Here is a 61,460-nt window from a genome sequence, read left to right as displayed (position 1 = left end):
AATCAAATTATTTACGCACACGCTAAAAAATGAATGGAATTCATTTTTTACCTTCCTTTTTTTTTAATAATTTTTTTATATATTATATGAAATAAAATTATTATATTTAATATAAGAAAAACAAATTTCGGCTTTTAACACTTATGCCCCTTAATTAATAATTAATTACCAAATTGCCCCTCATTCAAAACTATTTCGAAAATTTACCCTCCCCAACAAACATAACACCAAACTGCCCCTGTTTGACCGTTGACACCAATACACCATTACCTACCCGGGTAAATTTTGAAACTTTTTATCTACCCGAGTATGTAGGGGTGTACCCGGGTAGAGTTCTTGAATCTGGGAAAATGTTTGAATTATTTACCCGGGTAAGGAGCAGTGTACCCGGGTAAATCGCGTCCAGAAACCCCAATATGTATGGGTTTCGGCCATTGTTGCGAGGTATAGGGTTTTTGAAACCCCAAATCTTTCTCTCTTACCCTCTCTAATCCGAAACATCACACATATTTCATCTCATCATTTCAGAAAGCTGAATCTTGGTGGGACATTGAGATTACATCTCCACACTCCCATTTGTGCTAAAAAATCTGAACCAACCTCCAAACCCAAAACCTAGATCTAATTTTTGTGTGAAAGATGAGTTCAAGTCCAAACATGGTTCCTATAGTTATTTACTACAATGGGAGGCATTTTGAAGGTCCGAACGGTGTCCGATTTGAAGGAAAAACAAAAACGATGAAAATCAAAGTGGGCACTGCATGCAATGAACTGAAGGAGAGAATTCTTCAAAAAATGGGGTCACATACATTCCATCCACCGCATGATAGCCAGGTTAGAGACTGTAGTGGATATGGATACAATATACTACATTGGAAACGATATAAATGATGATGAAGATGTGGTATTAAAATATATTGAGATATATGTTGAAGTTGATGTTGGACAATCTTCATCTTTACCGGTGCATACAACCACTACTGCACACTGTACCGGTCAAGAAGATACAGTTGTACGATCTTCTGCACCTCCTCAGGTAGCATTGGATGAGGATGAAGAGGATGAAGACGAGGACTATGTGGACAGCGAAGATGAGGGAGAACCTGAAAGTGCTATTCCAGAAGGTGATTCGTCAGACACTGACGTGGACGGTAATTTTGAGGCTGACATGAGCGCCGTAAGTCTCGGTACCCCAGCCTTGTCACCACTTCATGTCGACCCAGTCAGTAGTGGTAAGTTATTAAATTTGAACATTTGCTTTAGACAATTTATTATTTGTGGTGGTATTCATTCAGACAAATGAGAGTTGATCTTTAGATGCAGGGTCTGAGGAGCCATTCTGGAATGAAAGCCAACATTATTCATTCATTAACTGGGCGCACCCTAATGACGAGTTGGAGATCCTATGTGGCGATGATGACTTGCACGGAGGTTGGAAGTTAGGAGATCCGTTATTTGTGCAACAAGAATTTGGGTCCAAACCAGAATTGCAACATGCTGTGAAGATACATTGTATGAAGGGGCGCAGGACAGCCATAGTTGAAAAAAGTGACGAGTCAAGATTTGTTATGAAGTGTAAAAACCATGCTGACGGTTGTCCCTGGTATATGAGGGCAATTAAGCCGAAGAAGGGAGCTAATTGGGTGGTCCGTAAATGGGGTCAAGGTCACACATGCCTAAATCAAGGCCTAGCACAGGATCATAGACAGTTGGATTCAAATGTCATTTGTGCGGCTATAATGAGTATGTATTCTACTGTGTATTTAATGATTCAGATTAATTGAGAATATGGTAAAGTTATTTTTTTTTTCCAGATATGTTAAAGGAAGATCCATCCACAAGACCAGCTCTGATACAGGAGAGGATACAGGGAACATATGGATACAACATAACGTACAGGAAGGCCTGGAAGGCAAAAATGAAGGCCATCGTTAAGTTGTTTGGTGACTGGGAGAAATCGTACGCATTCTTGCCAAATTGGCTGAAGTTTATGACGGAGGTGAATGTGGGTTATGTGTTCAAACTTGATACAAATCAATGTTTTGATGAACGTCGGGTTTATACAGACAGGGCCGTATTTCAAAGGGTTTTTTGGACATTTCACCAATGCATTCAAGCATTCAAACACTGCTTATCATGTATTTTGTCTACGTCACATCGGAAGCAACTTCAATACCCGTTTTAGGAATGTGGAATTGAAGAAAACGTTGATGAAATTAGGTAATGTACGGTATAATTACTCACATTTTCAACCATTTGAAGAAAACGTTGATGAAATTCACTAACCAATGCATATGTCATGGTTTTTTGCAGGGTACACATGTTCAAAGATAAATTTCGACATTAGGTACAAGGAATTTATCGAGAACAATCCTGAAGTTGCTTCATGGTTGGATGCGATTCCGAAAGAGCAATGCTGTTGCAGAAGCTGTTTTGGCAATTTTTGTTGCATTTTGGTAATTGTTGTGCAATACCTACATACGGTATGACTTGGGGGTGGATTGATTTCGTAGAAATAGGATGCAGTAATCAAGATGTGCGCCAATGAAAGTTGAACATGAATATTAAAGTACTTTGGGTTGAATTGATTTCCAAATTAATTATGACAATATTAATGCAAGGTCCCATACTAATGCATAGAACCAACAAGTCTGAACGTGCGCAAAACGAAAATTTCATTCATTCAAATTTTGAACATCCAGTACAAAAACATCAATGCAATGTAGGTAAAGTTCCTAAATGTACCAAAATGACTACATTACATCAAACTAAATCAATGATATGAAACCCTATGGACACACTAATCCGATGGCGTGTCCTCCCCATTCTCTTCATCCGATTGTGTGTCATCCCCATTGTCATCATCCTCCTCCTCCTCCTGAGTATGGGCACCCTCGCCAATTAAACCTTCCAAGCGTGAAACCCTTGTGTCCAACCGTGCAACCCTTGTGTCCATCTGGTTTCGCCACTTGCTCGTGCTCTGTCTATATCCTCTAAAGTCAGTAGTCAGATCATATAAGGATGCCATGACATGATCAAGTGTCCATCCACCCTCAGGAGGAGCTGGTGGTCGCCGACTGCGGGTGGGACGTGTCGGTCTGACATCAACCTCAGCAACGCCATCATCATCGTCATCATCATCAAGGCCTACATCATAAACCATGAAAAACAAACTTCAATACCACATTAAAAATTAAACAACACAAAATTGCATAAACTCATAAAGACCAACATATCACCTGCAGGTGCATCCTCAATCTCAGCATCGTGGTGGAATGGGATCTCAGGTGGTTCTGGTGCCTTCTTCCACGTCCAGATACCCGCTCTGTTCGGTAGGATCCCACACTGCTTCAGGAGCCTCTCACCAAATATAGCATTCCAGCCTCTGGCGGTCTTCAAGGTCTCTGTTGCCGTAGGCACTCCAAATCTATGCAGAATCTTCTGCACCAGAAATGCAAAAGACAATTCAGCCTTCTTTGACTTGGCTGCCTTCCACATCAGTATGCATATGTAATGCCTCCAGTTCACCTGCTGACTGTGAAGGAGGGCCCACAGGATGACAAAGTCCCCTTCCAGCACCTTTGAGTGATTATGCGGGCGCTGGAAAATAATATGTGTCACCACATAATGAAGAATGCGAGCAGAAACTGACAAGTTGCTAACAGGATAATGAGCAAAATGACCGGGCTCAGCGTCTGCCCTCCTAGTCTCTGTAACAATGGTCTCCCGGTTATAATCACCAAATATATGATGGCTGTCTCCATCATATAGTGCTGCTCCTGTGACACCATCAAAATCGAACCCCAGTAGCTCCGTCCAGATAGGAGCAGTCATGATGATATCAATCCCGCAGACACGGGAAGTCAGCTCGCCTTGCGAGTAGCCAAGGTTCTGGTAGAAGGCTCTTACCATAACCTCCGAGTATGGGCACCGCATCTCCGCCAGGTGAAGTAAATGTGTCTGCTCAAGAAGCGGCACAATGTCAAAACGCTCTAGGTTGAAGAATGCCGAATCCAGTGATTTCGGTTCGCAGATCTTCCGGGTCATGAAAAACTTCACGAACTTCTCGTGTGAAGGAATGTCATCCTCAAACAAATATCCGAACGTCAAGTCTGGAGCCTGACTCGAAGCAGCCTGGGGCTGAGAGGATGACGACCCATCGTGACGACTCTTGGTTCTTCTCTCGGAATGGGTCACTTGCAGCTTTGAAACGCGTCGAGAGGTCATTGTGTCACACTATTAAACTGAAAAAATAACCAAAATCAGAAATTAGATACATGTTAGGGTTAGGGTTAGGGTTAGATTCAGGGTTAGGGTTAGGGTTAGGGTAAGCGTATGACATACAAATTGATAAAATAATTCGGACAGAATCAAATGATATAAACGAAAATACAATGAATCAGAACAGAAATCATAACATAATTGAAAAAACTGAAAAAAAAATGCACCTTTGATCGATTTCAATCGGTAGAAGGCAGAGAGGTTGCAAGGTCCGCGAATGATGATCACAAACAAGACGAATTAGTGCAAGATTATGTCTGAAATCGCTCAAGATGACATTCCTCCAGCAGCTCTACTCGGGTACCCCTTTTGTGGGTTTTCGAAATGGGGCTGCTGGGGTATTTTAAAACCCTACCGTCGATGTTTACCCGGGTACACTGCTCCTTACCCGGGTAAATAATTCAAACATTTTCCCAGATTCAAGAACTCTACCCGGGTACACCCCTACATACTCGGGTAGATAAAAAGTTTCAAAATTTACCCGGGTAGGTAATGGTGTACCCGGGTAGGCTTCGTGGTCAACGGTCAAACAGGGGCAGATTGGTGTTATGTTTGTTGGGGAGGGTAAATTTTCGAAATAGTTTTGAATGAAGAGCAATTTGGTAATTAATTATTAATTAAGGGGCATAAGGGTCAAAAAGCCAACAAATTTCCCTTCATAAATATATACCAATATATGCGTTCCGTTGCCAAGCATAGCTAATGATCACGATATTTTGAAAATAAAATAAATTTAATATTTTAAAAGTGTACAAAATATTTAATACCTTCTTTATTTAATAATTAAAATGATTATTAACATCATTTCATAAAGAATACATGGGAATGGGAATAAATAGAATTTATCTAATAATGTTTATTTCTGCATCAATGTGCAGCTGGAGCCTGGAAGATTAGATGTATAATGATTGAATGATTGGAGACATTTGTCTTTTTACTTCTTCATTTTCTTGTTTGCAACGAGAGTATGTCCCTCGTATTTGTAATATGAAAAATATTTTTAGTATTAAGGATGAATATATCTTTTACTAAATATGAAAAAAAAAAATTACTATACTTATTTTTATGATTATTTTTTTCTATATATATATATTTTTAATAAGTGAGTACCTTTTCATGTTGCACGCAAAATCTACTCTTATAATATGATAGCTTAACTCTCTTGCCAACCATATTAAGTCTTGAATCTCCTGATATTTAAACATAGGAGTGTATAAGGTGGAACCAAAAATTTCATGTTCTAGCAAATTTTATTTATTTGAAGAAAATTATGAATGGGTTTAACTTTTAATAGTTGAGCACCGGATCAAGCACCGATTTGTGGTTTTGAAACATTGGTATTAAGGTTTTAAAATTGCTAGACAGTAATGAGCAATGAAGATTCATTAGCTTTTTCCCGGTCTGTATCTTTGCTACCAATACCATAGTTAAAATGGAACACACCTCGCTTCTTGTTACTTTGTTAGTACACATATTTGTCCAACAAATGCAAAATAACAAGTTATCATGCTCAACTATTCGATTAAAATTTCCCTACCTACATATTTTTTTATTATAGAAGAAAATAAAAAAATTTATTGGCTCCGTCATTTGGAATGGAAGATTCTCTAGAATTTCTTTTTCTTCTTTATTTGTGTTTCGAGATGGAGGGATTGAGTAGTTGCGTTGAATTTGGGATCGGAGGGGTGGTGTTTCACTTGGAAAAATTATAACGCTCTGTTAAGTATAATTAGTGGCAAATTCTGAGTTTTTTTTTAATGATAGAGGGTGAAAAATAATATCAAAATAATTATTATTATTAAAATTAATAGAAGAAGCTATCACTACAAGTGATTTTAAAAAAGTTTAACTATTAAGACTTATAATCTATTATTATAATAAAAATATTATCTTATATCTATAACAATAAAAAAAATTAAAATTTAGGGAAGAATAAACACCAACCTTCGCCCTCTCTTAAATTTGTCCACGTACACAAGGTAAAATAGTACAAAATGAAAATGATCATATATGAGGGCATGATCCCTTTATAGAGCGTGCAGGATATTTCACAATGCACGTATGAAACGAATGACTATTGCAACTGAAAATTATGTAGACAAGCATGATATAAGATTCGTTCATTCATTGCACATCAGGGTGTTTGCGGTCTGGATTAGATCGATTTTAAAAAGAAAAATTATCGATTCAATCCTTTCGATTTAATTATGTAATCATCCATTCATTTGGATTTTTTTTCAAATCCGATCCGATCTAATCCAATTTTTTTCGGTTTGGATTTGATCGGTTTTCAATTTTTTAAAAATCCAAAAATTTGTTTCATGGTTATTGTGCAAATAACATCTTTTATATATATTGGCTTTGTAATTTATTTTTAAAATACAAAAGTATCAGTAAACGATAATATAATTTATTTTTTTGGGCAATAAAATATGAAGCTCTACCCAGATAAAATTTTGTTAATGAGATGTTGGGTTTAGATTATGGATTAATGGATCTTGGGTTTAGAAATTTTTGAGCTATGATTGGGAAAAGACCCAAGTAGGTAGAGGAAAATTAATATATTGGATCGGTTTGGATTCGATCGGTTTTCATCAACCAATCCGAAAACCGATTCAATCCAAATAAAATTTGCGATTTTTTTTTTTGTTTTCGGTTATCGATTTTTCAGTTTGGTCACCGTGGTTTGAATCGGTTGATGAACATTCCTAATTACACATACAAGGGTTTCGTTTGATTTTTTTTTAATTAATTAAAAAATATTTTAAAAAACTATGGTAAATAGATAAGTTTTTTTAAATGAAAAAAACCATAAAATAAAGTTATTTTAGTGTTTTTTTTATTTTTTTGCTTGTGAAGTAAAAGTAGTCATTTCTGAAAAATTAAAATATAAAAAATAGAGGAAGGTTATACTTACAATCTATTTTTATTTACAATCTTTTACAATCATAATCTTAACTGTTGATTTTCGTCAATCAACGATTATCATTTATTGTGAATTAATAATTAATTAATAAATTTAATTTACGAAAATAATAACCATTGACTTGCGAAAATCAGTGGTTAAAATTATGATTGTAAACAAAAATAAGTTGTAAGTATAACCTTTCTCTAAAAAATATACCATAATTTTTAAAAAAAAAATCCAAACGTTGGTAAAAATTTCAGTCTGCTAATGGATGGAAATTAGTGGTTTAGTACAATCATGAATCATGGTACTTCTTGTGTATTGGTCCAATGCAGGTAGGAGACAAAGTCGCCTTGAAAAATAGTTGAATTGTTCTAACTACTGCACGCCAAGCTAACTACTTGGATCTTTTAATAAAATACACGATGTTATTTGATTACTTCTAACTCGTCATCATTAATATTTTTACGTATATGATACATCAACGTTCGGTTCCAAATGTTACTTTTTCAAATGTTAATTTTTATACGTTTATTGTTTGTTTTGTAATAAATAAATTTATTTTCTATACATGCATAAAAATATTTGGGACACATGTTTGTTTGTTTTTTTTTTTTCTCCTCATATGACCATACATACTTTTATGTTTGTTTAGGATATATAATTTGAGAAAAAAGTTTCTGATGTTATTGTAGATAACTTTATCTAATGTTCATCGAAACGACGTCGTTTTGGGTTGAAAAATTAAAAAATTATAGTGATAAAGACTATTATAACTCTGAAATAAATTAAAATTACAAAAATTCCATGATTTCCGTCCCAAAATGACATCGTTTTGATAAACATTAGATAAAGGTATCTAAAGTAACATCAGAAAAAACAAATCCATATAATTTATGGGGAAACATTTTCTCCTCTTAAAAGAGAAAACAAGCCATTCTTATAAATCCAATATTTAATGGGTCCACATTAATTTTTTTTTATAATAAAAACTATTTTGTGAGCTCCACTCTTGATATAAAGGAGAAAAATTATTTTCTCCTATGAAAGAAGAAAACAATTCTTCATAATTTATCTTCTATAATATAAAAATATTAGTCTCATTATTTGTTGGGAAATTCGTTCCCTCAAACTCCAATATCAAGCGGGTCCAGGGGAAGCCCGTGACGGGGGCCACCACCAATGAGCTAAGGCTACACCAACCATAGCAAGTGGATCCGACACCATGTCTCAACCCAAAACCTTAAGGCATTGGGTTCATAGGTCCTTTCACTTATATACTTTTCACTTAGCTCATTACCAACCAATGTGGGACTCATCACACTTGAATATCTCAACATTATTTACCTAAAATGAACTAAAATATTTCAATAACATTTTTTTTTTCGGTAAACATTTCAATAACATTATAACAAGCATACTTCGTACTGTTATTAGATTTGTGTTCGAGATAGTTCGATATCTTTTCAAGGAATAGAACTTTAATATTACCGTCGCACTTAGTGCTCAATGTAACAAGGATATTATAATTATATATTCTGAAGAAATATATTATTATAATATTAAAAAAATTTCCCTCTTTATGTTAGTCGATATATATATTCTTCAAAATATATAATTATAATATTATTGTTGCAAATTACTACTATAGTACCAAAGTTTTATCAAGTCTTTAGTCAACTCTAAATTCGATAAATATAAAGAATTAAAAAAAGCAACTAATGTTATTTTAATTTTTATTATTTTTCAGTTGAGAGGGTCAAAAGCCGCGGAAGATGCCCATGACCAATTCCTTATATATTGAAAAAACAAACAGTTCTGGAGACTTGCCAAATGTTTAAGGTTAAGAGAAGAATTTCGGTTGTCCCAAATCATTATTTATTCAATAATTTGAATCAGTCAAAATCATACAAATAATTAAAAGAAATTAAAGAAAAAATAAAAAATAACTTTTTATTTGAGTGTCACTTCAAGGAGTATATAAGACCTAGAGCACCAAATTTTTTCCCTAAGATTAGAAGGAAAGAAAGGAAAAATATTTCAAAATTATGAGATCAGAATGTGATATTAGTGGGCATTTTGAGCAAGATGTCAGGCATAAAAGATAATGTCATATCACATGGCATTTTTCATATATGAAACAATTTATCTTTTACAATATTATAAAAATATTCCCCGTAAAATTAAGGATTCATTTTTTTTGCAGTTACTTCAGATAAGTTACTTCAGATAAGTTCAATACAACGTCGTTTTGAGACGAAAATTATGATATTTTTATAATTTTAATTTATTTTAGAGTTATAATAATCTTTATATTTATAATTTTTTAAGATTTCAATACCAAAACGACGTCGTTTTGAGAATAAATACAGATAACTTATTCACAGTAACTCAAGAAAATATTTTTCCCTAAAATTAATCCTCTATAAGACAAATAACTCAAATATTTTCAATGACAACGATGCATCATATGTTAATTTGTGGCTGCAAAAACTTCGGCACCCCAATTTACAAAACTATTTTTTAAATGAAATATTGTGAACAAGTATGGTCATGATTATATATAAAGAATAATGGAAAATTTATTTCACTACATTTGATATATTTATATAATTTATTTTCTTAAAATTGATTATGTAAATTATTTATAAATAAAAAAAAATTTAATTCCCGAAAAAAAAACGAATTAAATAAACCTAAATTATGAATTGTAAAATTTTGGCTTGACTCCGACATCTATGGTATTATGGTTATTTAAAAAATATTTGTGGATTGCCTAATTCTAATTTGAAAAGCTTATAAAAAAATCCACTAATGCATAGAGCCTAAGACAATATAATTGTAGCTTATACATGAACTTTAAGGTAAGTATAATACTTGAGAATGACAAATTATATAATCAATATTGTAGATTATTTCATGGATTAAATTTTGAAGAAATTTGTTGGACAATTAAGACAATATTTTTAAGAGGAAGGTTATACTTAACTTTTTTTTTTCTTACAACCATATCTTAACACGGTTAATTTTTGCCAATCAACGGTTATCATTTATTGTGAATTAATAATTAATTAATAAGTTTAATTTGCGAAAATCATAACCGTTGATTGGCGAAAATCAACAGTGTTAAGATGTGGTTGTAAGAGATTGTAAAAAAAAATGTTGTAAGTATAACCTACCTCCACTTCTAATTATGAAAAATTATATAAATATAATTTTATTTCAAGAGGAAAGTTACACTTGCAACTTTTTTTTTTACAACCTCTTACAATCATATCTTAACACCGTTGATTTCCGCCAATCAATGGTTATCATTTATTATGAATTAATAATTAATTAATAAATTTAATTTACGAAAATCATAACCATTGATTGGCGGAAAGCAACGGTGTTAAGATATGGTTGTAAGAGGTTGTAAAAAAAAAAGATTGTAAGTATAACCTTTCTCTTGTTTCAAAAATAAATTCATATTAGAATATGTTTAAGATAACATAACTATATGTAAAATATTATGAAATAAAAAATGATTGATGATAGCTAACCATACAATCAATATTATAGATAGAAATTTTTCTTACCAAGATTAATTGAACAAATAAAATAGAATTTTATATCTCTCTTAATAAAGAAAACATTAATCACGAAAATACGAAGAAACCACAATTCTAGGATTCTTTCAAAATTAAAAGAACAAATTTCAAAATAATCACAACTTCCCATTGCTTGTAGTTAAACATATAGCAAGCTAAGTCAAACTACCCCCTTTTCTTTAAAATTTTTTATTACTTTTTATTTTTCACAATCCTATTTGATTTTTATTTTCTCATCATTATTATTATTTTGATTTTTTCCGAAACAGATTTAGCCATAAAAAAGACAAATTCGTATTTCCTTAACATATTTGACGCATTATATTGTAGCTTTGCTAAGCCCAATAACAGTCATAAACACACGGCCCAGACCACAAGTAAATATTCACCAGCCCACTGGATCAGTATGGCAAAGAAATCTAATCCACTGACAAAACATTAATTTAATGTTTAATCTCTTTAAGAGAGTCCTGCTTATCCTTGTTTATCATTTTCATCTCTTTTATTTTATTATTTCCACCATTGAGAAACAGACCTAATAAGTAATTAGTAAACAGACAATTTGAAGTGGAAACGTGAGCTACGCGAGAAAAGTTTTGGTGGATGCGAAAACCAAAATTTAGTGGTTTTCTTTTGAAAAATGTGGGACGTAAATAAAAATATAAAATGAAAGAAATACAAAGAGGAACAGCTGAATTTTGGTGATTTTGATCAACTAAAACTTTTCCCGAGTTACAGGTAGTGGGTCTTCAAGCGTTCAACAGAAACAAATTTTTTATTTGATTCAATAAAAAAAAATCGTGAATATTATTTATATTGTTACGTAATTTTTATTTTCGGGAAAAAAATCCAACTTAACTTTTAATTAGGAGCTAGTGATTTTGAGGGGATGAATTGGAAGAGACAAATGGTAGGCTAATTTCTTTTGATATTTTTAAAACTTTTGAGGATAACTTTTATTCTTTAACGAAGTCCTTTTAAATAATTTATAAATTTTATAATTTATTGATTTTCACCAATTGTGATTTTATCATTTATTATTTGATCTTGTATGGTTTTAAACTTATTATGTAAGCACATTGTGCTTAAATAATTAATCATTTATTCCTGAGTGATTTCAAATTTTCACTTACATTTATTATGGTTATAAAAATATATCACTTAGACTTCTAGTGATTTTTTAGATAATTTTATCTATTATTCACCAAAATACACACAAAAAAAATGTGAGGTTCATGTGGACCCATATGAAGAGAAGAGAGAAAAAAAAAAGACATGAGTCACACACATTTTGGTGTGTGTTTATTTTGGTGAACATTAGATCAAATTATCCAAGGTAATTTTAGAAACTTTAAACCCATACATAATTTTTTTTATTTTTCTCAACTTTTATCTTATATTATTCTCATATTATAAATTAAAATTGTGTATAAAAAAATATAAACTATTTATTCAAATTTAAATTAATAATAATATCAATTATATCCTTCTAATTTTATACATATAATTTTTTTTATTTTATATCCTCATCTAATGCATCAGGGAAAATAAATAAAAATAAAAATAAAAATTGAAAAAATCACTTATTTTTATCATGAAAGTAAATTCAAGTCAAATATTTTTATTTTTATTTTTTACCCGATATCGTTATAAAATTATCTAAAGAAAGTAAATATCTAATTTTGATAATACATATATATTTATCTTAAATAATATTTTTTATTTTAATATATATATTTTTAAAATAAAAATTAAGATAATTTATAAATTAATTTTACAATAACTTGAAATATTTTTAATGTAATTATCAAATAAAATTTTTAAAATAACTTGAAATATTTTTAATGTAATTATTAATTTTATTTGATAATATAATAAATATATAAAATAAAATTTTAAAAAAATAATATTTATAAGACCACAAAAGATATAAATGATATACTTTTGTAACTACAATGAGTGTAAATGAAAATTTAAAAATCACATAGGGTAAAATGATAAATTATTTAAGTATAATGAATTTAAGTCATAAATTTAAAATCACAGTAGGTAAAAATGAAATTATTTCAAATTTTTAATATTTTTTAGTAGATAATAAATTATGTCATATTAAAAATAATATATTAATATTCATCTGGCCCTGACAAATATTTCTCTCAAATGTCATTAACGGTAAAAGTGAAATGAAAATAGATACAAAGATATTAAAAAAAAAAAAAAAAAAAAAGTTAAAGAGGACTAAGGAGTGAAAACAGGGCACGATGTTGCCCCCTGTTTAGATGGTGGTTTCCACGTGGGAATTTCACTAAAGTAGGAGACAGACAATTTGGCCCAATTCCATATCATTGCCAAAAACAATTAACGAAGTGAGCAATGACAATGACAAATACAAAGTGAACCCTAGGAAATAAATGGAACATGATAAGATTCAATGATTTATCAATGACTTTCATTACCACTGATAGTACCTTTTCAAGGAAAAAATCTAATATATTACCGTCGTATGCATATTCTATCAAAATGAATATAACACATAGTTAACATATTTTTTGACCAGAGAAAAAAATTGATAATTTTAATATTATAATTATGTATCTTCAGAAGGCTTTTTCACCTTTTTACCCCTTATTAATTAATTAATAACCATTTTGCCCCTGATTCGAAACTATTTATCAATCTGCCCCTCTTTAGTCGACTACCTTGCATTTTTAATCGACTAAATGACCAAAACAGACAAAAAATGACTGCTGGGAGATTTAGTCGACTAAATCTCCCTATTTAGTCGACTAAATCTTCATATTTTACAAAAAAAAAAAATAAGTCAGTATGATTTTAATCGATTAAGTAGAGAGATTTAGTCGATTAAATCTCCCAACAACCGTTTAATCGATTAAAAATGCAAGGTAGTCGATTAAAGAGGGGCAGATTGGTAGATAGTTTCGAATCAGGGGCAAAATGGTTATTAATTAATTAATAAGGAGCAAAAGGGTGAAAAAGCCATCTTCAGAATACATAATTTGTTATTTCATTTTAAACTACCGTCGTATCTACTGCTTAATACGATGATAATACTAAAGATGTTCTCGCTTTCGAGCATATAAACTCGATATATATATGTGTGTTGGGGGAGAAGATATTCTGTGGGTCTGGATTATGGTGATCCTTTCCCAAAATAGAAAAAAAGGGATGGAGGAAAATAAAATAAAAAAGAGGGGTAGAAATGGAAGAAAATTTTCTATTTATGGAAAAAGGACCACTGAATAAATGATGAGTCTGGAGCATATTAAATTTTTTCATGTCAGGGGTATTCAGATTTTATGTTTCCAAATCTACTATCAATGTGAATACTCCCAACACACACACATATATATATGTATGTGTGTACGTATGTGTGTGTTGGAGATATTCACATTGATAATAGATTCAGAAACATAAAATTTGAATATTTCAAGCCTTTGGGAGAGGTTTAAAGTCTTAATCCTGGACCCGTTCCGAATCGGATTAGTTGCGAAGCAATGAACCGATTGGAATATCTTAAAAAAAAAAAAACATAAAATTTGAATATCTATAAATATATCTCAGAATTATGAGAGAAAGAGTGCAAAACATAAAAAATTAGGGTAAAGGAAATCCTGTCTCTCAATTATAGTATAGAGTATGTTATCATATTATTGAATAATTTCAAAGACAGGATCAAAGTCACATGATGATACGCATAGCTTTTAAGCAATACATTAAGAATGAAGGTTAACCAACACACATTTCTCATGAGCTTGTTTATTCATTGTTGACTGGATAATTTATTTCCTCCACAAACCAATCCATTATAAAACCTAGAAAACCGACCTTTTTTTCCCTTGTTCTTCTTTTTCATCCTCTGTCGGGTCAACTTCATGTTCCCCGTGCTCTGGAACAAAAATTCAACAAAGCTGGTTACCATGGAAGAACCTTTGATAGCACTTTCGAGTGAACATAGTTCCTCTGGATCATGGAATTGGGTGATGATAGGCTTTGGTCCACCAAGATATGGCCATTCCATCATATGTCTCTCAATTGTGTAAGCAAGTGAGACCAATTCATGGGAATCATATAACGGGCTTCCACAATCCCATGTGAGAAAAGCTGATCCTGCTTCTTTCCCACTCCCAAATTCCATAGAAGATGTTCCCATCAGTGCTTGATTTTCAGTTGGTGTCAAACACTGGTCTGAGGAGGCTTTGCCTCACAGATTAACCTCCATGCCCTCAAAGTCTTCCACTTTTATATTATGGTATCAAAGCTCCTCTTGGCAACAAATTAAAATGCCATGCATATTTTGGAAATTCAAATATATGAAATTCCCATCATAGTATGTGTATGATGAGGAGGTTAGAATTAATTGTGAATTAGTTATGATTATCTTTTTTGGTGTCAGAAATATGTATGTTTTTTTTTTTTTTTGAATAAAGAAATATGTATCTTTTCAGCAGAGAGAAAGTGTGTCTTTTTACTCTGAATATGCTTATATTTTATTATAAAATAGTATATTATGATTATTATTTTTCTCTATTCTATTTAATTCTATCCACACCTATTACCAGAAAGAAAAAGAAAAAGAAAGTTAAAAATTATAAACTAACTGTATGTATATAAATAAATAAAATAATTATAAAAAAATGTAAGCACAATATTTTATTTTGAGTAAACACCCTTTTTGGTCCCTGACAATATCTACGAAATTTTTTTTAATCCCTGACAATAAAAAAAGACCAAATTGGTCCCTAACAGTATGTAAAAAAGGTCACGTTAGTGACGGAAGAGTTGACTTAAGGACTGACGTGGCCCTTTTTTTATAATTTTAGGGACTAATTTGGTCTTTTTTTATTGTCAGAAACTAAAAATGATTTCGTAGATATTGTCAGGACCAAAAAGAATGTTTACCCTTTTTATTTTTCATATTTTTTAGCGAAGAGGTGTGTCCTTTGAAATCTCATTAATACTCTATGAATGAAGATGTCCAAAAAATTATCTTCTCTCCTCTCTTTTGTTTGGCATTTAAGTTTGATATATTTTACAACGCGGTTATTTCCTTACATGTAAACTTAGACATCTGTACATGCATTCATTGAATTTAATTGTGCACTTTTTGTTGAGATAAACTTATAAACACGTGTTTATTCCATCATTATTCTGCTATCATTTTTCCAATTGATGATCCTTAGACATCATCTGACAGGATTTCTGTACAAAGAATCGGGTCAGGTTTAGTCCAATAAAATGAAAAATTCACTGATTTAAAATTTGGATACAATAAGCAAAATAATCTCAAATTTGGATATTTTTTCAACCCAAAATGCAGTTAGCACTAGTTTAAGAAGGATTCTTGATTAGTAATCTCAAATTTCATTTTATTTGAGAAAAGCATCTGCATATTAAATAGATATTTTTTCATTATTATTATTGATTTTTATTTTTTTGTGTATGAAAAAATCCTCGTAATTTTTTTGGGAAAGGATATATTTATCATCAAAACAATTTACCACTCTTACAATCAATTTAACTACTGTTGATTTCTGTCAATCTAACGGTTATAATTTATTGAGAATTATTGAGTCGCACTTATTAATTAATTATTAATTTTCAATAAATCCAAGAAATTATAATTATTAGATTGATGAAAATCAACAGTAATTAAATTAATTTAAAGGTGATAAATATATTTAGTGATAAGTATATCTGACTCAATTACTTTTACCTAAATTCTCTCAAACATATTCAGGTTTTTTATTGGGCTTTTTTTATTTATTTCCCAACCACAAATCTTAGGCCATCGGATTAATTATTAGAAAAAAGGCAAATAAAACAAATATATCGTGCTTTAATAACAGGAAAAGGTGAAATAAAACAAATAAGCTATGTACGATGGCATGATGTGAATATCCAATGATGTGTGATTATAATATTATTAGTACAATAGAAGTTCAAGGAATATCAGGATTCAGGAGAACACTAACGAGATTATTAGTAATGTTTATGAGGTAACATTTCCGTATCCTATATGATACTTTTAGGTGATGTGACCTAAAATATGATTAACTTAGTTACATAATAGTTACAAAATCAAATTATTACGTACAATAATACTTCCCCAATATTCATTAATTTCATTATAGGATTATAAAGAAGTTGCTTTTGTTGATAATGACTCCACCATTTGAGTTGACTGACAGAGAAACAATGATTAAATTGTTTTACCTAAAATATTATCAAAATGTCACGCTCCACATTTTTTTTACCAAAGTGCCACGTCATTAATATTGTTACACCACGTGGTGAGTTAGGATTTGGTTGGCCATGTAATTAGCTGCGCAGCGCAGCTAGATTACGTGGCAAACATTCCCTGCCACCGTCTGCCATGTGGCATAAAGACGTCTTATGTAGCCAAAATTGCTAGACTGCGTAGCTGTTAGGGGTGTCAATATGGGTTGACATGACACGAATTCGACACGACACGAATACATCAACACGAACACGACACGAATTTTCATTCGTGTCAAAATCTTCAACACTGACACGACACGAATTTTTCCGGGTTGACACGACACGAATAACACGCAAAATAGGGGACAAAACGGTAATTGACAAAAAAAATTAAAAAAATAGATCGAAAATAAATAAAAAATAAAAAAATAAAAAAAAATAAAAAAATAAAAAATAAAAATAATACGGGTCGACACGAACACGAATTCATAAACACGAACACGACACTAATTTTTTGCGTGTCATTTTTTCCAACACGAACACGACACGAATTTTTTTACGGATCAACCCGAACACGAATTTTCGTGTCGTGTCGCGGGTCGACCTGCGTGTCAAAACCCATATTGACACCCCTAGTAGCTGTTAACGTGGCGGTTGTTAAAACACTCAACGCATGTCTGACATGTGTTACATTGTGATAAACCCGCTGGGCTGAACAGCTGGTTACGTGCATGTGTGATACGTGTCATTTAATTGAAATTAAATAACATTAATTTAACACTCCTAAATTTAATTACTTAACATTTACAAATAATTTAACTTAACATATTGCTAATTAAAATAAAATAATTAACAATCCAAAAAATAAGTAATTAATAGTTATAACATAAATAATTAATCGTTATGATTAATTTAAATTAATATAGATTAAATTAAACTATTTCAATTAACAAACATAAAATATATTACATTAATTAACAACCTTGATTAAACATATTACATTAATTAACAAACATAACATAAAATATATAACATAAACAACTAATATAGATTAAATTAGTTATTTTAGTTAACACCCCTAAAAATAACTAATTAATTATTCTAAAATAATTAAAATTAATATACACTGAATTAAACTAAAATATTAATAACTAATTGATCATAACGATTAATTATTTATGTTATTACTGTTAATTACTTATTTTTTGGATTGTTAATTATTTTATTTTAATTAGCAATATGTTAAGTTAAATTATTTATAAATGTTAAGTAATTAAATTTAGGAGTGTTAATTAAATTAATGTTAAGTAATTATTTTTGGCCACGTAACCAGTCCAGCTGATTTACCACAATGTGACACGTGTCACACATGCGTTGAGTGTTTCAACAGCCGTCACGTAAATAACTACGCAGTCCAGCAGTTTTGGCCATATAAGACGCCATGTAGCCCAGTGCTTTAGGCCACGTGGCAGACGGTGCCACGTAATCTCGCTGCGCTGCGCAACTAGTTATGTGGCCAACCAGGTGCTGTCGCAACGAGACTGATAACATGGTACTATGATAAAAAAATTCTGAAACATGACGTTCTGATAATATTTTAGGTGAAGAGTGACAATTTGATCGTACTGATAGAAGCCCAGAACCACTACCAGACTTGACCACCACTATCCTCTTTCCTTGTTTCATCAACTTAACTGCTTCGTAGCTCAAGACGCTTTAAGCTTTTTTTGCCCTTCCAGTCATAGCAATTTAGTCTCACTCATGTGAAAACTACACTTATGATGGAGAATCGCCTTGTGTTTTACCATGGGGCCACTTGATTGGTGCATCATTAGTCTTAAATGAGATGATGAGGTCGGCAGAAAGAGGAAACTGTTGTGTGATAAAATAACAGTGCAAACCCAAAGATAACTGAGCAGGGGCTTAAAAGTTGAAAAAAAGCTAGAAAGTTGCACAATGTGGTAAAACTAAGGCACTTTTATATATTGCTATTCCCAAATTATTCTTTGGGTATACATAAAATTTTATGCATTGAAAGCAGTACTGAAATAGTTTTTCACAACATTTTCATTCAAGATTTGCAACACCATGCTGTTTGTAGGACCTACACATCTTGGTGTCTTATACTGACTAACAGCGGTTCCTAATCCTAAGAAATGATCAAGAATCTTCTGAAATGTTCCCTTCCTAACAACTCGGAGTTCGAGGGGCCCAATGCAGTTGACTTTACGAGAACTGGTGTAACCTGCATCAACGAAAGACTTGTCCAAACAGTTGCAGCATTCACCGAGTAGTTCTTGACTTGCTTCCCCACTGATTTCCCAGAAGATGACATAATGCCCCGGTTCTTTGGATAAATCAACATGGCTAGAGAAGTCAACAACTTCCAATTTCTCCTCTGCTAACAATATGGCTGCTGCTTCCACGGCTAACTGTAAATCCTTCTCTGTGTTCTTGTCAATGTTGATGTTAAGCAGAAGACTGCTCCTGCGAACAAACTTGAGTTCTGGAGTTGAGTTATGGAATCCCATAACCTTGACCACATCCCCTAGCCTATACCGGTACAAACCTGCAATTTAGCCAAGAAGTTAATAAGATTAATATCCAGCACTGTCCTATAAAAAAGAAACTTTCGAAATGGATTATGTTGTAACTTTATCAATGCTAATCTGCAAAATTGTGCACATTCAATTCGGATAATACTTCCAGGTTCATCTAGTAGACTCAGGTTAAAATCTTTTATCATTTTGATATTCAGAAAATTTATGACATAACAAGAAAAAAGTTTCACGAAATCAGGAATGTGTCATATGCGTATAAAAAATGCGATGAATCATGAAATGGAAATTAAAAAAGACAAAGCAGATAAGGTCAAGGGAAAATCTAATATAAGCACTTGTAAATCCAACATTAGTTGTCAATAACTAAAGGATAGGTCTAACTTGCAACTTGCAAGACTATGCTTTTGCTACATATTATTTATAATAATCTGATCAGGTGTGATGAACCTTTACAAATCAGCAGGAAGAAATTTCTCTAAGTTGGTCCCATGAAGGTCAAATCACCACCCACTTCATTTCTTTCCTCTCTGTCCCACAATAGTAAAAAAAAAAAAAGTACTTGCCTGTCATTGTTTGATTTCAAGAAGCTCTTTAGCTAAACTTTTTCTGAAGGTTAAATCCCCCGTGCCAATAAACTTCATAATTTAGCCTCTAATTTACCACATAATATATAATTATATTAAAAAAAAAAGGAGAAAAATACGGAGTTTTTTTTGTTACTTTCATTTCATAGTAAACAGTTCAAAATCCTTCCAAACTCATTCAGTAAGAATTAACCCCAGTAATCTTTCCTCTAAAAAGTATTTTACCAAATTTGCACTAACCACTCTTTAAGAGTGCCTCACGGGGACCCCGAGGAAAGAGGAAGGAAAGATTAAATGGGGCCCCATAAGACCGAGCTATAAGCACGTGCAAATATCATAGTTATGTTAATTGCATATACACAATTTTACATGCCTCACATATATTGATGTTAATGTGTTCCTTTAAACCTTATGCCAGCATTAGTAGCTGTGATCCTTAGTCTCGATTCATTAATGCGAAGGGAAAAAAAATATATATATATATATATAAAACGAGACAAAAATTTAGTACCTGCTGGATTGGTCATAACAATTTCATACTCTTCACCAACCTTCACTTCAGTGAGACCAACTGGCTGAGGATCAACAGAGAGGAAAGTAGGGTTCTCAAGCTCTTTAAGAGGAAGAAATTCAAAGTAACCGATCTGAGGAAGAACAGCATAAGTGGCCAATTCAGGGGGAATTTTTGGGTTGACATTTGCTGCTATCCATCCTTCAGAAGATCCATAATCAGCAGTTAACAAAGGTAGCTCCCCTGCATAGTGCCTCAGTTTTTTCAAATAAGGCTCCATTGACCCAGTCATTATGCCATAAACATACTTAGCATTTGGAAAAATCTCTGGTATCAACCCATACCAGTTACTCAATCCCATGCATTTTCTGTAGATAAGGTTGGCCAATTCTGGGTTTGGTTGGAGCAGTTTGGACATGGCCATTCGAATGGATGGAACAGTGACTCTGCTAGTAAGAACCCCTTCTCTGATATCATTACAGAGATCTTCCCACACTTGTTCAAAGGTTCTAAAAGCATGGACAATGCTATGCGCAAAAGTAGAAGACACCAACTGAACTTCCTCACGGAAAATCAGCCCACACAGTAGATGGCAGTATAATGATTGGTAAAAATCAGGACCAAAAATCACTTCATCTGGGCTGCAGCATTGAGATTGGAGTGCGTTCATTCCACATTTGTAACGTGCGTTACAGAACAAATTGCTTGTAGCAGTTCTAGCTGCGAGACCCCCTTTTGTTTTGAACTGTTTGCTGCCGTATATAAAGCTTAAAGTCTTCCCATTTTTTATAGGAAACTCTCTGCAGAATGGAATTGTGTCAGAGTCTCAAAGTCCAACTAGCAGAAAAGCATTATGCAAAGATGACATAATAAATGAAAATTAAGATTCAACCAAAAAATTTACAACCAAAAAAAAAGGAGGGGGGGGGGGGGGGTGGGTTAATAAATGAAGTGAAATACCTGTTCCTAAATGCAAAAGAGGTCTGATATATCTGCATTGTGGTTTCAAACAATTCATCATTCCATGGTACATACTTTGGCTTCCCCTGGGTTGTGCCAGAACTGCAAGAATATCACTCTGTGATTCAGAAACTTCTCAAGTGCAATTGATCCAATTCGACGACTAAGATGAAAAAACAAAAGAAACAAATTATATATATATAAAAAAAAAACACCTTAAAGACATAGTTATGATGGATTTTCCAGTGAGAATAGGAGAAGAATCGCCATCAATAATTCTGTAGATATAAGGCTCCAAGTCTTTGTGGGTAACAAGTGGGACACAGGCCTTGAAACTCTCAGGGTCAGTTCTTCCATTAAGACCCAAATTCAGCAAATACTCTGATGACGCGTTATCCTCCAAAATCCTTTTCAGCGTTTCCCTCTGAACCCTTTCCGCATCCTTTGTCAGTGACTCGAATTCTTCAATCACCTTGTCCATGTTAAACTCTTCCACCTTCTCTAACATCCTCACAGCCCTTCTTCAACTGCAGCTATTCAGATAAAATAAATAAATAAAGAAGAGTAGTACTCATTTATATGGAGAATAGGACAAACAAAGGGTGATAGTGAGTTCTTATATTTGGCAATCTTAATAAAAGGTCTTCCAAATTTTGATAGAAAGATGGGAGAATATTCAATGACTCAATTCAGGCACAGAGGTACCGCAGAAAAAGACAAACAATATTATTTATAATTTCATTTTGCTTTTTTTTTTTTTGAATCGGAAGACAAAGAAAATAGTCAATATTTTTGTTATTTTTTAAATCTGTCCTCATTCTTTTTCTTGCTAGCGGTCCCAGACGTCATAAAAAAATGCAAAGTAACATTTTGATCTGTGTTAGAATCAGGACAAATGCGCAATCTACGTGTACATTGAACCTTTTTTTTTTAGTACAAGTACATTGAACCTTTAGAAACACAAGACATAGGGAAATTTTCAAAATTGCACTGCGAAGTCGTTATAGAAATTAGAAAGTGAAGGAAAATGACCAAATTAGCAAGTGATGAATCAAAGGGGAAAAAAAAGGAGAGAAATTACAATAAAAGCTTCAAGCCTTGATATTTTCTTTTTTCTTTTTCTTCCCTTACTATGGCCCCTTAAATGGAAGTCAACTCAACTTCAATAGAACAGAATCTCGTAGTCTCCGACTTGAAAATTCTTTCAAAACCCAAATCAAATTCATACACGAAAAAAAGACTCATCGAAGAAAATTTGAGGACAAAGGTTTGAAAAAAAAAAACAGAGGATTCAAGACGAAGTTTAATTTAAGTTACTAGCGAAATTGTAAAAACACCGAATGCGAAAAAGCAAAAGTCGAAGGAACCAAAAAGTAGTCACGAGGGAAAAAAAGAACGAGACCGGAAAAGTAGTCCCAATAAATGAGAGTTTTTAAAATAGCTTTTTGTCAAAATAACCAACCGAATTGGTTTAGAGAGAGAAAACTGGAACAAGATGACAACTGGGAACCCAGAAATAAAGCTGAAAAATCATCAATTGTTTGGAAAATAATATTTAAAGGAAATTAAAAAAAAAAAAAAAAAAAGTTCAACAAAAGCATACTCTGTTTAATTCCCATGGAAGAAAAATCATTAGAATTCGTCTGGGTTGGCTTGGACTACAACAACCATGACTCACGAACAAACCCAGAAGCAAACAAATTAAAAAAAAAAAAAAAATGTTTTTTTTTTGTTGGTGAAACCGAAATTGAATACCTGGATGAATCTTACTGTTTTCGAGGAGTCAAATAGAATAGAGAGAGTGAAGAAAGTAAGGATGAAAGCTCCGAAGATGAGGGGATTCGATCTGAAGGAAGGTTCTGTTCTGTTGGATTAGCCGATTTTAATGCAAGTTGGACCAGTGGAGAGATAACTAACTAGGTTTGTGTTGTGTAATAAAGATAAGAATGAAAATGTTTCCGTGACTTGTCACTTTGTTGCAGTACGGTGAAGTGAAGAGTGAAGAAAGAAAGATGGGTTGAAGATTCTCCTCGGGATGCAATATATATATATAGGCGTTAAGTCCAAAAATATTTGTGTATTGTTGGATTAACAGTTTTGCCATTGAATGTGTTACAGTGATAATTGAAGTGGTCGGAATGCCGATAATAGCCCTTCTGTTTTGTGATAATTACGAGGATAAAAGGAGTTGTTAGGTTTCTTCGTCGGCACTGAGCATCACCGCCACAAGTATCCGTTGACCGTTTTATTTGTGTTCGTAGTCTTTGTCCGTGATGGGTTTCCTTTTCTTTCAATCATTCATTAATGCCTTCTCCGTCCATCACAACATGTCATTACAATTTTACAATTTCTCCTTTTATATTTTCTTGGAGATCTCAATGTTTCGTTTTCGTGGCTTACTTTTTTTTGAGAATTTTACTTACAGATTTTTTTCTTAGTTTTAACGCTAGATTGCTTAATTGTACCCACTACACTACCCACTTATATGATTGATGATAGGGAAATAATTATCTCATGTTGCATGAGATAATTATCTCATGCAACAGAGACAAGATAATAGGGTCCACTATTTTTATTTTTATTTTCTTTTTTCGAAAAAGTAGTGGACCCCACTATCTTGTCTCTGTTGCAACATGAGATTAATAGATCCCTTGATGATATCTCTAGGGTGAGCATTTGCTTCTTTTACCTAGTTGTATATAATTTGTTTTTTATTTAGCGCCGACTTAATTCAGTTCAGTAAAAGCGCGATACACCGCAAAACAATTAAAATACAAATACCTCGCCACTTTGTGGCCATGTTAGAAAATCCTTCGATGACTCACCTCTTGTACCGGTAGCTTAATCTAAGGAACTATGGTTTTTTTACTAAAAAAAAAAAAAAAAAAGTTCTATGGTTCGGAGTCTATTGAGTTACTTCATTTGTATATGCAAATCAAATATGATAAATTGATAATAATGTAGTCCGGTTATTATATAGGTTCCTGATTATGATATTAATTAGTATCTTTTTAGGGTTTTATTATTATCATGTTACATAACTCAAGAAAATTTTCCTACACATACAATTAAGAGGTGGCGTCCACATGTTTTTTTTTCTCTTTCATCATTCCACCTTCTCTCTTTTCTTTATTGTGAGGGTAGGAAAATGTTCTTATATCATGTAACATTATAGTAATAAAACTCATCTTTTTATATTAGTAACACTTTTTATTTCATAAATTATGACTTTAAATATTGAGAAAAATATGTATTATTTAAAGGATAATTCTTTTAAGAGAGAGATAAAATAGATTATGGAAGAGAGAAAAAAAATCACTTTCTTTTCAGTAATTTATCTCTTTTTTATTTTTTATAATAATACAACTTTATATTCTTTAAAAAAATTTATATTTTTCTCTTAGATACTTTGTGCTCGGCTAGAGAATGAAACTAAAAATCAGATTACAGCAATAGAGTTATTTTTTTCTAATTTTAGCAAGTGATAGATTGGGTTTTTAATACTAAAAATGTTTTCCTTTTTAAGGGTATCAATATACAGTATAAATTACTAATCATTTATTACTCTGACAATTATGTTTAATAAATTTTTGGTCGGGGAATCACCTAGGTTGCTCTGACTCTGTCTTTGTTTATTTTTTTTCTCTTTCTTTGGCATTTCTGTCTTTTTAAGGGACACACTGACGGATTGGTGATTACTGGAGTACTAGTCAATTGCCGAGTAAATAGAATTTTTATTGACCACGGAAGTTCAGCTGACATAATTCTTTGGGACGCTTTCCAAAGGATGAACTTGGACGAGAAGGACTTGAAACCGTGCGTCACCGAGCTGGTCGGGTTCAACGGAGCGGCGTCCCCTCCAAAAGGCTACATCGACCTAAAGTTGACCTTGGGCACGAAGGATTCGTTCCGATCTGGAAGGGTTCGTTTTGTTGTGGTGGACACCTCGTCTTCCTACAACGTAATTATTGGTCGGCCCACAATCCATGAATAGGATATGCTGATCTCCACCAAACCTCAAGCATTGAAAATGTCCGGGACGAACAACGAGATCGTCACCATAAGAGGTGATCAAGAAGAATCAAGAAAGTGCTACTACGAGACTCTACGAGTCCATCATGGAGGTCCATCATCTCCAACTCGGCTTAAAGAAGGAGGAACCAAGGACCAATCACCGAAGACATGCGGAAGAGAGGTCAACTTGATTGAACTCGACGTAAGAGAGGAGCTCTTGGCACCTCGTCCAGAACCCCAAGGAGAGTTAGAGGATGCCGATATTGCGGAAGACGGCAAAGGACGCACCAAGGTGGGAAAATACCTAAGGACCGAATTCAAAGAGGAGCTGGTTTCTTTGTTAAAGGAAAACCGCGACGTATTTGCTTGGAAAGCTTCAGAAATCCCTGGAATTGACCCAACCTTCTGCTGCCACAAGCTCTCCATGTACCCCGGTTCACGACCAGTATCCCAAAAGAAGAGGAAGATAGGGTCAGACCGACGTCATGCATTGAATGAGCACGTCGACGAGCTGCTAGCAGCCAGATTCGCGAGGGAAATAAAGTATACCACTTGGCTGTCTAACGTAGTGATGGTAAAAAAGCCAAGCGGGAAATGGAGGATATGCGTGGACTATACCGACCTTAATAAGGTCTGCCCAAAAGACTCATACCCTATGCCGAGCATTGACCAGCTCGTTGACAATTCGTCAGGATTTCAGCTACTATCGTTTATGGATGCGTACTCGGGGTACAACCAAATTCCGCTACACCCCGACGACCACGAAAAAACCGCCTTCATCACTGAGAAGGGAAATTTTTGTTACAAAGTCATGCCTTTTGGCCTCAAAAATGCAGGGGCGACATATCAGCGGATGATGAACCGCGTTTTTCAAGGACAGATTGGAAGAAACCTAGAGGTATACATCGACGACATGATTGTCAAGTCGTTGCAAATGTCAGCACATATAAACAACCTCAGGGAAACTTTTGAGCAGCTGAGAGCTCACATGATCAGGCTGAATCCGGCGAAATGCGCTTTTGGGGTACCAGCTGGAAAGTTCCTGGGCTTCATGCTTACCAACCGAGGAATAGAAGTGAACCCCGACAAGTGTCGGGTCGTGCTCGAAATGAAGCAGCCCGAAAGAAAAAAAAGAAATTCAACAACTCACTGGACGTCTTGCGACCCTAACCAGATTCTTGCCTAAATCGGCGGAAAAGGCTTTGCCTTTCTTCAAGCTTCTCAAAAAGGAAGCCGAGTTCGGATGGGAGAAGAATGCAAGAACGCATTCGAAAATATTAAGAGTTGCCTGGCCACTCCTCCTGTACTGTCCAAACCAGAGCCTGGAGAAATGCTGATCTTGTACTTATCAGTTGGGGAAGAGGCCGTCAGTGCCGCCCTGGTACGGGAGAATGACAAATCACAGCAGCCGATCTACTTTGTAGGTCGGACCTTGTAAGGGCCTGAGCTTCGTCATCAGAAGCTCGAGAAAGTCGCATTCGCACTGCTTACCACGGCGAGGAGGCTCCGACCTTACTTCCAGAGTCACCGAGTTATTGTGCGAACGAATCAGCCCATCAGGCAAGTCCTCCACAAACCGGACCTCGCTGGCAGAATGATAAACTGGGCAGTCGAACTCTCTGAGTTCGACATTGCATATGAGCCCAGGCAGGCGATAAAGTCCCAAGCGCTGGCCGACTTCATCTTGGAGCTAACCCCATCCAATGAAAAGGGAAAAGGGAACAAAGATTTCTGGACAATACACGTAGATGGATCGTCCAACTCCAAGGGGAGCGGAGCCAGGGTGATCATTGAGATCCCGGAAGGAGTGTCCATTGAGCATTCACTTCACCTGGCCTTCCCGACTTCTAATAACCAAGCTGAGTACGAGGCATTTATTGCCGGAATCGTACAAGCAAAAAAGCAAGGGGCCAGAAAAATAAAAATTATGAGTGATTCGCAGCTGGTCACCTCACAAGTTGAGGGAAAATATCAAGTCAAAGGTCCTCTCATGATGAAATACCTCCACCAGGTCAAGGAACTGCTAGCCGAGTTTGACGAGGTGATAATCCAATACATACCTCGGAACGAGAATAATAGGGCCGACATCTTATCCAAACTTGTCAGCTCAAAGGGCCCAGGAAATCATCGTACCGTGATACAACAGAGCATATTGGAGCCGACATGTGTGATGGTGATTACCAAGACTGAGGATTGGAGAAGGCCCATAGTGGCTTACCTGGAAAAAGGAACCCTGCCAGACGAAACGCAAGAGGCCAGAAAACTCGTGAGGAATTCGGCATGTTTCACCATAATAGAGGGGCAACTCTACAAAAAGGGTTTCTACACACCCATGCTGAAGTGCCTAGGCAAGAGCGAGGTCGAATATGTGCAGGCCGAGATTCATGAGGGCATAAACGGGCATCACATGGGAGGAAAAGCCCTGGCCAGAAAGGCACTAAGGGCAGGATACTATTGGCCAACTATGGAGGCAGACGCGAGGGAGCACGTCAAAAAGTGCGAACAATGTCAGAAGCATGCGCTGATCCTCCATGCACCCCCAGAGGAGCTGCAAACTATCACGGCTCCGTGGCCATTCTTCAAATGGGGGATGGACCTACTGGGACCTTTCACTGCGGCTGAAGGTCAACTCAAGTGGCTGATAGTAGCTGTCGACTACTTCACCAAGTGGATCGAGGCCGAACCCCTCACCACCATTACCTCGGCAAGGATACGAAGATTCTTTCAAAGAAACCTAATCAGCCGATTTGGGCTTCCCGCCGAGATTACAAAAGACAACGAAACACAGTTTGCTGACAAAAGGTTCCGAGAGTTGATGACTGATCTCAAAATCACACACCGGTTTGCGTCAGTTGAGCACCCTCAGACTAACGGACAAGCCGAGTCTGCCAACAAGGTGATCATCAACGGGTTGAAGAAGAGGCTTTTTCAAGCCAAAGGCAATTGGGTTCAGCAACTACACCTCGTCCTCTGGGGTTACAAGACAAGTGCCCAGTCTGCCACGGAAGAAACCCCCTTTAAGCTAACATATGGGTGCGAGGCCATGATCCCGGTGGAAATCGGCGAGCCATCCTGGAGGAGGGACCAGAGGTTACAAGGAACCGAAAGCCAAAACAAGGAAGCACTCCTTGTGGAACTCGACCTACTGGATGAGTGCAGGGAGAACGCCATATACAAAAACATGATGGCCAAGCGTTTGATAACGGCCAGGTTCAATAAAAAGGTCAGATCTCGGTCATTCCAGAGCGGCGACTTGGTACTGCGTAGAGCAGACATCGGCAACAAGAATGCGAAAGATGGAAAGCTCGTCGCAAACTGGGAAAGTCCCTATAAGATCAAAGATAATCTGGGAAATGGAGCCTACACCTTGGAAACTATCTCCAAAAAACCAGTAAAAAGGACTTGGAACGCGGACAAGCTGAAGATCTACTACAGCTAGGTTTCAGGCCCGACGTTCGAGATAGGAAGACGAGCTATTAGGCTCGGTTGATAGTTAGAGTTATTTCTACGCCAATAAGACGAGTTATTAAGCTCATTCAGTAGATAGATTTATTTTCAGGCAAATAAAACGAGCTTCTAAGCTCAGCCCTTGTACAAAAGATTTCGTTGAAATGCAAATAAAAGAAGCAGTTAATTAATTTCTGTCGTCTATGCATATCGATTTCTACGTAAGAAATTGAAGCCTCAGGAGCTTCCTGACCGAAAGGGAGTAAAATTTTGTTGACGAACAAAAAATAACCCCAAAACCGGCTAATGAAAAACCTCGGCAAAACATAAGTCGAGTATGACGAGATCAAAATAAGCACTTCAAGCATGAATAAAAAAGAAGCAACGGTCTCGGAAAAATGAAATTAACGACATACAATTTAAAAAGCCGACCTAAAGCGGCAAATATGTTCAAACAAAATAAAAAAGGGGCTCAAGGGCCCCGTAATCAAAATAACATAATAAAGGTCGGCATCCCGACCCCTTCATTCTTCAGCAGGAGGTGAAGTGGCACAAAATTTGGATCTGACCTCTCCTTCATCAGTGGATTCGGCCTCTGGGGTTCCAGGGACTATAATGCTGTCCTTAACCTCATAGGCCACGTCCATGCCATCTACCACCATGCCGGGATTTAGAACTTGAGCCCGAGCAATAACATTGTCGAAGGCTTGAATAACGGCTCATGCAACCACAGCTTTAGCCTCCTCGAAGTCGGCCTGCAGGTCTGCAAGTTGAGCATCCTTCTCCGCAATAGATTCCGAGAAGGACTCCTTCTCGACACGCAAGTCATTAGCCTTGGCGGTAACCACCTCCAAGTCCTTTTTAGTCTTATCTAGATATGAGGACAACTCTTGAATTCTGCCCTCCAAAGTCGACTTAGACCTGCTCAGCTCCTCTACCTTGGCGGAAAGAGATGAGTTAGAAGCAATAGACAAATCGAGGCTCTGATTAAGATCCTGAAAGGTTTGAAGCAACGAGATCGTCTTCAAAGAATCTTCCTCCATTCGTGCCAACATGGCCCTCACAGTAGAGGTCAAGCTCGAATTCCCAATGAGCCCAGAAGGAGGCTTCAGTACGGCCCTAAGGCGGTCCGAAACCCCCATTCTCCATAATTCCCCAGGCTCAAGGTTGACCAAATTCCCTGGGAGAGCAGATGGGGGAACTGAGAGCGGCGACGAAGCGGGAGCCCGCGCATCAACCATAATCACCCCGGCGCCGGCCGAGCTACCGCCGAGTATGGAATCTATCCGCCTTTTCTTCGGAACCTCTGACTCAAGAGGGGATGATTCTTTTGACTTTCCCTTTCCGGTTTTCTTGGGCAAAAACTTTTTATATTCGGCAGAGGTCATGCTGACTACAAAGGAAAGAAGCAAAGTCAGAATGCAGTTTATCAATTTGCAAGGCAAGATTAACTATAACAAAAAATAAAAAATAAAATGAGCTACATACCGAGCTCAAAAACGGCATCCCCCCCCAAACTTATCTACAATCCGACTTAAGTGAAAAACGCCAAACTGGTCGGTATATTCAATAAGAACTCGGACCGCCAGAAGTTCCGAGCTGGAAAGGGCAGTTAAAGGAGTGCCGTAGTCCTTTGGATGCCTTTGATAGTGTCTCGGCGTCCAGTATAGCTCAAACCGAGATGAAATGCCGCCGTTGTCGAGCCACTCCTCGGCAAACCAGGGAAGAGACTCAGAACGGGATACCACCTTAAAATAGGCATCCTTGAAACCCTTGAAATATTGGGAGTAAGGAATAAAAATCCCTCTGCCAGGGGTGCCTCGTAGGGTAACCCATCCTTTCTTGGCCTTGGATTCGGCGCCAGTACGGAAAGTATATACATCGAAGAAGAAGAGGAAAAGAGCAACGGTGCAGGGGAGGCACAAGTAGGCACACACCTGCTCAAAACCCAGAACGAAAGCCCATGAATTTGGGTGGAGTTGCGAAGGTGCAACCCTAAGACGTCGAAGAATTGACATTTGAAAGTCAGTAAAAGGAAGCCGGATACCTAATTTGGTAACAAGATCTCTGTAGAAGTAGAAGAAATGGGGCTCATCCAGTATAGGACCTAAACACACTGGAAAGTCGCCAGGTGGAAGAAGATCAACCCCGTTGGGATCTCCCACATGGAGTTGGGCCACCTCGGCAGGAGACATTGTGGACCGTTTTTGGAGAACTTCAAGAAGGACCTAATCTTGAGCGTCCGACCCGTCCATGACGATATCCCTGGAATATGAAGGACAAAGATCAGTACACATGTCAACCGATTCCGACCTTGGACTACCAGCGTCGGAATACAACGAAGACGAACTCCAAGAAAGAGGAATGGAGCTATCCGAACTACTGACAAGGTCGACAAACGAAACCCGACTCGATGCAGAGTCTTTTAGGAAGGAAGGGGTGACCGACTTAGGAATACCCAGCTCGGCCGAAGAGAGGCTGGATGAGCTAGCGCTCAAGTCAAGAGGAGGAACCCAATCCAGAACGAACCTCGTACCCGAAGCCACCCCAGAGGATGGAAGAATAATGGACAACAGAACTGGTTCAGGAGAGGAGCTCAGTCTGGGAGCTGAAGGATTCACTGGGGGAGGATTGCTCATGCCAAAGTTAAGTCGTGGCTGACGACCCCCTCTAGGTCGACTTGCTCCCCTCCTACCTCGGCCTCCGCGAGAACCACGAAGGCCCCCACGGGGACCACGGAGAAGCTGTTGAAGCTTCTCCTCCTCGGTGTATTCTCTACCAAAGAACCAACACTGGACGGAACGAGGCAAATGGCTCACCGCCTCTTCCCCCCCTCATGCCACCTGGATGGGGTGCCGGACCAGAGGAAGAACTAGGGGCACTCATTATGAACCCTCAACACTTCAAAGAGGAAAGGACAAACCTCATCTTCGGTTCTAGATGGAAGAAACCACACAGTGCAACCTAACCCCAACCGAAAAATGGAACAATTGGTAAAAGAAAAAGAAACAGAAAGGTACCTGAACTTAGGAGCAAAGATGGTGAGAACTAGACTCAATGTAGGGAAACCTTCACTGGAAATAAGGAGAGCTCCACGAGAGTTTATCACATGAAGAACTGTAAAGTCTGGAACCCGTTGAGAAGATGGTATTTAAAGGGCGACGAATGACTTGGGCGCGAAGGTGAAGGGTTTTTTCTTCAAACGGTTACGTGAGGAGGGGGACAAAAAAAGGGAATTCATCCTGGGAGCATTAAAGGCACCCCATCATAACCTGCGCAAAGTTGAAGCAGTACTCTCTGCACGATGCACAAACTACCAATGAGCGCAAAACACGTGGATTGCCATAACCGTCACAGCAGACATGATGCGAAGGGTCAGGATAAGGCCCAGCCCCAAGTTCCGTGATCAAGTATCGCCTGGGTTTCACGTTCCGATGCGACAACTCGACTAGCATGAAGAAAGACGAGTGCAAAGAATTTGGGCAATATCCGAAATGGTCAAATCCGACTTCAAGTGCAAACGTCATGGAAGTATAGTGAGCGTAATCTTGACGACTCGAACAGATTAAAGTGTCGACATCAAAGTCTCGAAAATCCAAATTCGAAGAATAGACTCGGATTAGTCGAATCCATGGCGACACAATGGAACCTCGGCATCCCGAACCCCGGAATACCGAGCTGGGGGGCAACTGTTATGGATATGTATATCATATCCCAACTACCTACTAGAATATCCGGAGAGATATGGAATCAGCAACATCTCAACAGCCTCAAACAGCCAAAGGATATAAGATAGGGATCACACCCCAACAGAAGTAGAGGGAATCCTACTACAATTGGGGGATCTCAAAAGGCACAATCCTAGGAAGGTAATCCTATAAATAAGAGCCTAAGGACCCCAGGTAAACACTTGGAACTCATTTATTACTTCTGCCCACACTGTGCACACACCCACCCCTTGGCTATAAGCCTATTGCTTGTGCGCAGTGATTGGGACCTCGGCTATAAGCCTAGTATACACTATCTCTGAGCGCATACCATACGGTATAACAATACGGTCTATCCAGGACCGAACAATAACAAAACACCTTAACTCTATAATATTAAATTTTTAAAAGGAAAGTGGAAGATGTTATTAATGTCAATAATATATGATTATAAACATTTGCACAACATTCATTTTTTTCAGAAAAAACAATTTATTTTATATATTTCAAACTTTTCATACACATGCTAATAAAGACAAATAAAAATTGTGTGTAATTTAAATTCGCAAAGAACTACAGTATGTGTGAGTGTTGTTGAAGATTATAACAATTTAACAAGAGTTTTTAATGGTTCCGTTTTTATCTATTGTATTTCTGAATAAGAAATATAGCCATATTATTTTTTTATTATGTTTTTTTTTTTAATATCTCCACGGGTTCAAAATTATTCCATTAACATGTCACTGTGTACCGATAGCGTAATATTCAACTGGAAGAATCGTGAGCGAATAGTTAATAAAAGATGTTTTTTTTTTTAATTCCAAAAAAAAATAGAAGATGGGTTTCATTAGACTAGCACTGGCAGCCTACAATGTCTGATCCACGGCCCACAAGGACCACTTGAGGAACCTGCCAGAGTACTACATGCTGCTTTTAGCATGAATTTTATTGCATTCCACCCATCGCATAATGTTGAAAATAATGTGTTATTTAATATGATTATATCACGTGACAAAATGTTAACCATACAAGGATCAATTAATAGTGATAATTTTATAATTAATTATTTTTATATTTTTCTCTCTTTTTTCTTATCACTATTTGTTCACTTTTCTATGATAGGGAAGGGCAGCATAGCATAATATATGAAAGGATTCACTCCCCGTAAATTTTGAGTTTTAGCAAAATAATAGTAACCCCACACGGGTGTTTGAATCACAGGGTCAAGAGTTTCAGAAGCATTTATTCCATTAAGGTTGAATTGCGAAAGCAATTAATTAAATAAAATATTAAAAAATAGCAGTAATAATAACTTCTCCCTAACAATTAAAAGAAATTCTTCTAATTTTTTATTTTTTAAATTTTTTTATCAGATAAACACTTTCATTTGAAAAGTTATTTTTAATTACTTAATTTTAATTGACTCTTGAAATATTTTAGACCGGTGGTTTAAATTTTTATTATTTTTTGGAAACAAGGTTTAAGTTCTTTATGCAACTCATTAGTCATTTCTCGTTATCATCACACGTGACAAAATGTAGCGGCAAAGCTCAAGCTCTTTTTAAAGTTTTTAAATACTCAAATTCAAATTTGAGATAACTAACTAAGTTGTAATAACTCTTAGTAAATAATTTATAATTTGAGTTTTAAATATCATCGCAAGAATCTTTTAGTAAATAATTTTTTAATTTTTTTATAAATATACTCAAACTATGCACAAATTATTTTATATAAATATGTAAGAAAATTGGAAACTGAAGCGAACAATAAGAAAGCTATTGTGTCTAGCTGTCCGTCTATGTAAAAAAGGACCCATGATAATCCATGTGAACAGTGACCGCTACGATGAGAAGTAAAGTGCTAATGGACGGAAAGAGAACGTGAAGCTGATGAACTTGTGCTTGTGATCCAAACCCATAATTTGAGCCAAAAGCTCTTCCACTCTCTCAGCTTTTGTCTGCCGTACATAGATATTGGAAAGGACCAAGAGAAAAAGACACTTATTTTCTCACGTGAAAAACGCTGCCACTTTACTTCAGAACCCCGTATCCTGGAATAAATCTTTTGCACTGTTGTACAGAAGATTCAGTATATCTCACCCATAAAAATATTACATGTCAGTTAATTTTATTTTATTTTTGTCAATTTTTTTTTCTCTTCTCTGATATGTAATGCTCTCATTAATAAAATACACTGAACCTAGATACAGCAGTAGTACCAAAGATTTATTCCGTATCCTGATATCACTTTTCTATCTTCAGTCTGGCCGATAAAAAAAATAAAAATAAAATAAAAACAGAAAAATAGAAGCATTTAGAATGGTTAGTGCACGTTCACTCAGTATTGAGTCTGAGTATGCCGACCAAAATAGCTGCAGGTGCGCGCCCAATGGATAGAATTTTAAGCTACAAAGAAAACTTGTATGTGTTCTGCCAAATACTGGATTAAGTATGTGTTTCTGTCTTGTCTTTGAAGTCATGTACACCACTTTATTATTAATCATACAGACAAAAAATTGTTATAAAAAAAAAATACAGACAAAAAGTTTTGTTAATTTGGCTTATATCTAATTAAAATACAATTTTTCTATTAATAAATCCATGTCCTCTTAGTTATCCGTCGTCTTATACATGTATACAGCACATCTTGTTTGTGAGGAGGGGACTCATTCTTCCACTTAAGTTGCCTTTTAAATGACAAATTGGTATAATATGATCCCATTGGTCATTTGATGGGTGCGTTATTATTCATACACAATTTTAACCTTTAATTTCCCTTATATCTAACTATTCACTCAATTAATCAATATTTAATAATAATTATAAAATTATATTAATTTAACTATATATATATATATATATATATATATATATATATATATATATATAGTGTCCATGAAATCATAAAACCCATCACAGATGATAATATTTTAAAAAGGAAAAAAATTACTTTGCTGCCAGTTTTCCATCTTTATTCTTTCTAGTATTAGAGGTTTGCAAAGGTACATAAAATATTTACATGTGACACGTGGTCAAGAAGAGACATATGATCGTGACTCATTTTCGAAATTTCTGGTTCAAGTGCCATGGTCTGATACCAAACTACACTCTCAGCTAGCCTTCCTGTGCAACATGGCTTATGTAATACCACAAATCAAGGTGAAGCACCAACTTCCTTCTCAAGATCTGCCATATTTTGTAATGAGATTTCATATATGTTTTTCGTTTTCCCTTTTCCATGTATGAATCATAAGAGAAACACAAACAAATACTATTCGCAATCAATTTGCAGGCTAAGGACTTCAGGAGATACTACAGCCTTCAGTTTATAACATCATGTTTAGAGAAGAAAGTTGAAGTAGCTAGTTAAAAGCCAAACTTGATCAGGACTCCACTCGCGTTCCTATATATGATTCAGTCTACTCTCAAGGTGTCTCGGAGAAAGATAAAGATAATGAACAGAAGCATCAAATCCCGCTAGCTTATGATATTGTTGTCTCTAGTGGTGGGTATGGGTCGAACTGAATTGAATTTTTCGCAAAACTGACAGTTCAAAGAACGGAACCTCTTTTTTACTTGAACTTATTCAATTCGGTTTAGAACCAGTTTGATTCGATTTAAAACTGATTCACTTTGGAAACCATTTTGAAACTGGTTCGGTTTAGAGAACTGGTTTGGATCTGATCTGGCATAACTGGTTTACCATCAAATACAAATGCCAGAAAATTCAGGGGTGGAGTGACTGCTACAAAATGGTAAAAGAATCAACATGAATGTAAGTTCCAATGCTTTTAAGGTTGAAAAGATAGATTACCAATATCCTTTCCAATTTAAACATGAACGAATTACCGGGATCCCAACTCTAAATAAGAGAAAGATTGAAAGAGGAGGCTATGGTGATAGAGAAGTGTCTACAAGCAAATTCAATGTCAAGGAAAGAATCTCCCCTTTACATTCCATCTAACTATCTACATTGAAGTTGGCCCCAGTATAGAGTTGAGAGAGATGTATCAGGTAGTGATCACTGCGTGCCAACCCTGCCCCTTTAAGATCATAGTTCCCTTCTCCATCCACCATACCTGAAAATTATGGTTTTGTCTTTAGATTCTGAAATTTCTATTATCAATTAAAGGTTGTTGTTAGAAATATATTGTAATTAAGATTTCCTTATTTTGTATTAGATCAGATTACATTAGGTTTGGGTTTAGCTCATTAGTCTGTTTATATATTGTACAGCCTTCATCAGTCAATACACACAGAAATATTTCAAATGTTCCTCTCTTTTCTCTTGTTATTTAACATGGTATCGGAGCTGTCTCCTTGTCACTTTTCGGACGCTTCTCTCTTTGCATACAGCTTCTGTCTCGTCCCGAACCACTGTCCGGTCACCTTTTCCGGCGATCCACATACCGCTGTGATCGTCTCCGTCGCGCGGTTCCAACGCCACCAGTCTCGTCCAATTTCAAGGTCACGCGCACCCTCACGCGCGCGTGACAGCTCGGCCACTCTCCTTCACTCCGGCGGCGTGTGGAGGCCCCTCTCCGGCCGCGACTGGTTGCGATCTTCTCGTCTCCTTGCGTAGGTTCTGATCTGGTCTTGTTTTGGTGTTTGGACCTCTTTTTGTGTTGACGCACAGATCCCTCTTCTACCGGTTAGTTTTTGACCTGTTCTTTCTGCTTTTTTCCTTTGATTATGGACACTCCTGTCTCCAATGTTTCTGTTTCTAGGACTCAGGCGGGACAAAAGACGGAGTCTACTATTTTCTCAAATTATATCCTTGCTCCGTTGAGTGTGGATAAATTGGATGGGTCCAATTATGATACTTGGTTTTCTGATCTGCGACTCTGGTTGGATGGGCAGAATTATACATCCCATCTCACCACTAAGGCTGAATCTGTGGCGAAAAATGAGCGCACACGATGGAAGATGATTGATGCTCAGTTGTGTACTCTCATTAAAGCTACTCTTCATCCGTCTATCAAGCAGATTTTTCGACTTGCTGTTACCTGTGAAGCTATTTGGAGTCAGGCAAAAGCTTTTGTGACTTGGTGGTCTGAGAAGCAAACATCAGGTCCTACTGCATCCATTGCTCCCACTGGTAATTCTGGTAATTCTTTTGCTGGCATATCTCAGTTGCACTCTATTGGCCCTTGGACTCTAGATTCTGGGGCTTCTGATCACATTTCTGGTAATAAGTCCTTATTCACTTCCCTTTGTACTACTGGTTCTTTTTCCACTATTACTATGGCCAATGGGTCTCTGGTCCAATCAAGGGGGATTGGCACGGTTCTTCTTTTACCTAATTTATCTCTGGATCATGTTCTATATGTTCCAGATTCTCCTTTTAACTTACTTTCTATTAGTCGGTTGACCAAATCCATTGACTGTGTTATTTCTTTTACTAAAACCTCTGTCATCTTTCAGGATCGGAGTTCGGGGAAGGAGATTACCAAAGGATGTGAGTCCAGGGCCTCTATCAACTAGTTTCCTCTTCTTCAGCCTGCTCCACTGTGGATTCTCCTCTTACTATCCATGCTCGTCTGGGCCATCCTAGTCTTGCAAAGCTTCAGAAGATGGTTCCCCATTTATCGTCTCGTTCTACTTTAAATTATGAGTCTTGTCAGTTTGAGAAACATACTCGTAGTACGTTTTCGAGTCGTCTTAGTCGTCAAGTTGTTTCTCCTTTTTCTGTGGTCCACTCTGATGTTTGGGGACCAAGTCGTTATTCTTCTACTTTGGGTTTTAAGTACTTTGTTACTTTTATTGATGATTATTCCATATGTACTTGGTTATTTTTAATGAAAAAGCGGTCTGAGTTGTTTTCTATTTTTCAGTTATTTTATAATGAAATAAAAACTCAATTTGGTATTCCTATTCATACTTTTCGTAGTGATAATGCATGTGAGTACTTATCTCATCAATTTCAACACTTCTTTTCATCTCATGACATTCTTCATCAAACATTTTGCCCTCATACACTTCAACAAAATGGTGTAGCCGAGCACAAGAATCGCCATCTGGTTGAAACCACTCGTGCCTTGTTAATTGATGGTAATGTTCCATACACATTCTGGGGTGATGCTATACTTACTGCATGCTATCTCATTAATCGCATGCCATCATATGTTCTCAATCATAAGGTACCCCACTCTATTTTATTTCCCATCAAGATTTATATCCTTTAACTCCACATGTGTTTGGTTCTACGTGTTTTGTTCATCATCTTGGTCCAGGTTTGGATAAATTAGCTCCCAAGTCTCATATGTGTTTTTCTGGGTTATCCTCAGTCTCAGAAGGGTTACCGTTGCTACTCTCTCACTTTATGTCGATACTTTATCTCGGCGGATGTCTCCTTTTTTGAATCAGTTCCCTTTTTTGGAACCTCTACTACTCATGTGGATACTGATTCTGTACAGTCGTCCTTCCCAAGTGACCTTCTTTACCTTCCGTCTTTACCCGTCCATGTTTCTGACTCTCCTTCTATCACCTTTTCTGCTGATGAGATCGAGCATAGTTCGTCAGATGTATCTGTGGACTCACATTCAGCTGCATCTCCTCCCACGGCTTCGGTCCCACCTTCGGATAATGACCTTCTCATTGCTCTTCGTAAGGGTACTCGTGATACTCGCCCTCCGGCCAGGTATACAGTCAATATTAGTTATCATCGTCTTTTTCCATCATATTTTGCTTGCCTTTCCTCTTTTTCCTCTGTATCTGTTCCTAAGACCACAGGTGATGCACTTTCACATTCGGGATGGAGACAAGCTATGATTGATGAAATGAGTGCTCTTCATCATAATGGCACATGGGACCTGGTGCCTCTTCCTTCTGGAAAATCTGTGGTTGGTTGCAGATGGATTTATGCTGTTAAGGTTGGACCTGATGGTCAAGTGGATCGTCTTAAAGCTCGCTTGGTGGCGAAGGGTTTCACTCAGGTCTTTGGCTTGGATTTTATTGATACTTTTTCTCCTGTGGCGAAAATGTCTACTGTTCGCCTTTTTATTGCCATGGCTGCTATTAGCCATTGGCCTCTCTACCAACTGGATATCAAGAATGCTTTTCTTCATGGTGATCTTGAGGAAGAAATTTATATGGAGCAACCTCCTAGATTTGTTGCTCAGGGGGAGTCAGGTCTTGTTTGTCGTCTTCGTAAGTCTCTCTATGGCCTCAAACAATCTCCAAGAGCTTGGTTTGGTAAATTTAGCAGTGTTGTTCAACAATTTGGCATGACTCGGACTGCAGCTGATCATTCTCTCTTTTATCGTCATTCTGCTTCTGGATCTATTTATCTGGTGGTATATGTGGATGATATTGTCATCACAGGCAGTGATCAGCATGGGATCACTCGATTGAAACAACACTTATGTCATCATTTTCAGACTAAGGATTTTGGGAAACGTCGATACTTCTTAGGAATCGAGGTGGCCCAATCTAAAGCTGGTGTTGTGATATCTCAGAGGAAATATGCTCTGGATATTCTTGAAGAAGCTGCTCTGTTAAATTCAAAGTTTGTTGAAACTCCTATGGATCCAAGTATCAAGCTTCTACCAAATCAAGGGGAGCCCTTTTCAGATCCTGAGCAGTATAGAAGATTGGTTGGAAAATTGAACTACCTCACAGTCACTCGGCCTGATATTTCCTTTGCAGTTAGTGTTGTCAGTCAATTTCTCAATTCTCCATGTCAAGAACATTGGAATGCAGTCATTCGTATTCTTAAGTATATCAAAGCATCTCCAGGGAAAGGCCTTGAATATGAAGATAAAGGTCATGATAAAGTGGTTGGCTATTGTGATGCTGATTGGGCTGGTTGTCCAACTGATAGGAGATCTACTTCTGGGTACTGTGTCTTTGTTGGAGGCAACTTGATTTCCTGGAAAAGTAAGAAACAAAGTGTAGTTTCCAGATCAAGTGCTGAAGCAGAATACCGCTTCATGGCGACTACTACTTGCGAGCTCATCTGGCTTAAACAGCTTCTCAGAGAACTTAATTAAGTTTGGAGACACTGGACAGGCAACTCTCATTTGTGATAATCAAGCAGCTCTACACATTTCATCAAATCCAGTGTTTCATGAAAGAACCAAGCATATAGAAATAGATTGCCACTTTGTTCGAGAAAAGGTTCTTGCTGGTGAAATTAAAACTAGCTTTGTACCCTCTAATGAGCAATTAGCAGATGTGTTTACAAAATCTTTGAGGGGCCCTCGAATAGAGTTTATATGTAACAAGCTTGGTGCATATGACCTATACGCTCCAACTTGAGGGGGAGTATTAGAAATATATTGTAATTAGGGTTTCCTTATTTTGTAATTAGGGTTTCCTTATTTTGTATTAGATCAGATTACATTAGGTTTGTGCTTAGCTCATTAGTCTGTTTATATATTGTACAGCCTTCAAATGTTCCTCTCTTTTCTCTTGTTATTTAACAGCTGCAACACAGAAACACAGTAATCCAAAAGAAATGTAAACAAACATTTTATTAAGAAAAAGCAATTTAACCAGTAATAAAATATTTGCGGAAAGGAAAGAGGCAAACATGCATGTTGGTTATGTGTTTGTCTGAGGACCTTCAATAAACTAAATTTTGAATTGTTATTTGTAGGCTATAATAGAAAGCATACAAAATTACTGGGGGAAGCTAAGAGCAGTACCTGATCAGACTGAGGATTCATCTGGCCATTTAAAATGTGGGAATTATGGCTTCTATAGTTTCATTTCATGGATGTTAAATTGCCAAGAAGAGACACTGCCAACCAAACCTGCAGGCAGACTTGAAATGCAGCCAAGGATGTTGATCCCTGGCATGCAGCTAATGATGCAGAGCGTCATTGCAAGTCTGCAAGTATAGATGCTGCCCGTGACTCTGCAGAATCATCATCAATGAAGTCAAGCCTCTTGTATATTTCCTCAAGCCTTTGTGAAATAGCATCAATGAAGTCAAGACAACATTGTCAGTTGTCCCAGTTTTGAGAGCATATACATTTTTTAGGCAAAACAACACATAAGGGAACAGTTTTTCCTGTCCCATTTCTTCCAACAAGACCTGCACATAAAAAAAAAAAAAATCACTCTCCGTTAAACCCGACTAGCGAATGTGGGGTGGAGGAAATGCAGCCTTATCCTTGCATAATTGCAAAGATAATATTTTGTGAATCCTTACCATTAACAAACTTTGAAAGAAGCAATAACCAGGAAATGTTTTTAAGTGATATTCAACTAAAGAAAATAAATAAATAAATAACAGAAACAGAATTAGTCATTATTCACAATTCAAAATGTAAATAAAGTCACAATAATGATTATTCCAACAATATATGTGAATAATTACAAGAGGTTAAGAACAGCAAAAAGAAGAACTCATACTTATCTTAAGAACGGTGATATTTAAGGTCATTCTATTCAAAACTAGTCAAGTATCAAACTGAGTTACACTGCAAAAAGAAGCACATCATGTACTACTAACGTGCTATTTAATAGAAAGAGGTAAATGTCTCACAATCAGACATTCCAGGATTTAATAGTCAAAGAAATACAACAGCATAAATCAGACCTAACCCCACTACGCAAACCTCTTTCTGTTATCAACACATTACTCTCTAATATTGAAAAAATGAGGGGGGGGGGGGGGAAGAGAACTTCTACTAAGCAAAGAGATCCCATGGATCGTATCGAGTGAGATTATTTACCCTGAGCCATCTTCCTGCGTATCTCATAAGCAACATTCAAAATGCCAAGCGTTGGCTGGTTGCAGACAAAACACTTCTTATTCTTTGCATGATGCTGTAAATAAAAAGAACAGAAAGTTAGACATGATTAAATAGAAATAAATGAAGCATTACTACAGTAGACACATCACAAGCATAAATGAACACATTCTTGTGCTTATGCCCAAAACACAAGATTAAAAGAACACCACATAGTATTAATTATGGCTGATAAATCTAGAAATCTTTCAGTTTCAGAGCTGAATAATCTAATCAACCAGAGTAATTAATCAGCCAAATGTTTTATAACAACTGAAACCAAATATAATCAAACTAGAGTGAGTAAATAAAATCTTAATTATAAATATTGAGTCACATAATCAAAACACTAAATAGCTTCAAACTGTTACCAATTGAAACTTATTTGAAACAACTGTAAGGCTATACCTTCAATGCACAATGCTCACAGAAGTAGTGCTTGCACTTGGTTACAACAGGATCAACAAAAGGTTTTCTACAAATGAAACATGCAAATGGTAACAAATCATCATCTTCTTCATCAGTCAAATTAGCACCCTCCTCATCCGGATCCACATCCTCGCCTGCAGCCAATCTCATCTTTCTTGCTTTCTCAGCTTCTTCCCATTCCTTCTCCATCTGCCACCCATACTTGTAATCCCCTCGATCATGCATAAACTTGCTCTCTACGAAAGCCAGCCTTGTGGTCTTTGTAACTGTTCATTCCCTTATATAATTTTCCATCTTCAGAAGTTGTGCCTTTTCCCTTCAGACACTCCGCTGCTTGCTTAAGAGCTCTTTCACGGATGGCACGAGCATCTTTTGAAAACTCGGTCTCAGTCTCCAGAGTTGCTGTTGCTTTGTTATCATGTTGAACTTGAATCTCTTTAGAAGACTCAAAATGAAAGACTGGTTTCCCAGACTCTTCACTTGGTTCAGCAGATGCTAAGCTTTTTGAAAGAAGACGACGACGATAAAAGAAGGTAGGCTGGGAAAAAAATCTTTGCGCTACCGTAGTACTAAAGATTCAGTACATTCCACCAATAAAAATATTACATATCAACTAAAGTTTTATTTTCTCTGATAAATTTTTTCTCTCTACTATGATGTTAATGCTCTCATTAGTGAGATGCACTGAATCTTAGTGCAAAAATTTATTCGTAGCTGCACTGGACCAAACTAACATCTTCCATTTTTCTTTTTTCTCAAGTCTCTAAACGCGGCGTTCTACCCAGTGAACCAAAAAAGAAAGAAAGAAATAAATATATAAACGGGTCGTTGCACTGTCGGATCTTCGGACCCCATAGGATTCTCAAGTGTCCTTGAGGTTTGAGCCCAATACCAACACATAACGAACATTTTTTATTTTTTTTTGGGTATGATCAGCTTTTTAGTTTAGTTATTTTGTTGGACGTCTGAAAAATCAGCTTAATACTTCTCAGAAAAAATAAAACTCTCCAAAAAATTAATAAGATAAATCAATTTAAATAGTTTGAGTTTGTAATGGATATTAATTAGATAAATTGAAGCTTAAAAAAATAATTTTCAAGTTTAATTCATTTATTAAAATAAAAAAATTTAAATAATGAACTTGACTTATTCAAAATATGAATATAAAGCTCGATTTGTTTAATCAATTTATGGATTAATTTTTTTCAATTATTAATTTATTTAATATTATTAAATTAATATTTAGCAGGTATTTTATGAAAATAATAATAATTAAATATTAAAATAACAAGAGATTTTTTTTAATGTGAAAGTTAAGCATAATTCTTTGAATAAAATTACAATTCGCTAAATAATAATAATAAAATTATTATTTATTATTATCATTATTATAATTATTTGTATTTTTTTATATAAAATAATTATTTTTTGTGATTGTGAATACATTATTCATGTATATAAACTTTGATATTAACTCATCTATAGAACTGGCCCTAAAGTTAATATTGTATTTATTTGCTTAGTAAAATTTAGATCAGCTTATGTATTATTTATTGTTCAAATTCAGCTGATTTTGTATTGAGAATAAGTTAGAAAAAATATAATATAAAATTGTTAACATAACATTCATTTAATAATTTAAATTTTTTGGTTGAATTAATATTTTATATAATCTAACTTGCATTTTAAAAAATAATAATAAATGATAAAAAATTACCAAAAATTATTAATAAATATAGATTTATTGTTTTTGTATTGTTTTAAGTTTAGATTTCATAATTTTATATACAATTTACTAGGAGCAGCATACAAAGCTTAATTAAACCGTTCGAACATCAGTGATTATGAAAGAGTAAGATTTTTTATCGTAATATTTAACAAAAATTGCGTATATAATAATCAAGCAAAAAAATTTACTAGGACCAACTTGTAACTGGAAAATTTAAAATTGCAAGTGTTTTTTTTTTTTTTCAAAAATCTCCTCTTAAAAGTATTTATATTGTCAAGTATTTTTAATCATAAAATAAGTTAATTTATGGTTTTTATTATGATATTACGAAAAAGTGTTTGTCATCTTAAATTGATACAAAATTATGTTATTTTTTAAATGAAATTATGTTATTTTAATGTATTTTTATATTCTCTGTCGTTCACTTACTTTTTCTTCCTAATTTTATAAAAGAAAGAAAATGACAAAACATATCAAAATAATATAGTTTCATTAAAATTGACATAAAATTATATAATTTAAAATAATAAACAATTTTTCCATGGTGTTATGCAACTAAATCACCCTACTTATTTTAACAAATACTGGAATCTGAATTAAACTAAAATAAGTTAATTTAAAAAATCTTATTTTAGCATAAAATTGGATGAGGAGGAGTGCATTTCAAAAGACAGAAAAAGAGAGTAGACATACTAGAAAAGTTATAGTTTATTAAAAGGGATGACTTATTCTTCTTCTTTTTTTTCAGCATATCTTATTTATCATTTTCGAATATCATTAGATTAGAATTTTAATATGAGAGAAAAATAATAAAAATTAATTAAAATTCTAATCTAACAATATTAGAGAATGATAAATAAATTACGCATGAAAAATAAATGGGATAATTTATCCTTTATTAAAGTAACATAACACATTCACCACAAAAAAAAAAGTAACATAACACATAAATAACGTTTCTTTGACAAGTGAGTGACCAAGGGTTTGTTTTCATCATAAATTCAAACCATGACTTAAACAAATTATTGGAATTATTTTGGTGGAATCTCCTTTTCCTCCTCACATTTACTCAGGTAACATTAATTTAAGGGTTTTATAATTTTCATGTCACAGAGATAAAAAGCACGTTGGATTCATATGTTAGAAAAAATTATATGTGAAATTTATATCAGCACGAAAATCAAAAGGTGTATAGGAAAATTCTAACTCTCTCTTACATGAGAATTATAAAACCTTTAATTTAATGCACCCTATTCTAATAATAAACTAGCTTTAATGACCATACTCTAACTCTCCGAGAATAAGGTGATGTGGGGATACCTTATGTTATTTATCAAAAATAAATTGAATATGATATACTATAAATTAAGTATTCGGTTTTTTTTGTAGCTATTGCAGATAAATACTCTGCAGTAAGTCTCAATATGTCCAATATGACGTCGTTTTGGGTTGAAATTATGGTATTTTTGTAATTTTAATTTATTTCATGGTTATAATAGTCTTTATATTTATAATTTTTTAAGATTTCAATATCAAAACGACATTGTTTTAGAAATAAATACAGATAACTTATCTGCTAACTGCAGAAATATTTTTTTCCATAAATTAAACCCTAAATGAAATATAAACATTTAGAAACATGGTTATAAACAAACTTCCACACAATTTTGGTTCGATTGGCAATGAATGTTCATGCAGTACTGAAAGAAAATTGTTGGCCCTGAGTGAATCCACGTGTACATACAGTATATATAAGCCTAAATGTAACGAACGCCGTCACTGTTCCCTGTTGTGCACTCAGGCTTTCAGCTCACACAGCTTTCACAACACATACATAGCCATAGCCATTGAGAAATGATCGTGTGGCTGCCAGAAACCTGAGATCTCAATTTCCGACGCCGATAACTCCTTCTATCCAATTTCCTTTTCCTTTTCATACAGATACGTAGTTAGGGTTTATATGGCTTCGGAGACTAAGATCGTCAATCTGGCCGAGGAGGCCAAGCTCGCCAGAGAAGGCGTCAAAGCTCCCAGTTATGCAGTTATGACCATCTGCAAGTCCCTCGTCGCCGGTGGATTCGCCGGAGGAGTGTTAGTCCCATTTCTCAATGCTTATTTATTGGGAGGGGGGTGGTACAAATAGAGGTTTCTGAGGGAAACATGTCTGTAATGTGTTTTCTGTTTTCTTTGCCGACCTATACATATTCTCTCTCTCTCTCTCTCTCTCTCTCTCTCTCTCTCTCTATCTATATATATATATGTGTCGTTGTTCGTTCAAACAAAAGAAATGATTGATCGGAAATAATTTTCATGCTCCATTGGTTTCCTGATGGTGTTAATCTTTCCGGAAATTTCGATGCTGGTTTTGGGTAGGACCGTGCTTGATGAATATTAATAATTGATCTTTGACGTTTCATTGTCTGGGAACGACTAAGAAATTTCTCTTTCCCCAATTAACCCTTTTTATTTGATGGAATATTATCTACGAAACATTTTACTTAAATTATTAGATTCACATAACATTGATTTGTATTGAAATCTTTATTTTCAGTTTTGGGATGAATTAAGTTAGTGAGATGTTATATGCCTTTGATGTTCATGGATTTGTTTTAATAATGTCTATGCAATTTACTGGCATTGCATTGCTGTTCAATAAAAAGAATCTACTACTTACTTTGAATTATGTTGAGTTTTAACTGACTCGAACTTCTTGTATCAGATCACGAACAGCAGTTGCTCCCCTGGAACGGTTGAAAATTTTGCTACAGGTTAATTTATTTTGTTGTTTAGACCTAAGTTGGGTTTTAGCTATCATTTTTTTCTTACTTGTGTATGCTGGGATAAAAAGGTGCGTGGCAAGCTATTTTTTGGGGGTGAGTCTGTGCTTGGATGTATCATACACGTGATGTGTCTGTGACTCTGTGGGGCTTGCCATATACAGGTCCAGAATCCCCACAACATAAAATACAATGGAACAATTCAAGGTCTAAAATATATATGGAGAACTGAAGGTTTTCGTGGACTGTTCAAAGGGAATGGTACCAATTGTGCTCGAATTGTCCCTAATTCTGCAGTGAAATTCTTCAGTTATGAGCAAGCTTCCAAGTAAGTTTTCGTTAGTTATATAGTGATGCACTGATTGCTTTATTGTTTGGCATTTTCTTTTGTCACCTTTTCATTGTAGTGCACTATTATGCTGATAAACTTATCAACATCATCCCAAACTATTTGGGATTGCATTTGATGGAACCATATAAAAGCAAGAACGCTGGTGGTTGCATCAGTTATGCCTAGCTGGTTGTAAAGAAGAACTATTTATATGAGCTGATAAACTTGTAATGATGGCAAATTGGATTCTGCAATCCTCCTACATTTTTTTACGGAACAATTTTAATTAAGAGGGGTTACTCCTGTGGCAAAGAAGTTTCAATATTTATTTCAATGCATCCCACATATAACTTTTTCTCCTCTTTTTTACTGACTATTCCTTCCTTTTCTGCCAGAGCTATACTACGTCTGTATCAGCAGAAAACTGGAAATGGTATGTCCAGGATTTTTGTTTTTTTCCTTTTGGAGGAACACCAAGACACATGCACACACACTCACACATGCTGTTGGGAGAGTGGGAATGCAGTTTCAATAGCATCGTCTGGATTTTGCTTTATGTTAGGGGGAAATCGCTTATTTGATAGGAAAAAACTTAGTTACGGTTCTTTGGGTTTTTGTGGTGCTGTTCTCCTATAAAATCATAACATGTGTATTAATTTTTAGCCATTTCAACCTCCTTTTTAAAGTTTTCATAGATGAAGTGTAGAAATTACCACCCGTGCTATATTTTTATTGGAGAACAGCACACAAGCATATAAGGAACTCTCTGATTTTTTTTAAATGCAAAATAAATCCAAATACTCACTAGGTTGACAATTGATGTTTTTCTAATAATTGCTTTTTTGAAATATGTATCTAAAAGATATAAAAATAAAAAGCACAACTAAAAAAATTACATCTAAATAAAATTTCTCAATAATAAAAACCCTTTGTCGAATTTTTTTTATTTTTGGGTTATACTTTTGGCAGAGGATGCTCAGCTGACTCCTCTTTTACGCCTTGGGGCTGGAGCATGTGCTGGAATAATTGCCATGTCTGCAACTTATCCGATGGACATGGTTCGAGGCAGGATAACTGTACAGGTACTTTTTTCTTGTTTCCAAATTTTTGCTTTGCTTTGCTTGTATTGGGTCAGAGAGATGTACTTCTTATAGCTGCAAACTTAACTGGGGAGGAAATATATATTAATTGTCTCCATGTTCTTTGTAATCTTAATATTTAATAAGGTTGCTTTTCCTTTGCAGACAGAGAAGTCCCCTTACCGGTACAGAGGAATGTTCCATGCTCTGTCAACTGTGCTTAGGGAAGAAGGTCCACGTGCTTTATATAAGGGCTGGCTTCCTTCAGTCATTGGAGTTGTAAGTAATGTTTCTAGAATTTCTCTTCTCTTTAGGAAGTCGATGATTAAGGTCATAACCATAAAGACAGTGTTATAACAAATCCCAATACTATGCTTTTACTATTGGCTTTATGGGAAACTCATTTTGCATTTGATGGTAACAATGTAGAACTTGCAGGCTGCAGTTGGGGGAGGGGGAAGAACCTATGAAGCACTAGCACTTCAAATTTTGTTGTGTCCCTGTCATAGTCCACCCTTCTTAGGGGATAATTTAATACAAATCCCTTTTTTGTGCTGCTTATAGATGTGGGGAATATTAGTAAGGATGTGTGACTAGAGTCTTACTGAATCATACCTGGTTATTATATGTAGGTAGATAGTATCTATTCAGTTAGTTGTGCTGAACGTAGTTAGATGCAACATGGGGCTGTAGGATTGACATAAGGTCACTCCTAAAACTGGCAGGTTCAATTTATTGAGAGATTGAAACTTTCTATTCAACTAGATGTTCTGTTAATTGTTGTTCTACTGCCACCATTGCTGTTTTACAGAATTTTCTACATGCTTCACAGAACAGTTTCTCTACATGAAGTTTTACTATTCTTCAATGTTCTTGGCACGCTTCATAATGAATTCTGATAATTAGTACTACTACTAGGGTCTGGTGACAAGGTTCTACGTGGTTATGGTAGGTTCTAGGTGGAAGATACTTAGGGTACAAAAAAGGGGGTAAAATCTATCAGTCATGCTTCATAATCCTGCAGTAAATTTATAGAGATATGAAACGTTACTCTTCTTCAATATTCTCTGCATGCTTCATAATTATAATTTACTCACTAAAGTTCACTCGTATTTTGATTGGAAGATCTCTTTTTGGGACTGTCATTAGACTTGATATTCTCCTACACTTTTTCCCTCTGTTTTTCAGATTCCTTATGTGGGTCTCAACTTTGCTGTGTACGAGTCTATGAAGGATTGGTTAATTACATCCAAATCATTTGGTCTAGCTCAAGATTCTGAGTTGAGTGTGACAACTCGCCTGGCATGTGGTGCTGCTGCTGGAACTGTTGGACAAACTGTTGCTTACCCTCTTGATGTCATTCGTCGAAGAATGCAGATGGTGGGCTGGAACCATGCTGCTTCTGTTGTAACTGGTGATGGAAGAGGCAAGGTACCACTGGAATACACTGGCATGATTGACGCATTCAGGAAAACTGTTCGGTATGAGGGATTTGGTGCATTATACAAAGGTTTGGTGCCCAATTCTGTAAAGGTCAGTCTTCATCTAATACTTATTAGTCATGATCCTTCTACATCTATGTGGGCAAACCATATCTACATGATGATAGACTTTGTCTGAAAAGTAAGATTGGCATTTCCTTCCTTCTTTTCAGGAAGATACTACTATTTCTATGAATCACTTGAAATAATTTGTGCACAGTTTATGTGACATGGACAAATCTTGTGTGTGATTCCTCCATCATACTCTGTTGGAGTTACCTCTTTGATTAAAGTTGTGAACTTAATAAGCTTCTACCTGATCAGCGCAAAGGTAGTCAAGGAGTTGTTGTAAGACTCAACTGTCTGTGGTCTAAGTCGAATAGAAATACAAATAAACACGCACTGACAGTGACAAACACCTGCTCTCAGGCTTTTATTATTTATAACTTTGTCAGGCGCAGCCACAATTGAAGAGTTGTAAGATTGTTTAAAAATCTCGGATTTTCTGCATTGGTCATAAAAGTTTTGGGTTGCTGTTAGAATTTTGCTAGTTGTGTTCTAGAACTACACAAATCAGTGCACTTTGCATAGCTGCCTCTTTGTAATGCGGTCAACTGAAGATGTTCTTATTATAGTCCCATTTGTTAATGCCTCCACTGGTTGGTTGGTGTTTAGTAGTTATCTCAATTCCCATTTACTACTGTGGCCTTTGTGATATTGAAATAAACTCCTTTATTTTTAAAAAATATGGATGGCCTTTATCTTGCTTTAACTATAACGTTCTTTATCTCTCTTGATATCTTGTAGGTGGTCCCATCCATAGCAATTGCGTTTGTAACATATGAGGTGGTGAAGGACATTTTAGGAGTGGAGATGAGAATATCGGACTGAAGCCAATCCGCATGATGTGGTTGCCTCCTGTTGTTTTTTTTGTAGGCAAGAGGATGCAGAGATGATAAATTAGGGCTATTTTCTCTTTTTTCATCTCTCAATAGAATTATTTAGAAAGCACTTGAGCTAGTGTCTATAAATTAATTCTCTTGTTTCCAATTTATATTTCCTTGTGAACATGCTGTAGCATTCAGCTTCTTATTCATCTTCTATGGCAATAAGTGTCGTGAGAAAACAATGCAAGGACATGTGCTTGGTTTTCTGCACGAGTGAAGAAAACATTTTTATTGGTGGAATATTCAGTGACTGATTACTGATGCCCCTCCCTACCCTCATCTTAGAAAGCGTGTTTGTTACTACATTTGCATTGTCTTGTGCAAGTTTTCAAGCAGTCAGACTAATACAATGAATAGTCTTGCCAACTTACTTTATATTGTCTAACCATGAGATTCAGAGGTTGTAGATTTTGCCATGAGAAAATTGGACGTATACCTTTGGCATCACTGCAGTGTAATTGACCAGATGAGTTACAATTCCTGGGATGGAGGAATACCATTATGTCACCCTACTTCCTAGGTTGGATTATTGATGTTTGACTAGTTATATTTGGAGAATAGATAACGAGAGCGCACGACTGCCATGTGAGGCAGTTTTCGACTGCAACGGTGTGGTCAATGGTCGACTCTTACTCTCTACCTTTGGGTTCTTGGAGAAGTTTATAAACTTTTGCACGATGGGGAAGATGATTATGGAAGTAGAGATGTGATAAGGACAATAAATGATCAGTTTTAAAAAACAAGGGACACATTCCAATTTATATTTAAGCTAATTTCTATCTTAATCTAATTTATTTCTTAGTTCATATTTATCACGTTTATTTGATAAAGAACTGTGTTAACTGCCAATGAAAAGTCTATTCTCACCCAACTATTAGCCATTGAAGTGAAATTTACGGCTTATTTGCCAATTTATGCTCACTGAATTTTATTTTCCAAACTTTTATTCAGCATGTGCTACATTAGGTGAGTATTGGAGGTTTTAGATAGTCTTAGTAAGTATTTGTAGATTGGATAATATTGGGAAGGGTTAAAAAAAATTATTAATTTTTTTTTTATAATATCATTGATTTTGTTGAAAACGTAAATGTAATTTAATACAATCTAATTTAAATCGGTTTAGATTAGACTATTTTTTTTTAGATTTTAATTAGAAAATTTCAATTTAAAAATTTATCAAATTTATAAAAGAAGAGAGTAGAAAATTAAACAAAATGGATTGAATGTAAAATAAGCATGGGTGATATATGACATTCTTAAGCAATACATATTTTTGTTAAAATTTTCGATTAATTCAGTTTCCAATTTTTCAGGCTATTTGTTCAATTTTAATTAAATGGTTTCGGTTTTGAAAACCTATGCTACTGCCCGTATAATTTTAATGTCGACAAATAAATCAAATTCTCTATACTTCAACTTCCAAGTCCCCCAATAATCAAAATTTGTTTAATATTATAGTATATCAAAAAATATAAGTATATCAATTACATGGTGAATGTCAACCGATAAACAATGCAAGATGACCATACCGTCAGTACAAGAGTCCACCATTTGATGGCGGAGCTTCGTCATCATCCTTACTTTGTTGATCAACAGCTTCTAAATTGGTTACCTTTATGCATACAAAACCCTCGCTAACAAAAATATTGCGATGGGGCAAAAACTGCACGTTCGCTTCATCATTTCTCTATAATACTTTATGTTGATTTGTGTAAGTAGAAAGATTTTGCCTCACATTTTTCTTCCATGCCTGAACACAACATAACAAAACAACAATGCTTTAATATCTTTGATGATGTCATGTCAATACTCGGTGCCACAATTATATTTGTTATAGAGTAACCGTGAGTCTTAGGCTATGAATTCCTATACCAAAATTTACTACTCCTTAATTATTTTACTAATTTCTATTCTTAGAGAAATTAGCTTAAAGACTAGCATATTTTAATTCAACTTTCTGTTTCTCCCAAACAAGAGAAAATTAGTATGTTCCCAAAATGCAGTCTTAAGGTCTAAATTTGTATCACATTGTGAAAATGGTGTATGGAAGGTTACCTGGAGTCTCTGATGGTAGTTTGAAATCTTGGTGAAAAGAATCTCCTCCCAAGCTTGGGCTCATGTTTCTCTCGTCTCTTGGTTGATATGCATGTTTTATTCACAGCAACCATATCTCTTATGCTTTGCTCGCTCTCCTCATGTTCCATGCACTCATCGGTTGAAATGTAAAATAACGAAAGGAATACAAGCAACATGTTTAGCTCAGCTAGATATGTGTTTGGTAGATTTGAATCATCATGACTCCATGTAACATTCTCTTCTTCTTCCTCTTCATAATCTTCCATCCTATCTCTTTCTTTCTCTGCTTCTGACATTTTCTTTCCAAAAAATTCTGTCTCATCAAATCAAGCCTAGATTTTAGACTGTCTGCATTTATATATAGATCCGAAATAAATGCTAGAGAGGAGTTCAAAGGTGGTAAAAAAAAATCGCGTGGATTAAGGACCCATGAAAACTATAGGCTTATTTTGATACATTTTTTATCCTCAATCCTATGTTTCCAATTTTAATTTTCTATTTCAAAATGTGAGGTTATTAATTAACTGTTTCCATTCCATGTCTATGGTTGATTGGTTCATAATACTCTAAAAAAGAAGAAGGGAAAAGTAGTAGGACGCGAAAAGAGTTAAAGTGGCTAATTTGTAGATTGGTAAATCAGATCCTAAACGTGACCCTGTCTATGTTGCTTTAGTAAATTGAGGCTTGCCGTGAGTTTATTTCGCTCCTTCTTTCAATATATGATCATTCTTGAAGTTATTTATTTCATATTTCAACCAAGCAAATCACTGAAATACGAATCAAATTCTCATTAAATAGTTATCATTAAGTACGAGTATGCTCGTTTTGTCATCTATTAGTGTGAGTTCGCCCAACTGGTTCAAGACTCTTCATAATTACCCAGCCAATTTTTTTATTTAATAAAAACATTTCACGACTTCTTATTTATATCTTAATAAACAATAATGTAATCACATTTACTTAAATAATGGTTATTATTTTTTATTTTTTCTTTAAGGAAAAAAAACAGATTGATGTGCCTGGTTAAATTAGTTTATTTCAAGAAAATAATTATTTTTTCATAATTTCATGAGAGAGTTTCTATAAAAACGACAATTTCCCCATTTTTTCAAATATTATTTCATTTCGTAAAAGTAACATAATTGAGCACACATTATTGTTTAGACTATCCATATTTATAGACGAAAGTATAAAACAAACTTGAACAATATTTTTATAACTTGTTTAGCAATAAGTAAAAGGGAGAGATTATATTTATCACCAACTAAGTTTACCACCTTTTATTATTACCTCTACTAAGTTTACCACCTTTTATTATTACCTCTCTTGTAATCATCAATGAAATCAAATCAAATCAACAGTTGTCATGACACCGTCACGGGATGCAGGATATCATATGACACGACAGTTCAACACGTTAATTTTAAAAAATATTAAATTTCGACACGTATTCAATAATTTTACAAAAAAAAAAAAAAAACTAAACTTATAATACCCATCAATTTTATAAAGGAACATAAGATATCACAAATATTTATATTAAACTCGATAAAATGGTTATTGTAATCCAATATATCTAATAATTGAAACTAAAAACGTAGCATAACGCAGTATTTGAACCCTTTTTGAGTCTTTACAACGCATGTTGGAGTGTCGAAGTATCGAAAAATATCGGACACGACACGTCGTCGGTGCATAATAGGTCATTACTATCTAAAGTTATAAAAAATATAAAAAAAAATGATAAAAAGTGATAAACTTAATTGATGGTAAGTATAACTTTCTTCCTAAATTATTACGAGAAAATAATAGATTTTTTTAAGGATTTGGTGTTTATTATTATAAATGACATAAATTATGTCATTTCAAGAGAGAGATAGACACAAGGAATGAAAATTATTGGAGAGAAAGTGAGTAATTTTTTTAATTTAAATTTTAAATAAAAATATTTTTTTATGTCTATCTCTCTCTTAAAATCACATAACTTTATGTCATTTTACAAATATTTTTTCCTTTTTTCAATCGTAGAAATAAGTAATAAGTTAATCCAATGACGCTTTTGAAGCTCCTAAGTTGGCAACAAAACGGTGCGTTTGGGCGCGTCTTTCTTGAGTCGGCGAGTCTCTGTGTGTGTGGATCTGCAACAAGCGTGGAAGAAGATGCAGTGGTACTTGGTCGCTGCGCTCCTCACCGTTCTCACCAGTTCTCAGGTCACTCACATTTTTTGTTTTCCTTTTTCTTCTATTTCTGCATTTTCCCCCAAATCTTCATTTAAACCCTAATGTCATCCATTTCCATCCTCCATTCACTGAAATAATGCTAATATATTCATTTCACGTGACAGGGAATATTAACAACCCTCTCGCAAAGTAATGGACAATATGAGTATGATTATGCGACTGTCCCATTTCTTGCTGAGTTTTTCAAGGTAAATTTAGTTAGTGTATCAATTTTATTATAGTTTTGATTTTTATTTTTTTTTAATCACATTGATATCTTTGTATGCTATCATACTCAGCTTGCCGTGTCAAGTTTGTTACTGTGGAAGGAATGTCAAAAGTCACCTCTGCCAAAGATGACAACGGAGTTGAAAACGGTGACTTTGTACCCCATTCCTTCTATTATATATCTGATCCACAATAATGTTCAGTTTGCTACCCTCACATATGTGGACACTTCAACCTACCAGATAATGGGAAATTTGAAGATTGTTACCACTGGAATACTATTTAGGTGCCTTCTTCTTTTCATAATTCAGATCAAGCTCTATCTGTTAGTCATTGTATTATGTTTTGTTTCTCAATTATAGCTGATTTCATATACCTATTTCTAGACTGTTCTTAGGGAAGAGGCTTTCTAACTTGCAGTGGATGGCAATTGTGCTGCTGGCTGTTGGGACAACCACAAGTCAGGTGCCAAAAACTTGCAGTCTTGCAAACTCTAGTTGTCTGGCTTTAAATTTATTTTATAAGAAAGCTTTTGTGCATTATTTGCTATGTATTGTGAACAATAGGTCTGAATAAATTAAAGTTATATCATTTGCTGACATAATACCCAAATTCTATAAGGTCATTTTAGTACAGCAAAATGATTCCTTCGTAGTTTGTTTCTTGTGGTTTCTTTTTGGAAGATGCCTTATTTGCACTCTTTCTGCCTTATTCCTGCTCTTAACGATGGTTATTCTTTACTATGAATTGTAAATGTTTTGGTAACGTGATATTAAGTCATAACATGCTAAATTGTGTTGAAGAATTTTTAATTTGTGATTTATTCTCCTGTAATAATCGTAACCTGCTAAGATACTGATAGCTTCAAATATCGAACTTTGAGAATTATATTCTTGAATAAATTCAACCAGCTCTTGGCTTCCCCTACTGACAACTGTTTGGGGTCTCAGAAAGATTCTATTAATATAGATGGCACATGTGTATACTTAGAAAGAACCTTCCTTTGATCATGAGAGGAAGTAGCTTTCGGGAGAGGATAAGAAATCCTCCTAAATAAAATATAAAAAAAAAGGAAAAGAAAACTGTCAGCCAAAGTGGCTCACAGTTATGACAGCTGTCTGATCTCTTTGCATGTTAGTAGTGGAAATTACCATGAGTACAGGACTTAAGTGTGGAATGAGCTTGCATGTTAAATTACATGAAATTGAAGCCCAAATACATCAAATAACAAAAAAAATACCCTAAATGACCATATTACATCAATTCAGTGTTCTAGCTTTGACTTAATTAGTTCCAAACTATTTCCCTTTATCATCACATACAAAGCTTTTGTTTTCTTTTGCTTTTACTTTTTTTTGGTTTTTTTGTTTTTATTTTTTGTGGTCAGTATATTAGGAAAGTTTGAGGTATGTTAAACATGTTCTTGAGATGGAATCTCTACTGTTTGTTGTTTTAGGTTAGGGGCTGTGGAGAGGCTTCATGTGACTCCCTTTTGTCCGCACCAATTCAGGGCTATATGTTAGGAGTTCTATCTGCTTGTCTCTCAGCATTAGCTGGAATTTATACCGAGTTCTTGATGAAGAAAAACAATGACAGCTTATACTGGCAGAATATACAGTTGTACACGTAGGTATTCTTTCTTGAATTTGTCATGTCAAATGTCTGCATAGGCATGGGCAAACATGTCAGTCTGATAATCTTTTGAACTGTTTATTTCAAAAGCTATTTCTTCTCCATTTTGTCTCCCTTAACCTATTAAGTGAATGTGGTTATTACATTATCAAGAAACGAATGCTTTTAACTTTGACTAAGTAAGAGAAGAACATATATTACTATTGAAATTGTTTAGTTCTTCCTATTTAGGTTCCTATTTCCTAACCTCTTTTAACTTACAATTTTTGTGGTTTTGTGTATGATATTGGGTTTTGTTCTTCTTCTTTTTTTCTTTGTTTATTATTATTATTATTATTTTATTAATTTATTTTGGGGAGAAATATGGGGGGGGGGGGGGTAGCTGTGTTTTGTGTTGATACATTTGGATTTCCAATTGTTAGAACATGCAGTACATTTTTTCTTTTTACTTTGAGTTCTGTTTTGAAATTATAAGGAATTATTTCAGCACTGTTCATTCTTAGAAAGTAGTAAGTTGTATCTGATTGTGTTTCCTTTCCTATTAACCAAATTGATGTTTCTGTCAAATCAGAAGATGTGATAAGGGATGCTTGAATAGTGTTGTCATGGCACTCTAGCAAATGAATGTGATTACCAATATTTTTAGTTTTTCAAATTTCAAGTAAGAGGAATACACTCTAAATGAATTTCTTTCTCCAGTTTTGGAACAATTTTCAATATGGCCCGACTTCTTATGGATGATTTCAGAGGTGGATTTGAAAATGGACCCTGGTGGCGACGTATTTTCAATGGATACTCTATCACTACCTGGATGGTGGTATTAAATCTAGGGTCTACTGGTCTTTTAGTGTCATGGTTAATGAAACATGCAGATAATATTGTCAAGGTATATCTTTTGACCCTCTTGCAAACCTCTTTACATGGTTTAATGAAACATGTATTTGACGTATGTCATGACGTTGAGTTTTTCTTTTTTCTCCTAAGAATAATCCTCTTCTTGTGAGGGAAATAAGTAATTGTTATGTGACACTGAAATGAATAATGAAGTTTGTTTGTCTATTTATTTATTTTCTTTTCTCTTTTCCCTTAACTCTTGTGTCTGCTTTTGTTAGGTCTATTCCACATCAATGGCAATGCTGCTGACAATGATACTATCACTATTTCTCTTCAACTTCAAACCTACATTGCAGGTAAATTTCCAGCCTAAGCAATTCCTATTCCTATATTTGTAGGCAACCGTTCCATGCTTTCCCCTCATAGCCTAACTTTTAGGTCAAATCAATATTTTGCATAGAATTTGGAGTTTCAGCTACCACATGCAGACATAATCATATGATGTTGTTTTAGAGGATTAGCAAAGCTGTTTTGCTGTTTCTCTAGTATAGAATCTGTTGTTCTTCAATTTTGTGGAATGTTTGTTTTAATCATTCTTATTAAAACAGATTATTTCAAGCGATGTGCAAATTTCTTTTTAAATGTATAATAGATGATGTTTCTTTTTCAAGCCTATTGTCCATTCTTTATGAGTAAAAACCCTTGTTTTATATTTTTCATTCAGACATTGAATATTGATATGATTGTTTAAAACCTTTCATGCCGTTGTTCTGAGGCTATGACTGGATAATAATTTCCTGTTTCTTTCTCTTTTCAGCTTTTCTTGGGCATTATTATTTGTATGATGTCTCTGCACATGTATTTTGCCCCACCAAATATGCTCTTAGATGCACCATTACCAGTTAAATCAGATGAAGAGAAGCTCATTGAAGTTTCCGTTGATCGAAGAACACATTCATGATGTTATATTGATATCTGAATACAATGCTTTGGTAAATAAACATTTATTTGAATTCTGAACTTCATTTTATTTTCTAAATACATCAACAAAATATTATCATGACATGTGACAGCACTAGTTGCATGATGTGTGTACTGTGTAGCATTAAGAAAGTATTTATTTGATTCAGAATTTTGATTAAACGAGTAAGGTTGCTGCCGGCCCTGTAACCCAGTGGTCCTGGGTTTTTGTAGTGGAAAGCCGGAAATGGCCTCTCTTTTTGGGAGCAAGTCTGTGTACATCTAACCCTACCCTCAATTATGTTGCATGTAGTATTCTAATGAAATATCACTTTCAATAAATTTTGGAATTTTTAGGTACATAACAACATACTGCGGTTTAAATATATTGGTATTGAGCGTTTTTCTAGTTTTGGTCTTTTGGGCCCCTTTGTTTTGTGCTAATTCTGCTGTCAAGTTCATATACACTGAAGTGGTGTTAGAAATATATATTGGTTATTGCAAGACAAATCCCGATACACAATGCTTCCCAACTTGCTAGGGTAAGGATGAAGGTTGATTGTATGCAGTCTTACCCTTGTATTTTTGCAAAAAGACTGCTTTCCATATTCGAACCTTCTGGTTACACACAGGGATGTAAATGGGGGAGCTTACGGCCTAGTCTATACTATGCCAGACTTGACCTATTACAAATAGTAAAATAGAACAGGCATAGGCTTTTAAAAAAATCTATTTAGAAAATATGTCATAGGCTTTTGTGTACATGTCGGGCCTATAAGCCTACAGACCGGCCTATATGATGTTATTTATTTTAAATAAAATTATTATTTTAATAATTTTGAATAATAAAGTAATATTATTTTAGTTATTTTTTTAATTGTTGAATGTTTAATAGGCTTAAACAGACTAACAGGCCTAAGCCAAGACTTTTATTTTTTAAATATAGGTCAGGTTAGACTTGTAATTTGAGACCTACACAGGCTAACAGGCTAGACCAGACTCAATGTTTTTTACACAGGCCTGACCTATTTAAGTCAAAGCCTAGCCTAGCCTATTTACACCCTTCACTTACACAACGCAACCTTACTGCTGCTCCATGGTTTGCCCTCATATATTGGTCACTGATGTTTGTAAATAGTGCCTGTCTGCATTAGAATTATTTCAGGTTTGATTAATTGATGACTGAACTGAATTGTGTGTGTGTGTATTATGAAATTGCCGCTGATACATTTTTTGTACCTGTTAATTCTCTTGTAAGCAAGTTATTTTGGTTGTCAATATTTTCCTATTGGTTCTTCTGGTATTTTTAACCCTATCTTTCACATGTTTTTCCTAGGTGGCCCATTCATTTGTACATAGCAGAAATGCAGAACTATTCCGATCTGCAATGATTCAGTGATTTCGAAGAGCATTGGCATCTTCAATGGGATGACTTGAACTCTCTATATAGCTAATTTGAACATCCCTTGTTTTGCCTGTGTTTAAATATATAGGAGGAGGATACTGAAGGAAAAGAGGGCACAGAATGCGGTTTAAACGGAAATAGAATCTTGCCATTTGCTTTTGGTGAGTCTTTAACTTCTCTTGCTGGTAGTGGTAGGGATGCTACTCATTGACCCTATGGCACATTAAGTCGAGCTACCGTATGTGGTTTATATTTCTGCCTGATTGCTGTACACTCTAAACAATTTTTCACCATTTATTAATTTGAAAATAGTTTTACAGTGTGATGCTCATATCCAATGCTCTCTGATTGGGAGAGAAAATAGATTCCATGTCTCATTCCTTGGAGTTATTGGGTCGTAAGGAACTGAATTTTGCGTCCATGTTTATAGCTGCATTAAATAGACCGTTCAACATTAATTAACATTATGTTTTCCAAGTGTTTTCTTAAGTAAAAAAATGTTTTAAAAAAATAGTAATCAGTAGATATGTTTTATAAAAAGAAAAAATTAAAAAAAAAATGTTTTTCAGAAGTTAAAAATAGTAGATCCTAAAAAAATACTTTATCATGATGATGTTATCACCAATTTGTAATAAATCGATTGAAATATTTTCAAAAAAATAATAAAATACTTTATCATGATGACGTTATTTTTCAGGTTTATCCAAACGCACCCTTAGTGTAAAGAAATTCTTGGTCTGGTTGTTTCCTAAAATGTTGGTTAAGAAAACCAGTAATAAATTAAGGGAAAT

General features: G+C 35.1%; 3 protein-coding genes and 1 pseudogene across 6 annotated transcripts; 2 read left to right on the top strand and 2 right to left on the bottom strand.

Moving 5' to 3' along the window:
* Positions 1 to 18,990: 18,990 nt before the first annotated feature.
* LOC133306954 (jasmonoyl--L-amino acid synthetase JAR4-like) lies at positions 18,991 to 23,628 on the bottom strand. 4 transcript variants are annotated; one of them, XM_061507361.1, is made up of 5 exons: positions 23,391 to 23,628; positions 21,851 to 22,168; positions 21,636 to 21,737; positions 20,676 to 21,475; positions 18,991 to 19,588 (listed from the first exon to the last, which is right to left on the bottom strand). In XM_061507361.1, the coding sequence occupies exons 2-5, from the start codon at positions 22,141 to 22,143 to the stop codon at positions 19,044 to 19,046; spliced, it is 1,740 nt and encodes a 579-aa protein (XP_061363345.1). In that variant the 5' UTR covers positions 22,144 to 22,168; positions 23,391 to 23,628; the 3' UTR covers positions 18,991 to 19,043. The 4 variants fall into 4 exon arrangements, with proteins under 4 accessions (XP_061363345.1, XP_061363346.1, XP_061363347.1 ...); XM_061507362.1 differs by having other exon boundaries at positions 21,851 to 22,162; XM_061507363.1 differs by having other exon boundaries at positions 21,851 to 22,162; positions 23,406 to 23,628.
* An 18,849-nt stretch (positions 23,629 to 42,477) lies between these two features.
* Positions 42,478 to 43,714, bottom strand: LOC133306985 (zinc finger CCCH domain-containing protein 1-like; annotated as a pseudogene).
* Positions 43,715 to 46,498: 2,784 nt separating this feature from the next.
* LOC133306955 (mitochondrial adenine nucleotide transporter ADNT1-like) lies at positions 46,499 to 51,632 on the top strand. Its single transcript, XM_061507365.1, has 8 exons — positions 46,499 to 46,791; positions 47,420 to 47,468; positions 47,642 to 47,805; positions 48,204 to 48,241; positions 48,778 to 48,890; positions 49,053 to 49,166; positions 50,076 to 50,420; positions 51,176 to 51,632. The coding sequence occupies exons 1-8, from the start codon at positions 46,661 to 46,663 to the stop codon at positions 51,257 to 51,259; spliced, it is 1,038 nt and encodes a 345-aa protein (XP_061363349.1). The 5' UTR covers positions 46,499 to 46,660; the 3' UTR covers positions 51,260 to 51,632.
* Positions 51,633 to 55,475: 3,843 nt separating this feature from the next.
* Positions 55,476 to 60,956, top strand: LOC133306975 (CMP-sialic acid transporter 1). Its single transcript, XM_061507394.1, has 9 exons — positions 55,476 to 55,601; positions 55,736 to 55,819; positions 55,910 to 56,124; positions 56,225 to 56,303; positions 57,295 to 57,464; positions 58,170 to 58,356; positions 58,583 to 58,660; positions 59,122 to 59,296; positions 60,601 to 60,956. Exons 1-8 carry the CDS (start codon positions 55,551 to 55,553, stop codon positions 59,263 to 59,265), a joined length of 1,008 nt encoding a protein of 335 aa, XP_061363378.1. The 5' UTR covers positions 55,476 to 55,550; the 3' UTR covers positions 59,266 to 59,296; positions 60,601 to 60,956.
* Positions 60,957 to 61,460: the final 504 nt, after the last annotated feature.

Source organism: Gastrolobium bilobum, unplaced genomic scaffold (assembly GCF_033153095.1).
Source record: "Gastrolobium bilobum isolate Gb01-03AN ecotype WA unplaced genomic scaffold, APGP_CSIRO_Gbil_v1 utg10532, whole genome shotgun sequence".
In the NCBI taxonomy this organism is placed as follows: Eukaryota; Viridiplantae; Streptophyta; class Magnoliopsida; order Fabales; family Fabaceae; genus Gastrolobium; species Gastrolobium bilobum.
The sequence above is the reverse complement of the archived record's forward strand: the minus strand, read 5'-3'. Positions and strand labels throughout refer to the sequence as shown.

Excerpts from the sequence above, each read along its gene's own strand:
- LOC133306975 (XM_061507394.1), top strand. The coding sequence starts at position 55,551 with ATGCAGTGGTACTTGGTCGCTGCGCTCCTCACCGTTCTCACCAGTTCT. Across the intron at positions 55,602-55,735 it reads CCGTTCTCACCAGTTCTCAG|GGAATATTAACAACCCTCTC; the intron begins GTCACTCACATT and ends TTCACGTGACAG. Across the intron at positions 57,465-58,169 it reads CAGAATATACAGTTGTACAC|TTTTGGAACAATTTTCAATA; the intron begins GTAGGTATTCTT and ends TTCTTTCTCCAG.
- LOC133306954 (XM_061507361.1), bottom strand. The coding sequence starts at position 22,143 with ATGTTAGAGAAGGTGGAAGAGTTTAACATGGACAAGGTGATTGAAGAA. Across the intron at positions 21,738-21,850 it reads ATCATAACTATGTCTTTAAG|TTCTGGCACAACCCAGGGGA; the intron begins GTGTTTTTTTTT and ends ATATTCTTGCAG. Across the intron at positions 21,476-21,635 it reads TCTTTTGCATTTAGGAACAG|AGAGTTTCCTATAAAAAATG; the intron begins GTATTTCACTTC and ends TCCATTCTGCAG.
- LOC133306955 (XM_061507365.1), top strand. The coding sequence starts at position 46,661 with ATGGCTTCGGAGACTAAGATCGTCAATCTGGCCGAGGAGGCCAAGCTC. Across the intron at positions 46,792-47,419 it reads GGTGGATTCGCCGGAGGAGT|ATCACGAACAGCAGTTGCTC; the intron begins GTTAGTCCCATT and ends TTCTTGTATCAG. Across the intron at positions 47,469-47,641 it reads GGTTGAAAATTTTGCTACAG|GTCCAGAATCCCCACAACAT; the intron begins GTTAATTTATTT and ends TGCCATATACAG.